The following is a 72,089-nucleotide window of genomic DNA, read 5'->3' on the forward strand; positions in this document are numbered from 1 at the left end:
TACCTAACCCTGACATCCCCACCCACAATCTCTCTTTCCCATCTTCAATTAACTCTTCAAGAACCACCGACCACCATTTCTGGACAACCACCACCGGAGCACACTTCTTGAAGTCAAAATTCGGCCACTTTTTATGTGGTTTGTTTGTAGCATCCCTTATTCACAGAACCATCAACCAGATTATCGAATATAGCAGTGTGTAATTTGTTGAGATAAAATATGAATTTTCCTTCTTTGTTTGTATTAGAAAAAAGGAAACTAGAAACAGATCATCAAAGATGACCATCATCTGCATGTCTCAAATGCCATACTTCCATCGCCACCTTCCCAATTCCACCCTTCTTCTTCAATCAAACTGTAACATCCTCAAAATCATGACAAAAAATTTTCATTTTAAATTTAATAATTATAAAACCATTTGTTTGAAAACAACCATAACATCAAATCATATCAAAACCAGAGTATCAGTAGTCAAAACATATCATGATAAAACAATGTCAGAGTACAAATCCCAAAAATCTCATATGCGAAAAATCGTGTGTGTGATGCGCTGTTACCGTGTCGGCTCCTTTCCTTTCGAAGAGGAGGTACCTGAAACCAAAACTGAAAACCGTAAGCCCAAAGCTTATTGAGTTCCCCCATCATGCCATATACCATATACATATAATGTCTATCCCTCGTTATCTTTCAACCGGTATCTGACTGGCATAACTGGAAGCTTGACTCCCCTTCGGTATCTTTCAACCGGTACCGGGAGCTGGCCTCCCCTTTGGTATCTTTCAACCAGTAATCAGAGACTATTTCACCCCTACCACTACCACATAACATACTAGCACACATATAGCATAACAGATAGTGGCATACCAGATAATTATTACAAAGACAATCATTTAACTAACAACTCCTACTAGTGGGTCGATATTGTGGCCTTAGACCCACTCTTACTAGAAGGTAACTCACTTCAATGCCGTGAAGTAGTTAAACTGTCCTCGGTGTTGGGATCAACTTTCCTCAAACTCCTACACATAACATCTGTTTTAATTACTCTTTCAAACTTATAACCCCTTTAAGGGTCAACACTGGTCAATGGCCAAGTCAAAGGTCAACACTTTGGTCAAAGTCAACCTTCTGGTCCAAGTCAACATTATGGTTGACTCAACTCGCCGAGTTGGTCTGTGAACTCGTTGAGTTACCCTCTAATTCGCCGAGTTTCTCCTTATGACAGAATCGATACTTTTCGTTTGAACTCTTCGAGTCCTTCCATGAACTTGTTGAGTTCCCCTTCATACAAGTCGGGGAATTTCACTCGCAAATCGCCGAGTTGATCCTTAAACTCGTCGAGTTCCTCTTCATAGATATTGAGACATTTGCCATCAACTCGCCAAGTTCATCCTTGGACTCGTCGGGTTCTTTGATATTCAAGTCCATAAACATGTCCAACTTGTTAAGTCATATTCTAGAGTCAACAAGTTTGCTCAGTAACAGAAAAGGTTGGAGAATCACGACCTAACTCATCGAGTCGTATGAGCGACTCGTCGAGTCCCCCATAGTCTAAATCTATACAGTCGATTTTAGTCGGGCTTAATGAATCCAAAACGTAGATCTGGCCTCTTAGAGTTGATATAACACGTAAAGTTACGAACTTCACGTTCATGCATGGGTTATCTAGCTTAAAAGGCCCTAAAATGAGGTTCACAAGTTGCATGGGACTCCCATGGCCATAAAGTTGACACCTTTATGCCATGAAGTTCCTTAAAGGTTCCAAATCTGAAGTCAATACCCCAAAACATGCTTTCATCTATGAATGGCTCCAAAATATGCTCCTAAAAGCCCTAAACTACTCCATGAAGAGATATAGCAATGAATAGTCAAGGTATAGACTTTATACCTCAAATGAACTGGAAATGGAGCACAAACTATGGGTCTACTTGTTTCCTCTTGAGCCCCCAAGCTTCCTCTTGCTTCTCAAGCTTCAAAATCACCAAGAACACACAACAATGGCTCAAGAATACTCACAATGGGTTAAGGTTTCGAGTTAGGGTTTTCTAGACTAAGGGAGGCGATGAGGGAGGCCAAAATGGAGTGTTAAGGTCTTTAAATAGGGTGTAAACCCTCAAAATTAGGGTTTCACTATGGCAGTCCTACTCGTCGAGTCGAGGCTCCTTGAATCGTCGAGTAGACTTCATGTCTTGCATCTAAAAATATTCCGTTCCTACTCGACGAGTTTGGGGCCTCCAACTCGTCGAGTCCCATTGCAAAAACGAATAATTATTTTTTTAAATACATACCAGGAACCAGACGTTACACAAACACCTCATTCCACCTTAAAACCCACCACTAGCTTCCTACCACCTCCTTTGTTGGGTTACACCACCATCATAACACCCTTGTCGCACATTTGTTTATCGTTGCAAACCGCAAACAACACCCACTTCAAACCTTACCTTCAAAACACTACAAGAAATTTAGGTGTTTACCAACACATGTTATGTGTGGCTAGAAGACGATTATGTGTTGGTAGTTGTCTTTAGCTACACATAAATTAAGTGTCACTATGTGTTGGCTCATGCCTATAGATATAAATCATTACCTACACATTTGTGATGTGTGAGCATAGAGCGAGTTATACCTACACATACATGTGTGGCTAAAACTAGTAACTATGTGTAAGTAGAACTACTAGAAATTGTTTAAGTTATCAATGATGTGGCTGATGACATGTCAAATTATGTGGCACGCCCATACAAATTGTTGGTGACACATGTCATTCGATATGTGTGGGTAATAATTGTTATATGTGTAGGTAAGGATAAGATATGCAATATATAAAACACAATAAATAAAATATAAAAGTTAACAACACATATTATTATTGCTTTTAATAAGAAGTTAACGGTAAAAAAAACTTCTTTTGGAATGGAAATACATTAATCCTTGTTACAAATATTACATCAACAAAAGTTATCTCTAAGATTTCATGAAATTGAAGACCGTGTACCTAACACAACCATTGTATCTAGATAAAATTTCCTACTTTTTTACTTTGTTGTGTGCAAATATTACTACACTTGACTTGAGCATCACCAACATTTAGACGAAATTGTTAACATTGAGGTGGTTGGTTAGAGCATTAGTCAACTTTAGTCACAAAGAAGAGAAGATGCATCAGATATGAGCGACTGTGGTGTACTCCTATATCAACAAGAGGACCAAAGACTTTAAGTAGTTTATCCATTTCAACGTGAAACTCTTTTCACACATGACCGATCTTATGATACCTGTCAATTGACTCTTCAAACATACAATCAACACTTGGTCACTAGCTTTCCTCTTCGTGGCCAGAACCATGGCATCTTCATTTCCCTATATCAATGATGACCAGTTTGTAAACCAAACGGACTATAAAATGAAAATAGTTGACATTATGTTGACATACCTGGTGGTTTGAAGAGAAGAATAACTAGAATGTTTGTAATAAACCGACTTTCTTAGATGAGGAGACAATGACACTTGTTCAGAAATGAAATATCCGAACTAGCACCTAACGACTTTTGCTACATTGAGATATACTAGCAAATAACATAAGCAAATTACATGGAAAACCATTACAATTATTAAAACTTATATACAAAGTGGTAAAAACAACCTTGCACATAGCCATTGACTTCTTCTTCAAAGCTATAAGCTTGTAAATTTGAAAGTTTATCCTGTCAATATGAAAGTAAACGGAAAAGAAAAGGAGAAATTCAATCTTACATAAACCAAAAAAGTAATAGTGTAACATAATAACATGAAATATTGCACCATTTGTGAGAACAAGCAGTAAAGAACATGATATTTCAATCAATTACAAATCAAGCAATTTGCATATTATCACCACGTTAACCTCCATTTCCACCTACAAACAACAATACATTTCAACCCAATTACAAATAAATACAACTTTTCAGTAATAATAAAAGCCTACGCAACTTTTCATACCAATATCAATACAAATCAAAGCATTTAAAAAATTCTAAACAAAAAGAAGATAAATTTAGGGCGGTCAATGACAAAAGAAAATAAAGTGCAGAAACAACAAAGCGAGGGTTCAAGAGTACCTTGACGGGATCAACAAGAAAGAGCCGTCACGAAAAAAGACGACGTTATTGGTCAAAAACAGTGTCAGCACTGACAGTCGGAAAAACGGCGGCAACAAGATAACGCGGGTTAATAACTTCAGTTGTTTCTGTAGGGAATTTAGTGTGGGGAAAAAAGGTAATTGCTAAAACGCAGATCGTGAAGCAGTAGAACGGTGAGTGATGAAAGGGTGTTACGAGATGAGCGGGAGTTAAGTTTTTTTTGGCCAATATATATTTGCCAGTAGCGGAAAACAGTTTAAATTATTTGGGGAGAATGGGCTTTTTCCACTTTGGGGGAGAATGGCCGGATAATTCGCTGATAATTCATTGCCAATTTCCTCCACGTCTTGATCGGTGATCCTATCTACACATATGTTATGGTTTTATATATGTGTAGGAAAATAACTTACCACGTAATTTTTTGATTAAAAGTTATGTAATACATTCAAATACACATTTATAGATTAATATTACGTGGTAAAACATAATATTTACTTACACATATGTTTGCTTTTAAATATGTGTAGGCATTTATCTACACATTACAAAAAAAATATATTATGTGTAGGTAATTTAACATACAAAAATATATTATGTGTAGGTAATTTAACATAATATTTACTTACACATATGTTTACTTTTAAATATGTGTAGGCATTTACCTACACATTACAAAAAAATATATTATGTGTAGGTAATTTAACATACAATCGACTATTAAACTTGGAGGCAAATTTCCTTCTAATTACATTGTGTTACTAAAAATTATTATCCACACATATAATATGTAGATGTTCTTGAAAAATATTATTGAGATTTACCCACACATATACAAATATATGTGTAGGTATTTACCTACATTTAATATGTGTAGGTAAATTATGTGTGGGTAAATACCCTAATTTCTTGTAGTGAAACCAGAAAACCCACCTTAGTCAGAACCACCTTCATACAACCTGAAACATTCAAATCTGTTCATTGCCTCCAAACAACAACTACTACTTTCCTTATACACCCTCGAAGCCAACCATCTCCATCTCCCAAGTTTCTGAACTTTACCATCACCAAAACCACCTAGAGCCACCACCAAATCAGCCCCTGAAAACCATCTAAAACTGTAACACCCGAAATCAAAAAGGTCAAGAAAGGAAAGGAAAAACCCTAAGTTAAAGAGGGTTGACTCGTCGAGTCCAGGGAGGAACTCGGCGAGTCGGAGCGGGATCCGGGTGTAAAGCAAGTGACCGACTCGGCGAGTCGGCAAGTGGACTCGGCGAGTCAGGTCTGGGTTGGGAAACCCTAATTTCGGTACTTGGTACCCTATTTAAGCATCTTAATCTCTTCCCTAGGGCTCATTTGCGGCCCTATAGTCCAGAACCAGAAACCCTAAGCCTCCATTGTTGCTCAATCAAGCTTTCTTGCCAATTTGGGTGATTTGAAGGAAGAAGGAGGAAGGCACACATTGGGGATTCAAGAATTGGCAGTAGATCCAGAGTTTGTGAGGTCTTCCAGAGCTTTTGAAGGTAATGAGTCGCTACCTTCCCTCTTTTGCATATAGATCAACCTTTATCATGGGATTTGGGGCTTTTAGGACAAGTTTATGAACCATTTCGAGTTAGAAGCCCAGATCTGAAGTTGCTACTTCAGATCTATGTGTATCTTGGCCTAGAGAATCATAAAGCATCAGTCTATGGGTTGATTGTTGAGCCTCTTTGTCTCAAACCCTAGTTTATAGTGATTTTGAGCCTAGATCTCGTTAGCTACACGTAAAGTTTGCCACTTTACGTAAGGAATAGGCTTTAGAAGAGTGGATCTACAGTTTGGAGTCCATGCATGACTCAAAAGTCCTCTGCATGTATGTAGATCTGTATGGACTCGGTGAGTCCTTCGAGTGGACTCGGCGAGTAGCATGAAGATGAGGAGGAACTCGACGAGTGGGATGAACAACTCGTCGAGTCGGATGAAGTTAAGCATGAACTCGGCGAGTTGGAAGAACAACTCGACGAGTTGGTTGAAGATTGCCTTGGACTCGGCGAGTCTATTAGTGGACTCGGCGAGTCAGGTCGTGAAACCCCAATCCCTTCGAGTTGAGATTCGAATCAGTGAGTCGGGTGGAGACTCAACGAGTTGGACAGGTCAGGACTCGGAAATAGTTGGACTCGGCGAGTCATGGACTGACTCGGCGAGTCGAGTCGCGAATAGAAAGACCCTGAGCATATGAACTCGACGAGTCATTAGGTGGACTCGGCGAGTAGGGTTGACCTGGAAGGTTGACTTTGACCAGGACTTTGACTTTGAACAGAGTTGACCTTGTTGACTTTTAGAGGACTGTCAGACTAAGTGTCATATTGATATTGGTAGCTCGGAGAGCTGGAGGAGCAGCGGCTCAGGGGATTGTCGATCAGCAGCCAGAGGATTATCGGCGGAGCTCAACAGTTCAGGTGAGTTTCCTTCCAGTAGGAACGGGTCTAAGGCCACAATGCCGGCCCATTTAGCTAGCAATAGTTTCTGGATTTTGATCTGATGCAGTAGTTAGTATGTTTGATGCCTTCGTGGCTCAGACAGAATTTATGTGTTATGTGTTCCGGGCTACGGCCCGATGCAGTATGCAGTGTATGTGTGTTCATGCTAGTTGATATGTTTATGTTATGTGATGTTCAGTTAGTTCCGGACTTCGGTCCGATGCAGGGGGCAAGGCCCCAGTTAGTCCGGACTTCGGTCCGATGCAGGGGACAAGGTCCCAATCAGTTTCCGAACTTCGGTCCGATGCAGGGGGCAAGGCCCCAGTTAGTCCGGACTTCGGTCCGATGCAGACTTTGGTCCGATACAGGGGGCAAGGCCCCAGTTAGTCCGGACCTCGGTCCGATGCAGTGGGCAAGGCCCAGTATGTGCTTCATATGTTATTGCATGGTATGTGGTAGATTGGGGGAGCCCACTAAGCTTCGTGCTTACGGTTTTCAGTTTTGGTTTCAGGTACTCATTTTTCAAAAGAGGAGCTCGGGAAGATTGCAGTGCACACACCATAGTCAGTTAGCCTGGGAATGTTTGACTCTGATAATGAGATTATGTTTTGAATTAATACTCTAAAAATTATATTATGACTTATGAGACAGTTTTGTAAATATGGTTTTAGTAATGTTTTAAAAGAAATTTTTAGTCGTGATTTTTGGGTCGTTACAAAAACACCACATGGAATGTGATCCCCTCTCCGTCTTTGTCATCGACGGAGAAGATTTGGGTTTGATCTGAAGGTTTCGGGTTCGTTTTTTGAGGTTTGAGTGATGACCATTGGTCGTTACAGGAGGTCTGTAATAGAGATGACCGAGTGAATTTAAAGGAGAAGATAATGGTGCCAGAGTGATGGTGATGGATATGTGGTTTCGCGATGTGGGTAATATGTGGAGAAGATGGTTGATATGGTTGAATCTTGTTGTAGGTTTGAAGCTTCAAGATGATAGTGAAAATGGGGGCGTCAGTGACGGGAGTGGGTGAGAAAGAGGGGATAAAGATAGGAGTTGGGGGGAAATGGATATATATATATATATATATATATATATATATATATATATATATATATATATATATATATATATATATATATATATAGATTAATAAGGACAAAACAATCATTTCATCTCAATAAGGATGAAACGTGCAAATTTAAAACAAATGAGAGACGATCTGAGTTAATTTTTGAAAATAAGGATTAAACAAATGTTTGGACATATGCATAAACAAATGTTTGGACATATGCACGAGAAATAATTGGTGTAATTTACCCTTCATTTGATAAATCTGTAAAACGTTGACTTGACAATCCACTAAAATGTATATATTAAGGAGATAGATATATATTGGTGGAACTATTATTTTTCTATTATGTAAAATTAATTGGCAAATATAAGCTTAAAAATCACAACATTGAATGTACTACATTTTAGGTCAACAAGGAAGACAAATCGAACATAGTTATTCTAGACGAATCATGGGCTAAGTAATATGCATCGAGTTAAAATAAATAAATTTATTGATTGCTAAAATATAGGAACAAAATAGGTTGAAACGTGATGCTACTCGGGATTTAAAGTTTATTTCAATTAAATTTTAAATGCAAATATATCATCTGAGTATTATAAAGGGTTATAAATGAGTCGTGTTACTTGTAAGTTATTGATATCAATTTCTTGAAAGCTCGACTCAAAATTGAGTTGAACGAGTACAAGCCAAACTCTTAGGGTCATTTATTAAACTAACTTGAGCTCAAGCTTTAGTCTAAAAGTTCGATTAGGCCCAAGGCTAAATGAACTTCTATATAAAATATTAACAAATAATTTGTCCATCCTACATCCAAGGAAAAAGTTATAAGGAAACTAGATATATGGTGAACATAAAGAAAAAAAAAGTACAACAATTAAAAGATGTAGATTCATTACATTGTTAGATATTTTTCCTTACTGAATTAAACCATATACTAGTAGTATAATTGTAAGTGTTCTAAAAAGCATGTAATGGTGATGTCAATACATGTCATGGCGGCATATTAAAAACCTTCGTGGTGATGTTGCTAGGTATTATATTAATATACACTTCAACAATATTCAATATTCTAATGCTTGATCATCTTTAATTTTCAATCTTCTTTATAAAATGTATTTACATAAAACAATAATCATTATTATTATACTGTGATTCATAAGCCTAAAATGACATTTCAAACTTTAAAAACCTAACCTTTTAGGGATTATAAAATCTAACAAACAAACAACCATACTAACGTATTTTTGTGTAATAATAAATAAAAAGCAACACAATTGACAATTTAATAGCGTCCGCTTCCAAATCCGAATAACAAATCCTGAATACGCCTTTTGAAGTCCGAATAAGTGTTGTTGTTGTTGTTGTTTTTTTTTTTTTTTTTTTTTCAATCTTAAATCCAACGAGAAAATAAAGATACTTATGGAAACTCAAGTAGATTTCGATAACTTAAATGCAATATACCCTATATACAACATGTACTTAATTAATTTCATAAATCAAATGAAGATATGGGACTGTGGGGATACATCGTTATTTTTCCAAATTTTACAATCTATTTTTATTTCAACTTTATGGAAATATCCAAAATTGGTCAAAATTTGGAACGGAATTTCTATGAAATAAATTAAAACAAATGCATTGATTTGGTAGAGATGTATTCAATTTTTTGGATTCCTTGCTTTTTTTTTCGTTGATCAATCCATTGATGAAACCGAAGTAATCTCTATATAAAGAATCGTTGAGTTTCATCACTAGCATGATCAAAACAAGTTTATTGGTGTTAATTCTCTAAGTAGCATCGAAATATCAACGACATAATTCATCATCATGAGTTCCACCGCTGTCATTTCTTATCCACCACCGATTGATGTTCCCCGGTCATCAGAATCGGTTGAGCACGAGAACAATAACATTCAAGAAGGTAAGGAAAACAATGTTGCAATAAAAACTCTTGTGACATCGGCGGAAATTGATCTCTTAGGGCTTGGAGACAATAAGGTGGTGAAAGGCGGTGCTACGGACATACCGGTGGGAGGAAAACCCAATGAGGCGGTGCATATTTCGACTAATCAGAGCGGAGTTCACGAGAATCCCAATGAAATAGTCTACAGTTTTCCTCCAAATTTATCAGTTTTAAACATAAACGGACGAATGAGATTTGAACTCGTGACAGTGAGAGAGAATGGACGGTTACAGATATTCATGGTACCATACCACTGTTCGCAGTTGGTAAGGAGTCATCTGAGAAACGGTCGAGTGACGATGTGGCTTCTGAAAGATGCACATATGGATTTGGTATGAGTTTCTAGGAAACCTTTTTAGGTTCTAAAGATCATAAAATAAAATCACTTTTTACCCAGCTAAGTTGCTTTTTTTCTAAAGCAGTCAAATACAAATAAATAAATCTTACTAGATGCTTGTTGGGATCTACCGAATGGATATTGAGAACTTTGAATCAAATATTATGATTCCCTTACTATATTTTAATACTTGTGTTTACTTGTTGTCATGCATCCAAGTTTTTCATTTGTAAAATTGTCTTTTTTTTTTCATAAAAGATTTAGAAAACCATATAAAAATGTTAGTATTCTTGCATTGTTTTTTTATCCACCTAGCGTTGGTAATCTATTGGATATGATTAATAATATGATTTTCAACTCGTAATCTTTATAAACTCATATTCATATTAATATATATTAATTATATCATATGGTTCATCTAACGGTCAGCAATTTATATAATATGTGATATTAGATAATAGATATAGACATGACAGTCTAAAAAAGAATTAAACATGTGTTTATAGATTATTATTTACTAGCAACAAACATTTATTGTATATATTATATAAGAAGATTTTTTTACATACGAAAAAATATATATTGACAGAAAAGTTGAAGGGTTTCTCCTAAAAGTTTATATATGTATATACATGTTATATTGTTGAAGATAGCTAAAGTATTCTTTTTTAATTTTTCAGTAACTAGTTGCGAGACCTTGTACTACACGAGTTAAAAAAAAAAGTTAAATATAGAGATCTAAATCTTAAACATTTAAGAGTTTGAATTTATAAAAAAAATGAGAAAAATATTAAATTATTGAAATTGAAATGTTCCTTTCTCTTTTAAATTTAAACATATAATCTAAATAAATAAACAAAGAAAATAATTGGGCATTTAATTTATGAAATTTGAAATTAAAAGGAAAATTACATTAATAAAACTGATACATTTATTATAATTATTACATTTAAATATTATAAAGTTTAATAAAATGAGAAGAATTCATAAAATAACAAATGCAAAAACGAAATGGCATTTATTTATTTATTAGGATACAGTGATATACTATACATTAAACAAACATTATTGGGTTATGGGTTCCTTCCCCGGGTGAAGTAGAGTTACCCATTTGGCATTTGGGCTTCAGGTAAAAGGAGAACATATTTTGATTTAACAGACCTATATCTTTTTTTTTGAATAAAAAACACTAATAATTTTATATCCATATTAACCTACGAAATCAGGGCTACAAATATGATAATTTGTAACCAACTTAAGTGTATCACATCGGGCTAGTTGGACTGTTTGGTGACATTTCGAAGTGGACATTAGGTTGTTGCCTCTTTTAGAGTGAATTGTTTTGGACTAGATTTTCATTTTAGTATGTAAATAATTACTTAAATGGAAAAAAAATCAAATAATTAGTGCTTCTTCTGGAAAAAAAAAATCGTATTGGCTATTATAGATAAAAGGAGGCTGATTTTAAAATTGTGACATCCATTAAGCAAAAGTAGATGTGTAAATGACTCCACCTAACTGACAATTACGGAAAATTATGTGTTGTTTATCTCCTTGCATCTTATTATTATGGCCTCGTTTGTTTTTTTTACAAAAATACTTTTTGAGCACTTTTCATTTCTGGCGGGTAGACGTTTCTCAAGTCCATGTCTTCTTCCGCACACATGGAAAAAGACAAAATACATTTAACCACTTCCAAAACAAACAACACCTACGTGTGTTGATTGAAACCCTAAGAAATGTTCAAGTTCCTATCAAGAGCTCAAATGGTCTTAAATATCTGCAAGAATTATATTGTTGGCGCATTAAGGCAAGGTCGAATAACTTGAAAATGAGCAAGCCCAAAAATATACACCAAAAAATGTCCAAACTCCAACCTTTAAGTACATACATGTTAACTCAGGTCTTGAACAGCTCGACGAGTCGAATTCTTATAAACTCGAACTTGACTTGTTTTGAGCTCATATTTCTACATACTGAAGCTCGAATTATCAAACAAAAGGCTTGACTTGTTTGCAGCCCTACTTGATTATGATACAACACCTGCATTTGATCATCAACATTCAACTTAGCCATTTTACAGGATTATAAAGTAAGTATTAAGTATTAGGAACCTGCACTCCAAGTCAGGTTTGGGGACTTTATATTTGTTCAAATGCAAGTCAACTTTATCCCTCCTCATGTCCATTCTTCAAGTTGCAAAACCCTAGCTTTAAGAAAGGATGAATAAGTCATTTCAAAATTCAAATATAGATGTAGATAGAAGGATGGATGGAAAATGAAGTGCATGCCTTTTTTGTGATTTCTTAAAAGGCTTCGGGGTTGGTGTACTCTAGCAGCATATGCGGTGACCTGTATATTTTTACCAATGTCCAGTACAAGACCTCTTCAACTACCAGTTCGCCCTCAGCTCTAGCAGCATATATATCCTCACAAATGGCAATCAATCTACACACACACACACACACACCAAAGTTACTTTAATCAAAAATGCCAAAATGATGGAAAATCATAATTTACTTTAAATCAGCTGATATTGGGCTATAACAAATTTAATGGCTTAGCTAAAAATAAAACGAGTTAAATAGTGAAAAAAGGTACCTGTCACAAGAAGGAAGGTTCTCGAATGGAATTCTCATTCTCAAGTCAGAGCACTGAAGCCTTATGAAGCGACCAACTGCTAATACAAAGGTAATGTAGAGACCCCATATACTCGATTTGCTCAACGTCTCACCAAGAAGACCCTCTTAATCAGATTCAACAAATAATTATCAATATGTATTTTTTTTTCTAAACTTTTTGATTATATATTTAAAGAAAGATGGACTTACGTGGCGTTTCCTCTGACACTACAATGGCCATGGGCCCCATCAAATCTCCACATGCACTTGAATTCAACCAATCAATATCGTAAAATGACCACCATTCTGAATTCCCACGATGTAGGAGAAGCTTCGCATCCACTCCACCTGCCTGTACATGTAATTTGTAAAATTAAAATTCCAGCATTAGGGTTAGGGATACGGATACAACCATACAGGATATATATATATATATATATATATATATATATATATATATATATATATATATATATATATATATATATATATATATATATATATATATATATATGTACCTTTTGGTCGAAGAGTCTGACATCCCCTGAACCAGTCAAGCGAAAATACCTTGGATAAGTGTTATTTATCCTAAAGCTATTGGTGGAACCATTAAGAACCTGCTCAAGTTCTGAAGGCGTGGGAAGATCTGAGCGTTGTATAGTTTGTTCGTATTTTACAACTTCTTTGTTCTTAGGCCTGTCTCGAGTCAGCACCCAAGAAAATTTCATATCCATGGCCATATCAAGAGACTGAATGAACTTTCTTTGAATGGCATCAGGGACAAGCCACAAACTAATGGCATCGGCTTGGCAACATATCATTTGGATATCATCCACATTATAAGAATCCAGGTAATTATTGGGATCAAGATTAGCTGAAGGTTTCAACACGTTCCATGGTGTGATTGCACATAGAGTTGTCTCGTATAACATCAATCGTCCACCGTTTGTCTTTATGTGAAACTGAACACTTACATCATTAATAGGGTTGGCTATGTTTGTCGGGTTACCACTACTATACATCTGCAATTTAAAAAATTTTGTTTAAGAAATATCAACAACCATGCAAAATCATGTATATATAAATAAAGAATAGAGAAATAACTTACAAGCATAGGAGCCCATATGACACAGATTAATATAAAGAATAAGCATAAGCCATTGCAAAATTTAGTAACTTTCTTCTGCCTCTCTCCTTGTCTACGACCGGCCATGTTCAGAACTGCATCAGATTTGACAAGGTACAAACTTGCATTTATGTCCTCCAACTATAACCGCAAAATTACATACATCAATCAGTTTATTTATATACATGCCAGATGCTGAAAATCATTCATGAAAATGAAAAGTCCTTTCAGATTTCTATGGATAGTTAACTTCCTCTTTATTTCTGAAAATAAAGCCAAAATTTGACTTGCTTTCTTGGTTCTTAACACATCTTGATAGATTAAAAAAAAAAAAAAATAGGAACTTACCTTGAGCCAGTCATACATGGTCAAAGATGTGGTGGTGCATGACCAATCAAGAACACATCTTAATTCATAGAGGAAGGGGAGTGCACGGTAGAGTCGGTAACCCAAATAATTAACTCTAGTAATACTGCTAGTCAAAAACTGCCTATATAAAGTACTCTTATGAGGAACCCCTGATCGTATTTGCATGGCTTGAAGGGCCAAAGAGATGGCTTTAGTAAGATATATTGCACGCAGTGCTAAACCTGCTGCATGGTGCTGTGAAGGTTCCATGCTCCAGGCATACTCAGTCACTGAGTATGTGAAAATTACAAGGTTACATATGTAAAATATCACTTTCCCTGTTGCAAATGAACACAGATATAGAACGCGATCAAGCACGATCAAGAAGAAGATAGCCTGCATATACATATATATATAAAATCTAATTAGCTTACACCCACCCCACCCTAAATAAGGTATTCATTCAAGTGATAAAAAAAAAAAAAAAAAAAGTAAATAAATAAAAAAAAAAAAAAAAAAAAAAAAAAAAAAAAAAAACTTGCCATCAAGATGAACACAAACTCCTTTGGAAACTGATCTTCCAGCTGATAAACATCTAGAAATTCGTTTTTATTCTTTATAACAGACTGGTAGAAAATGGCTACCAAAAAGAAAACAGCCAAATCCGCACCGAATATGTAGGCATATAGATCGATCTCTCTTTTGCCTCCCCCTATTACGGATACAATAGAATAAGGAAATCCAAAATGTTTAGAAAGACCAGCATCTTCTGCTTCTATTATCTCCTTAGCCACATCAGCTGCAGGAGTTAGAGACTTGTAGTTTTCAGCCATAAGACATTCCTCCCTTGGTGATGCATACGTGACTTCAAAAACCGCCAATGCCACATTTGGGCTGTCTTTACTCTTTTCAATGCTACGTACCTGGACAGTACTCGCATAAGAGCAAGTGTCAGGGTCTGATATCTTGCATTTTGAATTATGTACAAATCTAAGCATTTGGTTGACTCCCGATTCTACCCTTGCTGGTTGAATCCCGTATTCCGGCCATGAATGAACATCTAATGATAACTGGATAAAATACGGGGGAGATTCTGCTTCCTGTGTCAGTGATTTCCAGTAATTAACACAGTTCCCGATGATCAGTTTAGCAATATTTTTTACAATCTGAAGAACCTTTTGTGTGTTCTCTCTCCAACTTGAACTAAAAAGAACCTCCTTAGGGTTGACGATTCTCCCCGTGAAATTGCTGAACTCGGTTGCGAAAATCCATTCGCTGTCTTTGGCAGTTATAGAGCTCTGAATGAGGGTAAATAGGTAAACTAGAAATAGTGGCAACAAACTGACAACGAATGAAGAGGTTATTCTGTTTGTAGGAAACCCCCATTCCGGAAGAGAGACGGAATTGATAGTGATCCCACAATGTTGGATGATGATTTGATACACATACTGAATCAAAATATAGAACTCAGTGTAGATCAGCATTACAACCCAGAAGATGTAACTAGGTCCGGTGTTCACACAAAGAGCATACAAGAAGAGAGCTGCAAGATACACCATGGAAAGCAGGCTAAAGTTCCAAAGAAAGACAAGAAGGAAGCAACAATAGCAGACAATGTCATTATTCGATTGCATCTGTCCCCATATATGTTGAAAGATTATCCCACAACTAGCTGATTCAGAACCAGTTCTACTTCTTTCAGATTGCAAAGAAGATGAACGATTCGAAGCTATGTGACTCTCGTTTTGGCTTTCTGTCTCACTATTTTTACCAGTGGGTGATAACGAAGTCGGGTCATCCGAATCTAAATCTTCTTGAGGGATATTTAAGTAATTTGCTAAGTTGGAAACCGCCCGATTTCCGATCGACTGTACTTGAGAAACACCATCACCTATCAACTGTACAGCAGATATCAATGTGCTTTCTTTCATAGGCCCTTTACCTTTCTTCTCCATCTCTGCGATGTCCTCATCAAACTCAGCAACTTCAATAAGATGCGAGTTTTCTGGCGACTCGAATGCAGGTAAACTTTCGGTTCCATGGAATTCAAATGGTAATGGCATCTCCATATTAATATCCGACGCGTGTTTCTTGAGATTATCTTCTTCTTTATTAACAACACACTGAGTGGTATAATCGGTATTTAAAGAGACAGCTCTCCTTCTTCGTAGCCCTTCGTTACGAGGTGAATCATCATGAGTATGTTCATGAGCAGGACACGTAGTGTGAAGCTGGATCTGTAAGTTTAGCATTTCGGATTTCATCTTCTCCACTTGCATATTCCTCTGGCGTTTCTTCTCTTTGTCTTCACGAATATGCTGCAACTGCTCAGTTTTCCATGCAGCCTTCTTCTCTTGTTCGCGTACAATCGCACCGATTTGCTCAGCTTCGAGATATTGGAATACGTAATTTAGCTCTGGAGAGGAAAACATGTATGACTGCAATGACACCAGAATGAAGATGATAATCTCAACCAAGGCAGACCTTGAGGTAATCCGGAATCCATAATCATACTTATAAAATCCAATAACTTCATAAACATAGTCTATGGTTTCACATTTCCCTTCGTTAAAAACACCAACGAATGGTGATTGATAGGCAAGAGAGAGAACAATGACAGCAAAGTTGTATATCCGCAACCACTTAAAGATCTTGTTCTTTTTCTTTAGTATTGTAAGTCTGAGTCGGAAAAGACTTAGAGCAAAAGCGAGATATCCAAGGTGTAATATATCGTATTCGAGAGTTCCAGTGATTAAAATTAAGGCAAGCACAAGATCCAACAGATGGCAGTAGCAGTATAGTCTTAAGTAGTCAAGAAGAGTCCAGATGGTTTTGGTTTCAAGAGAAAGGTCTTTCCAAACAAACGCATTCTTGCGTTGAGAAATCATTTGGCGATATGTATATGATCCTGAGAAACTACAGAATCGATCGGCTCGCAGCTTGAAACATGAAAACTTGAAGACTATGAAGTAACTGATCAGCACTCTTGGGTCATCAACAGTAAGTCCTACACACAGTTATAACAAAAATTAAGAATGCAAATGTTGGTGATTTCATGATCCAATTTGATACTCAAGTTACACCATGTTAATTTCTAGATGAATTCATCAAAAGGATGAAGAGGAGAGAACAGTACCTAGCCAGCAGCGACGACAATAGCTGAAATGAAATTCCGAAGTCCTCCAGCAGTCATGGCAGTGTAAGGTGTTGTCACTTTCACCAAATTCACTTAAAGGCCTTTCAGTCTTCCAAATGGCAAAATATTCGAGTAAAAGAACACTAGCAAAAAGGACAACAAATAATGACCATGATCTTTGTACTAGTTGTCGGCCAAGCACAACACAAGCAGCAAGTGATGCGATATACAGCAGAGAAATGGCATTAAGAAGAGCAAAACTCGCAAGAAGCAATGCGATCATGTTAATCTCAAGGCCAAAGAGGATGAACATGTTCTCCATCCAAAACTTTAGGTATATCTTTAAGGAAGTCTTCTGCATTTCAAATCTCTCTTTTCGTAAGAAAAGAACCTGTTTCTTTTTCCATTTATGGTTCTCATTAACCTGTCCCCAAAAATACCCAAGCATGTATCTTCTGTTATTACTCTTGGTACCTGAATCACCAGATGATTCTTGGCTGTTTGCTGGCCAAGAGTTGATGCTTCTCAACCCCATCTTTTTAATAGATGAAAAAACATTATCCTCATCTGGAATCGAGGCAACTGGTAACACATCTTCTTGAGAGAAAAACAATGGGCAAGGCTCTTCCCATTGACCTACACCCGAAAGCCAACTGGGAAGCACCTCTAACCAATGGAAGACATTATACTGAAGGGTACATGCAGCAATGACCAGTACCTTAGCCCTCAACCCTGCTTCTAAACCTCTAGCTCCAGGCTGATACACCTTTAACCCTAGAAAGTTGGAAAAAGCAGAGTGTTTTTGCCCAGGAAACATTGAAGCTTGTTCCCCACACAACTGGAATAAATACTCTGATGTCACGAGAAATCCCGTGTAAACCAAAAATGATTTTGATGGGATCCGGGAAGCTTTTGGTAAAATTGAGCAGAAGACAGTGCCAAGAAGATAGAGAAAACCGAATGCACTTATTGGAGATATTGCTGCGTAGAACATAGCAGCAAACAAGATTTTTTGACTGTGCCATATTAGAAGCCTTCTAATAAACCCAATCACCCCAAACTGGAGCCGATTTGTGTCCTCTAAGTTAGGATACCTGTTTTGTCTCCTCTCGTAGCTATAAAGTTGCATTGCGATTGTTATTGCTAATGCTTCCGAAACGTTTTCAAATACTGCTGCTTCTGAATTGTAGCCAAGGTATTTATAAAGATCAACTTTTGTGGATATCCATCCCTCAAAACTTGGGAAGATGCTCAAAATATAGATGAGAATAAACATCACGATTGAATATGCTTTCAATGGGAACCATAGACGCTTTCTTGTCTTCTCAACAAGTTGTCTGCCAGTAATCCAGAAAAGGAGAAGAAAAAGGTACCCAAATGACACGTAATTAGGTGGAGTCATGTAGACTGTGATAAGTATAGTTACAAACGCGATGTAAGTGCCAAATGAACGATATAGCGATAGAAACCTCTGCCCTATTGCACTGAGATATGATGCCACTTTTCTCTCTGAAACAAAAAAACACAAAGTTATTAGAAAAGTTGATAATATAAAAATTAGAAGAAATGGTGGTGAATGTGAATGTACCTTGGGAGGGGTTATCATCGATGTGTGTAGAGTTTGCAACAGCATAAACAGATAACAAAACTGATTTATTCAAACCAGCTTTTAAAATACTAAATCCAATGGGAGGGCGAGGTGTGTGCTGCACAATTGCTGAGAAAGAAAACAGAACTTTGTGACCATGCTTCTGAATGGCACAGAAACCTGCAAGCAAAGCTATTTCCACAAAATCCCAGGTGCTATCACATTCAAGGAGACCTGCATCAATTTGGTTACAATTCTTATTATTTAACAGAATAAATAGAAAAGCAGGAAACCATGTGTAATAACTAATCCCACATTGGTTACAGATTCAAGTTTATTTGAGTTTATGTGTAGGATTGGTGAACCAATTAGAAATAGACAATACCTAACTGAGATAAAATTGCCCAACTTATAGTGTCACTTTTCCTCAAGGCCCCAGAGACAAGATTTATCTGAAGAGTGTACAAGATTGCGAAATGAATCTCACACAGAAGAAGTAAGGCGCCTTGCACTCTTGGGCTGATGCGGTGGCTCAATAAATACAGAAAAAAGAATATCACTGAAGCACAGATAAAATAGTAGCACTTATAAGGGCTTGTTCCATGATCAGATCAGATAGTACTAGTAGTAAAATTATATTAATTAGAGAGTAAACGTACTATATACAGCATGGATGAAACCAGGCTTCATTGCAATGAGAAATATTTGCACTAGCATGATTGCCCGGTTACATTTGCGAAGCACCCAAGCGATTGTGGCTACAATCAGCACTTTTGTTTCTTCTTTAACTGCATTTACAATTGCTTTTAGTAAAAGAATAACAAATTAATCAGTAAGAATTGAGAAATTAAATTTGAAAATAAAAAAAAAGACCTTCAGGGGTAGAGTCTCCATCAGACGTACTGGGGACCTCATCAGAGAGGTAGAGGAAAACAGAGTTGTTGACAAGGTTAACAAGGGCAACTAAAAATCCAAGACAAAACTGAGCAAGGATAAAGAAACCAGGAAATGGATAATGCCACAACCCCACCATTTCCCAAACCTGTGTGTCCTGTATATGAAATTTAAGGAAAGAAACATACAAGATTATTTCTCATGAAAGGGAAATAGAATGAAAAAAAGATAATTACCTTTCCAAGCTTCCCATTCTGGTTTGAGAAAACTATATTGAAAATATATGTACTGACAGCCCAAAACAGAATGAAGACAAGGAGCAGCCCGTTTAGTCTGTGCAAACGGAACAAGGATGGGAACACAAATATAATGTAGCCGACATATCCAAGCAATCCAAATGCACACACACTTGCATAATAGAAGCTCCATAAGGAAAGAGCAAACAAGGACACCTGTCAATTTCATCACTGAAAATTTAACAAAAATAAGCCGAAAGATAATTGACATGCTCGACTTAACCTGAAACCAAAATACATTGACTAGGTCAAGGAAGCAACAAGCATGTGAAAAAAAAATGTTGCACTTATAAACTATAGAGATTCATATAAGATTTTAGACAGAACAAATCCAAAGACAGTCCACACTACATTTATTAAAAAAAAAAAGAGCCTAAATAACATCACTACTACAAGAGTGCTTATCGATATTTAGATTCAATCAGATCATGTCCTTGACCTCCAAACATACTATTTAGATTTCAATGGTAACTCATGTATTAATGAGGTAGTATATTCATGAAAAATATCCAATAAAACTTATATCATAACAGATTTTGTGGATTGATGCATAATAATAAAAAGGACCATGACAGTATAAAACTTATGAGGGCCTTTCATGTGTTACAGGATCTTTGGGTAGTACCAGATTAACTACAATTTTAGATTCTTGTTTTGCAAGTATAGCCTAGTCATGATTGTACAGTTGAACTTCTGTCAGACCTTCTGTTTATGAAATTTTTACAACAGTTACATCATAGTACTTAAAAGCATGTGATACTTTCCAGAAACAGAATTTGATTATGTTTTATGCATGCAAGAAACTAGGTAGCGAGATTTACTAGAATTCCAATTTGATGTAAACATATTTGATCAGTTGTTTGTTATACATCTAGAGATTATAAGTATGTCCAGTTAAGGGTACGTACTGGGGCACCATAGGTAAAGAAATTGATGCTGAATGTCCGAAAAACTGCACCTCTTAGTAAAACATTGGTGTCTCGTTCACCAGATCTACAGATGATATTGCCTTAAATTAGATCATACGATAACTTTGATACATATAAATCAATTTTGCATTATATTTTAACTCGGTTACCTTGATTCACGGATGAAAAAAGAATTTGTAGATGGGAGAAGATGTTCGGCCAAGTTGCCTTCTCTCATGGACATGATCAAATTCATTTCCTCCAAGTCAAGTTTGACAAAAGATAACTGCATAAATGCTGCAAAATTATCAACTGTACCAAAGTTTGATACAATAAGCAGCAAAATTTGCAGTTATGTACATGGGTAACTAAGTAGAAATACACCAAACACTGAAAGATTTATGTACTGATTTTGTATGACTTCACCATGGAAGCAATAAAACTATTAAAAAAGTTCCATTTTAACCACTCCACTATAAAACACGAAATGAAAATGACGAAAATATCCTTAATTTTGACCCATTTTGTGTAAATGAACCAGACTGCATAGCTGGTCTTTGATATATATATTTTTTTTTATAGTTGAGCTGCCTAAATGAGACTTCTCTAATAGTTTGTTGGACTCCATAGGCATTTTCTTTATAAGTAGCTTTTTAAAGGGGGGGAGGAAAGTATAATGTTGATAGAAATCTAAAGAAAATGTTGGCAAGTTCCTGGAAAAAGGTGTACCCCGAAGAAATATATGATCAGCGAAAGACCAGAACAAATTTCTGTCCAATCAGATTCCGAAGAAATTCTGTATAGGCCGATGAAATCACCTATCATATTCGGTGATCTTGTGGGGAGCTGATACATATACAGAAAGATAATATTGAATCCCGCATATAGCCAAAGAGCTCTCCACCACCTTCATAACAATTTAAACAAATGCAAGCAAAATTCATTATATATTACTTTGTATAACAAGTTTAAATATTATGATAGAAATCTTCACTTTGTATAACAAGAATCAACATTTTTTATTGTACTAGGATAATCAACAAGTACTATAAAGTCACCTGAAGACACCATGAAAGTTGCTCGATAATGACCAATCCACAAGACCCACACAGCTAGAAACGAAAAATGGTAAAGAAACCCAAGAAGTGTTGCTGATACCCACAACCAACTGAACAGCAGGCAACAGCAAGAAGAAAGCAACCTTCACATGTGAACCTTCCATACCACCAAATGGGGACAGAAAGATTCCAGTCAATTTATGACAATAATTTCTAAGAGCTCAAGTTATGTCAAACATTCGACTTGTATCAATTTTGTTTAAATAAATCCCAGTCAAAAGCCAAGGGGGTCAAGTTTCATAAGGAAATGTGAAGTTGAGGATCAGTATGTTGGGAAAAAAAAAAAAATCATCAAGCAAAGCTTTAAATTTATTAACTTGTACTAACCTATTCGTTCTATGGCTTCTGCAAGATCCCCCAAAAATGAAGATGACCATGTAAACAAGCCTAATCTGATTTCATGGAGTTCAGTCGTAGCAGTGAATGCTGCTAATAGTTGCAAGGTCAAATAATAAATTATTTTTGGTGATCTTGGTCTCTTGATTCTGCAAAAACATACTTCATTAGTATGCATGACAGATTAATTACACAGCAAGAGCCAAGAGCAGCTGATGCTGATGAGATTGAAAATTTAAAATCTCACATCATGAATCCTATAAACTTTGCCCACACAGGTTCTTCTGCACTGCATCTTCCACACCAAATGGCCCATGCTAAAAGAAAAGTCAATTGTGAAAGGATAACAACAAGTGAGTAAACAACAATACCCCATAGTACAATTCTCCCCTTTGAGTGAAATCCTACAAAAGAAAAATACATCAAGTAAGCTTGATATGATATCAATTGCTTAACAGATACACTATAAGGAAGTGTTATGTCAGATGCATTTACAGTGCATGAATAATGCAGATAGAAACTGGAGCTCGTCTTCAAAGAGTTTAAAGATGTTTAAGCAGTCCTACTGTATCTGATGAACGAATATAGAGTAATACCTCTTTCCAGATGAACGAATAGAATAAGTAGAGAACCTAGCAAGTTCCCAAGAGAGATCAAACTCCAATTCAGTAAAGCAGCTGCAGATACAGAAACAATTAGCATATGTGTAGAAAGGTAATAGAGCGATCAGATAAAATTGTCCAAGATTTAACGGTCTACAATAACAAATTCTTTCAACGTTTACCCCTGAGCTAACTCATTTATTTGTACGGAAAAGTTGTCCAATAATCTCAATTGACAGGACTCAGTGAAAAACGTCATATGAATTGACAATAACTTGACATAATCACGAACAATGTCGCAAGTACAAAGATCACAGTGCATTGTTTGTCACTTCAATTTTGAAGTCCACGCTAATCTAAGCTTTATGTAGAGAAAACAAATACTATAATCTGTGTTTTAACGACAAACATGAGGTACCTACATGAATCCACAGTAATAAAATCAAACGACATGCATGCACAACACACATCGTTTTGCCCCTAATTCACACTCGATTGTTCTGTGAATAACTATCAGGTGATCTTCATATAAAACTTGCCCAATTAAATAACGAAGAAATAAAATTTTACCTGTAAATAGTAGCAATGACAACAGATATCCTCCGACTAATACCCCCATTCTTGGCTCGTAAGGTCGAAGCCAGATCGTTCATATCATCAGTTGATTATTTAATCAGATTTTCAGTGGAAATTCTCTTTTCGAGCAAAAAATTCGAAAATTTTGAATCCAGAAGAAGCTATTTTTCCCAGTATTGGTTCGATTTCTGTAAACTAACAGCAAAAATCAGAAAAGGCGAGTGGATCTTGATGGAAGATTTACGTAAAATTGCGAGCTCCATGTACATCTACGATTAGTGTGATCACGGAAGGTGATTACGTAATTTTGATTTGAAAAGACTTGTCCAAGACCACGTGGCTGAAAAAGGACAGCAAGCAAACAAAAAAAATGCGTTTGCCGGGAGTCGAACCCGGGTCTATTGCTTGGAAGGCAATTATCCTAACCGTTGGACTACAAACGCAATTTATGTAACAATTTTACCCGTTGTCTAGTCATCTAAATATTCATGTTTCTTGTATTGCTTTACTTCCCATTTACGTTGTTACATATTTGTATAGTTTACGTTATGTTACTAGACATTTTTATTGTGTTGCTCTGTATCCTAATTTTTATACGTATCTAGTTTCTGGGTTTATATTTTTTATGGACCAAACGTTTGATATTTTTTTCAATGCATTTTGTATCGGTTGAAATTTTTTGGATAACCTAGGATTGTCGATTGGATCCACCTAGGAATTCCCAACAAAGTCAACATTGTAGTGTCCATATTTATATGTTGCAAACTTGGGAGGAGTCACATTTTAATTAATTATATTTGTTTTCTGAAAGCATGAACTATAAATTCTAAAGTATAGATCATAAATTAAAAACTGCTTCTATACACTTTTCCATGCAATTTGTTTTATTTTGAGGTTTATGAGTTGTGTTTTATCACCATCAATGTGACTTGCAGTGATCACTTGAAAATTAAGCACTTTTAAATGGAATTGCATTCACGTTCAAATCTCATATGCTTTTAAATTGAGTGGCACGTCGCAAAAAAAAAAATGATTTTTTAAAATTGTTAAAAAGTTGAGCCGCCTTCTACCTTTATTTCATTCTCAAATTACATTTTTGATTCCTGAATCTTCCAAGTTAACATTTTATTTGTTTATGTTTTTCTAAATTAACCGTTTTGCAGTATAGGGGCTTTGTTGCAAAGATAAATGTTTCCCGACTATGGACCTCTTGATTTAAAAGTAGTTTACTCGAGATTTAAAGTAAAAAACTATAGGGGCTTTGTTGTAAAGATAAATGTTTCCCGACTATGGACCTCTTGCGGCGTCGTTTCGTCGATATAGCGTTCGAATTATAGACATCCTCCTCCTCCCCTTCCTTATCCCTCCTTTCGCTTCTCCAGCGAAGAGCATGAACTCTTTACTGCCAACGTCCGTCTACAAAGCGCCATTGTCGAATTTCTTCTGCATCAATCCTTCAGCTCTTAGATTAACTCCTCGATTTCGTGGCAAAAGCTTCAACGTTCATGCATCTTCAAATGAATTAGATACGAAAACGGTGGATGAGGGCAAAGAAGAGTATCAGGAATCGATTGGAGTTACGAATGCTGAAACAAAGAAAATTTCAGTTGGAGCAACATCGAGCACTCCAACGATCGAGAAAGACCTAAAAAAGGTAATACAAAAGCCTAATCTACAATCTGTTCCAAATTGTATACGAACGGTTGTGAATTCATAATGAAAAAAAAAAAAAAAAAAAGCGGTTAACAAATTTAAGATAACATTTCTGTGGTAATCACTCGAAATATGAGTAATATGATTAATCCATTCACCTTGAAAGCTGAAACAATCTCATTCCAAGTTCCAAAATTCTATGATTAATTGATGAATTACATTTGATTCTACTCATCTTTGGTTGAAGTGGTTGAAAGTTGTGATGATGATGAGTTGATCCTTGTATTTGGTTAAACATGGCAAACTATTGTATTTGGTTTGAACAGGTTGTCCAGAAAACTGCTGCTACATTTGCACCCAGGGCGTCCACAGCTTCAAAGAATCCAGCAGTACCTGGAACAACACTATACACTGTATTCGAGGTTCAAGCGTATGCATCAATGCTGGTGGGTGGAGCTCTCTCTTTTAACCTCATATTCCCCTCAAATGAACCTGATATCTGGAGATTAATGGGAATGTGGTCAATCTGGATGTTCAGTAAGTACCACGACCGCTCTTCACTCTTTCATAGCGCTTTAATTGAGTAAATTGTCTTTGAATCTTATCATATGACCTGTTACACAGCTATTCCTTCCCTTCGTGCAAGAGACTGCTCAAAGAATGAGAAGGAAGCTCTGAATTATCTGTTTCTCCTTGTCCCATTGCTGAATGTTACAATCCCCTTCTTCTTGAAATCTTTTGCACTCGTTTGGTCTGCAGATACTGTAGCTTTTTTTGCTATGTATGCATGGAAGGTACCATAATTACTTTATCTGCACCTCTTTCACACCACTACTTGTAATCTCTCTCTCTCTCTCTGTTTGTTTATTAACTTGTTGTATATTGATTTAATGTTTTGTGCAGCTTGGGTGGTTACAGAAAACTGATTAGCTAGCTAGGTCTTGCTATGAAGATCTTTATTCAAAAAAACAAGTGGATTTGGGGTTTTGGAAGTTGATAGCTTGTTCAAGCCAAGGGCACAGGGTCCGTTTACAATAGGGTAGGGAAATGGTGTATATGTGATATGATGATATTCATGTCCCTATGTGATGTATGGATGTGGTTGCATAGGTGTTGTATGTATGTTTACAATGTGTCTTAAGACAGGGGGATGAAATGAAATGTATATGGTGAGAAGGTGGGTTCAGTAACAGGTAATTATACGGTTGGGCCAAGTCGGTTGACCTACAAACACTTTTTATTAACTTCAAAAATAATTTAATGAATTAAATATGATTTCAAAAATGATTTAATGAATTAAATAATTTAATAATCCACTTTCTTTTAATAGAGCGATTTGGAGTTCTCATGCAGTTTGAATTCAAATAGGATCGTTTTCCATCTTCGAGTCATTTGCCATTCACCAATTGACATATATCAGTTTAATTTTTAGGCTAGCTTAATTACTTGATAGGCTGAAATTGTCACCTCAACTTTTGTGATTCATAGTGTAAATGAATTACCCAAATATAAAACATGATACTAATACAGTATCTTTAGCCTTTAGGAATACAAACAGTTGGTTTTAGGCATTTTCTTTTTCTCCGGTCTATAATCTATATATCAAATATATCAAGTAGTTGGGGCCAAAATAGTTAAGTTGCTTTTATGGATTACAGTGAGCGAGGTTGGATCGACCCAAAAACACCTTTTGTCCAATTTTCAATATGACAAATATATTAAATATTACATAGTTTTTAAAATACTAATGTAATTATTTTTACGAATAATTAGTAGTTTTTAAGCATTTGAACATAGATGAGACGACTTTTACTTATTTGACATGTTTTCTTTTTTTGCGCTGTAAAAACAAAAGAATCTTACGCAACTCATTTATGGGTTAACGACCAAAACTGTGATATCTAATTCTAGTCATCATAGGGAGTGAAGGATAAGTATAGTAACAAATTTCTCGGACATCTTTGGTTTTACTCTCATGAGTCATGCTCTTTTTAAAATTTAATTTCGTCAAAATGGTGTTATTTGGACCCCAAGTGTTAGGATAGGACACCTAATAGAATGTCAACTTAGAAGTCAGGTCAAGGAAAATAGGTTGAAAATCACAAGCCAACATATTCCAACTTCCAAGTTCACCAAGAGAAGTTTAAACCTGAAGCCCAACATTTGCGATTTACCCACCCAAAGGCCTATCACATGAGGGTAAATCGCAAGGTACCATCAGTAGTTTTTTGGGTGTGCCGGGTTTTAAACCCTTGACCTTCCTTTAAGGATTTCACCCTTCATCTACTTAGCTCCCATTACAGGGGCAAAAATGATAATTTTGAGCCCCTATAAGCCTTAAATTGTGGGCTACCACCAATCCACCATGTTTTTAAGTTGGTCAAGAAGTTATTGGGCTATTCTGTGACTTTGGGCTTTGGGCCTGGGGTGTTACACGTAACACGTAAGTAGAAGTATATAACCAGTATATTGTTCTCATCCTTTGATTGTCTAAAAGGGTGTCCTTATAATGATCTATAAAGATTCAAGTCTTTTAGGCAACAAAAATCATACTAATATGTATTCATAAAACTGGAGTGCAAGAAAATACATTAAGAAAAACCAATACAATTTTAACTTCTAAAACCTGATTTAGACATTGATTTGCATAACGGTTCACTAATTTGTAAGTACTATTTTTCTGTCATTGATTATGAAAACTAATACATGGGGAGAGACAAAAATAAAGTGATATAATGTAAGATATCTTACATACCTCATAATATTTTGAGCATGTAGGCTCCACTAAATTCGTTCTTGTGCTAGCATAATCAAGATGCTACAAGTACTCTTCATCACTGTCCTCGTCAAAATCAGAATCCGATCCATCATTTCTGGGTTCCATTAAAGTATTCATATCAAATGACGAATCATCTTCCATCTCCTCCATATCAATCGTGTCGTAATTCATCCGTTCCTCAAACTTGGCATCAGAACAGTTAAGAAGCCAAGCAAGAGAACATTTAAGTCCCTTTTTAGCAACCATCCGATGCCTTGGTCTTATAGTCGACTCCAAACCATAAGTAAAAAAAGCCGGAAAATCAACCAACTCATCCAACTCCCGTCCCATCTTGCTTTCAAAATAATCAAAATTTAATTTCATTATATCCATATTCAAAGCAAGCAGTTGTGGACACCCAACAACCATCTTTTTCACTTGATCTAATGAGAACCCACAATTTTTCAAAAAATCCACATGCTTGATAACCGGTGTGTTACTCAAGCTCACAATCTGTGGCATTTTCTCAATAATTTTCCCAAAATCTTCATGACTGAAATCGATTATGGAATTGAGGAAGCTTTGTTGTTTTAGTAACCTTGACCCAAGGTCCAAACCTATGATTTCAGGATACTGTGCAATGACAGAGGAAATAGACGCCTCCCTGACACCAAATTGTTTTAGAGAGTTGACATTTGGTTTGACTTTTTGTTCAAGTCCGAACCCGAGTATGTGGGGCCGTGTTTCGATTAGCCTGGCGACAGCTAATGTTGGTATCCCTAAACTTTCAAGATAATCAACAAAGGGTTTAATCACTCTTCCAACTCTCATTCCAAGAATCTCTGGATATCGAGTCAAAACCCCACCAATTTCTCTTCTTGCAACTCCAATTCCCACCAAATAAGCTACAGATGTGCTCATTGTCCCTTCAAGTTTATACCCCAAAACTTCCGGATACTTTTCAAGAACTCTAGGAATGTCATTTGGTTTGATGTCCATGCCTTCTAGATATTTAACAACAGGTGCAAGATCTACCACAACACTGGCATGAAGAACTTGAGGGTATCTTCTCAAGAAATCTGTCAAAGTAGATCGCCTAACACCCAACTTACCTAAAAAATCAAGGACTGGGATCATGTTTTTCTTGACACTACAACCGAGGACAAGAGGGTAATTGTTAATGTCTTCGATTGTTAACCCTAATGTGTGAAGAAAATCAACACGTTCTTTCATGACATCAACTGTTACAGGAAGCTCCAACCCATCAAGCTCATCTGGTTCTATACCGATACTTTTTAAGAAATCATAAACACGGGCTCGATTTGCAATCCTTTCGTTCTTCATTTCTAGTAAGCTAGCACGGCTGTATATTGATGAGGATCCTCCTTGTTTTCGGTTCATACGAACAGAGTCTGATTTGGAGTCTACTGAGTTTGATGCATATGGTCTACTGGAAACAGAACATTGTAATTTTGTGATGAAATTGATTCTCTTCTGGTATTGATTTGAAATCAGTATAGTTGGTGTTAGAGGCTTGCAAAACGTAAGGGTAGATATCTCATGCTGCACGATTAAAATACTTGATTTTGGAATATGATTATAGCTTATCATCTTCATGCTCACTGCACATCCAAAGGAATCTGCACCACAAAAATAGCAAATTAGGAATCTAGGGCATCAAAAGGAGTACATGAGGAACCATCAGGCTTACTCAAAAGAACAGATGAGCTTCAGGTTCATTGTTTACAAGAAAAACTTTAGTTTAACAATTATGATGATAGTTATGGACTTACGTTAATACTCGGTGATATTAGATATAAATGCAATATAAACAGAAAACTAAGAAGCTTAAGAATAAACACTACAAAAAAGATGAGAAATTTGAACTGTGCATTGAACATACATAAACTAGGTTTGTTCACAAAAACGTAGAACAAAACTACAGATGAATTCGAGGTCCTTTGTGTTGTACAAGAAACATGGAAATGTAACTTCTAAAAGAAAGATTATGATAATACATGAAATTATGCTATAGGCATAGCATACATGCCTTCTATTATTTTCTATTCTCTTCCAAACTGTAAATTTTAAGCATAAATTCAACACAAACAGAAAAATAAAACCCTAAGGATAATCAGTGACAAGAAGATTTAAAAGTTGAACAACAATCAAACATACAGAAATGTACAATTGTTTACAGCACATTGAACGAAACTGCAAACACGAAACAGATGATTCAAGGATAACTGTTTAAAAGAAACATAGAAGTGTAACGGTTACAACAATAGCGATTATGATAGAGCTTGTAATTGCGTTATCAGTTTATCCCTTCTAATCTTCTTTTCTATTTCTGTGCCAAATTGCTGATAAACAGTGATATTAATTATTAAGAGGGTGTTTGGCTAAGCTTATTTAAAATGATAAGCAGTTTTTAACTTATAGCTTATTAGTTTCTAGCGGTGTCAAAATGGACTTTTTAAAAAAGTGTTTGGATTAGCTTATCCGGTGTCAAAACGCTATCTGCTGATAAGCACTTTTTGTGTTTAACAAAAATAAAAACTGCTTATATGTGTAAAATGACCAAAAAGGGTTTCCTTTTTACATATAAGCATCTTAAGAACATCATTCAAAAACACTAGGAGGAAAGCAGTAGCATCTATTGTTCATTCCCAAGTTACCACCATAAAAATTCAAGAGTTAACATTAAAACATGTGTATTAGAAATGATAAGTGAAAACATGCATAAGAAAGTACTATCCCTCTCAGGCATTTCATCAAACAGCTTGCCTGCAAACACATTCCAATTTTTTACAGAACACTAGACACATCAGTTTCACACATTTGAACATTAAACACAATTAGCAAATCAGTAGCAGCAAAATAGTAGTAGCAAATCAATTATCAATGAAAGTAAGAAATCATTCCAGGGAAGAACTTGAATTGACGATTGATATTAAAAAAAAATACTACAGAAAATTCGTATGTGAAAAAAAAAAAAAAAAAAAAAAACTTTTGGATAAAAAGAAATCGACCAACAAGGCGATTTCAAAGAAAGCAGAAAAAAGAAGAAAGAAGTGCGAAAAATGGAACCTGGGGTTGGGAGCGACGGACTTGTGGCTATCGAAGGTCTCCGGCCGGTGGCTTCACAGGGGAGGCGACGGCGAGCAGGGGGAGTCGACGTGAAGAGCAGACAGCGAGAGGCTTCATTATTTGATTATATCTGTGGATATAGTCCCTCTTCTATGACTCAACTGTGAATTACTGAATTTGGCCCCTCGTTAATGACTTATATTTTATTAAGTCCGTCTTCTATGGCTGTATACTATTTCGACACCCACATAAATATAGTAATGAGAAAACATAAAATATAAGCAAAATAATCGATTGGCAAGGTCTTAACTCTTTAACATATTAAAATTCATGACCCAATTCAAAGGAACAAACCCTGAATAAAGCTACTGAAATGAAAAACAGACATAAAAAGTAGTTTCTAAAACCTAAAACAAAATATAAGACTAACCATATAAAGCTCATGGAATGAAAAACAAACATAAAAAGTTGTTTCTAAAACCTAAAACAAAATATAAAACTAACCATATAAAACATTTTGTAGTTTACCGAGTTACCCTTCAAGTTTTTTATATGTCCCAAAGATAAACACCTAAATAATTGTTGGAAGACAACATTAGATTCGTCTTATATAAGTTTTTTTTTTTTTTCATTTTACGTTGCATTAAAAAAGGACCTACAACTCTAAAAGACCATTCTTCCTCTTAACTGAATGATTACCCTGTCCGCTTATTGAGTTAAGTGAGTATTTAACATGTTTTCATTACAACCGCACACCTATCATGTATCATAAATTCATAATGGCTACAAGAAAATCAAGCATTTGACCCCTTTCTAACAAGTAGAAGATATAAATTGTGTTATAATTTTCATGAAATGCAAATGCTAGAAGAAACAAAATTGTGACAGCTGAGAAAGAAAAGGGTAAAAATTCAAGTTGATACACAATCCACAACCCAACAAATCCTTCAACGGTAATGATACAGATTACTTTCTATTAAGGAGTAAGGAGTAGAAACTACTTAATGGCCATACATATATATGATATATGATATGAATCTATCGTTTTCTTCGAGTTGAGGTTGAGGAGCTTCTTCGCTCAGCTTCTCTTTCAGCAACCAAAACAGAAAACTCAGCAGCGAGCATCTCGTGTATATTCAGACCCTTGGAGCTGCTCATATCAACAACCTCCTGAATCACATCAAGTGTAATGCTAAAACCCAATGTAGACAACACCCTGATAGCATTTGCAATCCTACATATGTTTTGCCTGGTTTCTAACGGAGTGTATGCTTGTTCTTGTTCTTCAAGGGTTGTTTGGGATTTGTTTGGGGGTTTAATCAGTTCGTCTTCCACCATGTTATCTTTAGTTTCAACATGTTCACCAACCCAGATGAAGCCATTACAACCAAGTATGAGGTCGATTCCATACTGTTGTAGATGATGGAAATGCTGTTTGCGCCTCTTTACTAGATATGGAGACACTGTCAGCATCTGACCCCTTTCTAGCTGCACGTGCAAATTACCATCATCATAAATCCTTAAGCTATAAAAGAAATACATCTTCCATTAACATACACCAACAAGCTCACAAAATGACAATGTCTTGGAAGGAATTAGAATCTTTCCATACTTCTGGACATAAAAAAGGAAACATAAACACAACATGTCCACATATGTTTAGTAAAGCAAGCCAAACCTTTCCATATTTCTGGCTCCTTGCTTGCAGTTGTAGACTACCATCACGCATGAAATCACGGACTTCAGCCTACAACAAACAACATACTGATTAATGTGGGCATTCATCGAGTATAAATAACACAGTGAATACTAAGGTGTTGTTTCTTTTTTACAAAATGGACTTAACTAAGTGAGTTGCATATGAGTTTTCTTTTTTACTTAATACAGGAAGGAGAAGTTAACAGAGAAATTCAGGAAAAGAAGTCTTTCCCTATCCCTATTAAATCTAACTTTTTTATATAAACTTGCATTTATCCAAGTGTATCGTCTTTTTCTCAGATATGTTATAAACATCATTTATCTGGACAACACTTCATTTTGGACAAGTAAAACACATGAAGGAGGTAAAAAAAAGGCCTTTCTTGTTTCAATAAAGGCACGAGATTTATGGGCTTACACAAATGACATCATTCTCTTCAAAAATGCTACGCATGTTGAGCTCATCAACTGCAGTCCGTCGCCTCTGCCAATTTAAGGATGGTCATGAGAAAGAGAAAAACACAACAATCCAAACAAGTTTGGAAATAACAAAGAAACAAAGTTGATACTTGATAGGTACACTAATCTACAGATCATACATCTTTCTCGCATTATATAACAAAAAAAACTAAGCCAGAAAGCATACATAGAGCAGTATTGACAAGTCATACACGTTAACATTTACCATATGACATATACCTGGATTCCATCAGGCAAATTCATTGAAGAAAGCATCAATACCGCATCTTGGCTAAAATTAATCTCCAATCTCCACCGCTTTGGAGCAACCTTCATATATATCATGAAAAACAAAACTCTGTTAACCAAAACATTTTAACGCAGCTGCTACAAATTTTATCTTCTCACTTGAGAAGAATTGCATATATGCGGATTAAGCTATTGGTATAAAACTAAAGTGAACAGAAGTAGTAGATCCAGTTAGGACTTGCCTCAAGAACACGGCCTACTATGATATCACCAACCTCAGGCTTATACCTACACCAATTTCAGATTCAGCATTAAGCATTTAGCTTCAACTCTTATGAAACATAAAAAATCAGGTAAATAGATTGCTGATGACCTGGCTCTCAAAGTGCGAACATAGACCAATTTATTTACACGTTCAATTACTCCACACACGGTTGCCACGACCTCACCCTCAAGCTCTGTCGTCCCATGACCCCTAAAATATTACAATATGGAACAAAAAAGGAAAAAATCATTTCAAAAGTTAAGCTTAATGATCCTATAAACCATGAATTCCATGATTCCTAAGACTATATTAGAATAAATGAGGTTTGTAACGACAAATTTGGTACTTGTTCATACTTTTCGGCATTGTTACATGAAGTACATAAATAAAAATCAAAATACACATAAAACACACAATATAATATGCATATGGAAAGCAAACATTAGTTAGGGTTTATATTTACTTGAGAACACCATCTTCTTGGTTAACAGGGATAGAATCGGCGACAGTGACTGAAGCATCAGAATTGGTTCCCGAAGACAGAGATTCCAACAGTTCCAGTGCTCTTTGCAGCCTTAGTTTCTGTGTTTGATTCAATGATAGCTCAATGCCTCTCATCTCTTCAATTGTGTTTGAATCTGTTGTAAGGAAAACAGACGCATAAACTAGGGGTGAGCATCAGGTGGTTTAGGCTGTTTTCGGGTTAGTCGGTTTGGTGTTCATCACAAAACCAGCCGTGTAATAAATTGGTTTAAACGGTTTAGTGGTAAGTCGGGTTCCGTACAAAAGCATTCATCATTATACTAACAAAAAGACCAATGTGGTTTGGAAATTTACTTAGATTTTGTTCACCAGTGGATATCATTATTAAGAACACGAATGCTCGATCTTGGTAATGTATTTTTTAGTCAGAAATCATTCATCGTTATACTAACGAATCGCTGAAATCATGTTTCTATTTCTTGCATATAACTCCAAGTCAAAATACCAAAAAGACTCTAAAATGTAAACTCTTCCAGACTCTTGTTACTCGATTAGCAAAGGGAACAACAACAACTTTGCAGCAAAATCAGAAATACAGATAAACAACTAGGAATATACTCATAACAAGGAAAATCAAAGCTAGGATTTCAGATTTTGTACCGAAGCAGGAAGAGAAAGTCGTAGGCTGAAGCAGGAGGTCGCGGCCGGTCGCTGTGTCTTCGTCGTCTGCAGTTGAGAACGCGAACGAGAGTTGTGCGAGAGGAGTATGAGTATCTGTGAGAGAACGAGAGTAAGGCCTCAGGTCGTCGTCTTGCTCTTTTTCTTATTTGACGCATGTATTGAATTTTAGTCCATAAACCTCTTAAACCCTTGTTTTCAATTACAAAAAACCCTACATTGTGTGAAATTTAGGCCCAAATTTTAAAAAGCTATATGGTTCAATCCGAACCTGGTTTTGGATGAAATACTTGACCCTGAATTATCATAGCAAAATACATTATTAAGAAATAAATAAATAAATAAAAACATATTTTGGGTTATTTATTGAGAAAATTAAGTAGATGAAATTCTTTTTGCCTAAAAATCATCACTTTTTTCTTTGACTCTCTAAAAAAAAGTTGTTTTTATGTATTATCGATATTAGTTAACGACATGGCATTTAGTGCCGAATCACTTGATGTGATTTGTCCAAATTTAGTACTGAACCCTTTTATTTCAATATGAAAACCAAACTAAATTCCAAATATAAAATTTAAATATTCACTTATATTTCTTTCTATTTTTTCTATGTATCCTCTTATCCATCTTAAATGGTAATATATGTTATACAAATATATTAAATTATTATTATTTTAATTAAATATAACACATGTCATCATTTAATATTGATAGGAAGAAAATATATGAGTATATTTAATTTCTCTTCTGGATAATTCATACCAAACCAGAAACTGAATCCCAATTTGGCTAAAATGATATAAAAGCCCTTAACTTTTCACATAAATGTTGGTTTACCATTGGACGTGTTTTAGGTTTAGTAAAGCTGGATGTTTTGTTTAGTTTGTTCATTTATACCTTTTTAACCGGTTTCCATGTAATCTATCAGTTACCTAATGTCAGTAAAACCTTTAAGTTTTTCAAAAATATTCGGATTTACTCTTAAGTTATCAAAAATATTCGGATTTACCCTTACTTTGATTGTTATATTTATTATTTTGATTATTAGTATTATCGTTGTTATTATTATTATTATTATTATTATTATTATTATTATTATTATTATTATTATTATTATTATTATTTTAAATGTATAAAAAATATTTTTATTAATTCAAATATATTTTTAAATATATATATATATATATATATATATATATATATATATATATATATATATAATTGTACTTAGTATTTATATACATTTGAAAGTCTATGTATTCCTTTAAAAATGTATTTATATATTAAAAATGTTTTTATTTGTATTTAGTAGGTATAAAAATATATTTATTTCATATAAAAATATATTGTAAACATATATATATATATATATATATATATATATATATATATATATAAGGTTTATATTGTATAAAAGATATAATTATAGATAAGTTTTTAAATATATAAATATATATTTATAAAGTTTATATTGTACATATAACTAAATATAAATATGTATTTATTTCATATTTATATGTATACGATAGTTTCTATATAAAATAAATACATATTTATATCTATTAAATAAATAAAAAAATATTTTTAAATGTATAGATAAGTTTTTAAATGTATAAATATGTTTTCGTTTGTATTTAATAGATATATTTATTTGTATCACATTGTATTTAATAGATATAAATATTTATTTATTGTGTATAAAAACTATCGTATACATATAAATATAAAATATATTTCTACTTAGCAAACAAACACCAAAAACTTTTTTTTTTGTTTTGGTTGATGAATCACTCAAATAATTAAAAAAATATTTTGTTTATATGAATTTTACCATATATATATATATATATATATATATATATATATATATATATATATATATATATATATATATATAAAGAGAGAGAGAGAGAGAGAGCTAGATTCAAATATTCCAACTAATTGTTGTGCGAATATCGTATGCTATGAGAATGATAAAGAAAATATGTTGTTTGAATATGTTCATTCTTACATAACTATTGTCATTAACACACATTCTCACTAATTAAATTGTCTATAAGGTTATTATACACTTATTATTATTATTATTATTATTATTATTATTATTATTATTATTATTATTGTTATTATTATTATTATTATTATTATTATTATTATTATTTCTGTCAGAATATTGTCATAATGTTTTATTGGATCGTATTATGTCAGAATGAAAATAAGTGAAAAACGATGTGTGAGAACAAAATAAATAATAATTAACGATAATGCATGAAAATGATGATATTTTTGTAAGGTTGAACGTATTCGCATTACTAAACAACTTATTCTCTTAGTAATTCTCATAGCATACGATATTTGTACAATAATTAGTTAGAATAGAATAATCTACGCCTATATATATATATATATATATATATATATATATATATATATATATATATATATATATATACACACATACACACACGTAGTAATATAAATACTTATTTATATAAAATAAATACATATTTCTACTTAGTAAACAAACACCAAAAACTTTTTTTTTGTTTTTGTTGATGAATCACTAAAATAATTAAAAAAAAATGTTTTGTTTATATGTATTTTACCCCATATATATATATATATATATATATATATATATATATATATATATATATATATATATATATATATACATGAAACTATAATATGTCCCTCGCTACGCGGGGGTTACGCCAATTGTTGTGTGTTTACTGCCGAAGTTATTTATGTTTTGTCTAAAACTAATAAAATTATTTTTGGAGCATAAAGAGAACAGTGAAAGGTTTGATTTTTTTTGGGTTTATGATATTCTTTGCTTTGTGATCCTCTTTACACTGGACATATGGACTGTCTCACAGAATTTGGATCAAAAGATATTTGTTCATTAGAAAGTGATTACATCATTTTAGATTACAGAAGTAGATGCAAAACATTTGTTCATTACAACGTCATTACATGATTTTAGATCAGAGAAGTTGATGCAAAAAAGGTTGATGCTGCAAAAGAGGCTGATGCTGCTTTCTCATGGTGTTTGATGGTCTTGCACGATTTTGTTGCACACTTCGATTGCTTCCGACATGTTTTCCTGCATCATCTCAAACATATCGAGCATCAACACCGTGATTTTGTCAAGGTCGGCGATGACGTGGGTGGTTACTGTAAGCTCCTTGTATGGTAGTTCTTCTGGGGCGTCATGTTATAGTGATTGCATCTGTGTGTTGATTGTTGTGTATGTTTGTTAGAGATTGGCTAAGGAGGTTTCATCGTCTGGAGGTGCCTGATAAGCTTCTGCATGGTGGTTTCCATGGTATGTGTATGGTGTTTGTTGGTAGGGTCGTTGATTTGGGGTTGTGATTTTATAGGGTGTAAATGTGGTGGTTGAGTTGCAATAACTATGGGGTATTCAATTTTCACCTGGGAACTAATGCAAATAGGCTGGTTGCGGCTGTGGTAATGGCGGTTCAGTTGTTATTTGCTTTTTTTGGCAGCTATAACCTTTGGGTTAGATATTGCATTTAGTTTTAGACGTAAATGTTTCTTTGAGTGTGCAATGTAAATAATTGCTTTTGTACTTTTTATATAAATGAAGTATTGACTTTTCTAACTTTGGACATGTTTTTCGTATATGTTTATTAAATATGTTGTAGATGGGGATTGTTTGGATATTATCGGTTTTTAGGTTAATGGGTGTAAATGAAATACGACATATATATTAATAAAGTGGTTATTTAGATTGGTTTGAATGACATTCCTTTTATATGTTTGTTATTATATAAAGTAGGTGTAGTTATTTTTATGGTTTTTTTATAAAAGAAGTAATGACTTTTCTAACTTTGGACATATTTTCCGTATCTGTTTATTAAATATGTTGTAGATGAGAATTGTTTGGATAAAGTGGTTATTTAGATTGTTTTATTTTTATGGTTTTTACGTATGTGTGTTGAGAAGGGTACCATGTATTTTAGGGGACATGGATGGTTGGTTTTTTTAGTGAAGTGATGTGTGAAATTTAGAGGAATAGCACGCATGCAACAGAAAGTAAATTAGAACAACATCATTCATGCAGAAGGAAATTAGTAGTCTTAGTTTTCAGAAGCTAGGGGTGATGATGTTATTCCTGTAGTACAAAAGATAGGCATATTAGTCGAGCCGAAAGACGGTTTTTACGTTGATTATGCATCATAGCTGTTATTTGTTGATCTGCTTTGCAATATTTTTTGGTGTAGGACCTGCGGCGCGTTGAGTGAAAGTCAGTAGGCTGTTTTAACATAATTTGGTTAAGATTTTTTTTTGTATGTGAATGTGTATATACCTATAGGGTAGTAGGATAGAGAACGTGTAACGTTTTGAGTAGTTGCAGATAACTCTGGTGATGTGTCATTTTGTCGCTTTCTTGTCATTCGGGTTGGGGCCGGTGTTGTCGGGATCGACGTGTCGGTCATGGTTGTTAACGCTTCGTGATATATTATTATAAAACGTATGTTATCTGGAGTTGATGCCCTAAGCATTTGGATGGACATTATTTTTGTTTCTTCTTTGTGATTGGTGATGGCCGGAGGTAGGGTGTTTCCGTTTGTGAGTGGGTTGTCGGATATAAATTTGTCAAGGGTTGACCTTAGAAGTTTCCGACATGATGTTTCTGACATGGTTGCTGAGATGGTGTCAGTAGCATCGATAATGATAACTGAGAATTTGTATCTATGAAGATGACATATTTATTAGTATTGCATGTGCAGAGTGATTAAGTATATTAGATTCATTGAAAGATGATTACGTGTAATTTGGTTTGTCGATTAGCCCATGGGCACTATAGAACCACTTTTCGCCTCTTCTAAAGATGGGATCCTTGCAAGTTGGGCATGTCGTTTGGTACCAGTTGTTTTGAAAGACAAAGTCTTTGATGGAGGCGCGCACAAGGAATGTTTTATCCTGTAGGTATAAAGTCATTTGATGTCAAAGAGTAAGATGATTGGTATTTGTGAATAGAGTAGTAGTCATTTCATATTACCTGGAGATCTGATTTGCTTTTTGTCCTCATTTCGTATAGGGTAGAGGGTGTCCCCGCTAGTGGTGGCAACGGTCTTGAGGGTCCTATAAACCTGATAGCATGGCGTTATTAGTATAGAGTGTCTACTTTGCTGGATATATTGTGTGCTCGTAATTTATATGGCTTACAGGTTTAGAAGAGATGTTGTTTTTGGTATATCGGGGTTGACATAGATATGTGTAGCATGTGATGAGCCGTGACACAGTGCTCCTAGAAATAAATTATTTGGATATTAGATATATCACCAGGGAAAATGTGACAGTTATTGATGGTATGTGTGTAATGATGTGTACGATATAATACCGTTAGAGATGGACGGTTTTAAGTTGGTCACTGCAACAACTGTTGTTGCGGGTGGTGGATGTAAGGACTCACGGTTGAACTTTTGTGGATTTCCTATGCATTCTTTCCATAGATTGATTGCGATTTCGCTGCCACTGATGGTATTGAAATTGTGTTTGGTATTAGATCTGTATAAGAGAACTGATTGTTATATTTTGTTGCGTGCGATGTATACCTTTCATCGGTTAATATGAGTAGGACGTATGATTCCCAACCTACTTTGGTGCAGTCTCTGATTTTCGATAGGACGTCGATGTAGTCTGAACAAAAGTAAATATAACTGTGTAAGGGGCAGGTATTGTATAAGGTGGGAAATTGTGATTAGTACCTGGGTAATAAGGCGGCATTTCTCTGAGTTCTATCAGATTTGACTTGGTGACGAAACGAAACCAAGTCTTGGGTATGGTCAGTGTGTCTGGAATGTGTTCAATTTCAGACATGAGGCCGACGTCAATGTAGAAGTCATTTTCGAGGAATTTGTATACTTGTCTAGCTTGGGGCAACTGTTATCTGATATGGTGTAACATTCAAAAACATTGAGAACAGATTCAATATAACTATGGTTGGTTCGTTGGCCAAGAATTTGTATGGCATCCCCCTATTAAAAGAAAAGATCACTGTAACATCAAATTTGTTTTGGTGGCGAAAAAATGTAACAAACTTATTTTAGATCAAGAAAAATGAAAAGTAAGTTGTATTTTCTGGAAATTAAAAAGTGCTCTTTTATTATTTAAATGTAGAATCCTCAATGTGTACAAATTCGTTGACAATTTTGTTATATTTTTTTGGAAACAACTTACAAATTTGTCAACAGCCAGGTACCAAGTTTCATAGCGTCGGACGTCGTGCTTCCACTTGCATAGTATTCTAACCTGTAAGGGACCTCCGATCCCATCTGTCTTCAGAGCTGGGATGTTGGTCATCGGTTGGTTGTGCTCTCTACTTGGAACAAATATATGGGAATGAGTGCTATATTCAGATGTGAGTATGGTGTATTATGTAAACAGATTGTAGAAATGTGTAATGTTAGACAGAGAGACAAAAAAAATAAATAAATAAATGATTTTTCAGATAATGGTTGATCAAGGGTATGACAATATGGGAAAGACGGTTGGTAGTGATACGATAGACCTCGGTTGAAGTAAATTTCTACAATAGATCCTTAAAACGACGTTTTTTGTTTCATTGTCTCGCGTCGGGTCAGTAGTTTTTATCAATATTTTTTATGGAATCCGGTGATGTTGCTCGGGATAGGGCAACGTAAAGTTGACCGTGTGAAAAATCGGGTTGTGCTAAATAGACGCCAATTCTACGTAGTGATTGTCCTTGGCTCTTATTGATGGTCATCGCATAATAGACCTTCAATGGGAATTGTTTTTGTGAGAAAGTGAACGACATGTCTGACGACTTATGTATGAACTTTATGCGTGGTATGTATACACGTTTTCCGATGCAAGTATCGGTCATGATGGTTGCTTCAATCACGTTTGGTAGCAACTGGGAGACTATCATACGTGTACCGTTACATAAGCCTTCTCTTTGGTTGATGTTTCGTAGCAACATTATGGGACAATGTATTTTAAGTGTAAGCTCGTGTGCGGGTATTCCTGGAAAGTTTAGATGGTTTAGGTATTCAATCGGATACAGGCCTTCAAAATCCGATGTATATTTCCCATTTCGTTGGATCATGTCCGAACTCTTATAGGTTCTACTGTCCGATGTAACCATCCTTAAGATCTATGCATTTATGTCATCGGCTATATCATTGGTAGGTGAAACAATTGTTCTTACAAAAAGGTCAACAGTGGTTGGATTGGTAAGTGCACCATCTCCATAAACAAAATCTATTAAGGTTTTTAAAGACTCGGAGCCAGGTGTTATTAGGAGAGAATTTGGGATTTGGATCAAACTTGAGTCTTGTGGGTCATCTTTGTCGGGTATGCCGATGAGTCCATCTCCAATACGTAGCAACCATGTTGCAAAAGATGATGCAAACATCAAACCATTGGTGGTTATTTCGGACGAATGTACCCTCATGTTCCTATATAAGATGCGAATGTTGAAGAATGGCCATAGGTACAAACTTGGTAGACTTAAGCGAATGATTTATGAACGTGTACATTTTGGTAGGACGGGAAGTGTTTGTCGGAAGTCACCACCAAGAAGAACGTATATGCCCCCAAACAGCTGTTCATCACAATCCAATACATCTCTAAGCGAACGGTCCAAAAATTCAAAGCATCTTCTGTCACTCATAGCCGCTTCGTCCCAAACTATGAGCAACGTACGTTGTAATAGATCACTTAGAAATGTTTGTTTTTTTATGTCACACGATTTTTTGTCTGTCAGGTCAATAGGTATTTTGAACCTTGAATGTGCTGTTGTTCCAGAAGGAAGCAAAAGTGATGCGATCCCGGAAGCAGCCACTGCCAATACTATTTTTCCTATAGACCTGAGATAGGAGATAATCGTTGTCCATAGGAACGTCTTTCCGGTACCTCCATGTCCATAAACAAACATTAGTATTTGTTTTCTATTTTCAATCGAGTCAACAACTGTCTTATAGACTGACAGTTGATCACTATTTAGCTTTAGCAGGAGGTTGTCATGTTGTCTTTTTAGGGCGTCTCTGTCATAGCGCATTTCTTCAAGAAGAAGATGATTCTCTAAAACACTGTGCATTCGATCCGAAGGAACCGGAAGACCAAAAACCGCCATTGATTTAAATGGGACGAAAGAACGGAGGGTGTGATCCAGATCGCTGAGTAGTTGTTGCTAGATCAAGTCTGCAAAGGAGGCGACATCCTTATCTGGCATTTCTCTTTTCATGGTGTATAAGTAGTCGTCTTTCATTTTATCACATGAACATTCCCATAGTAGGTGTGGGTTGCTAACTTCACAGAAAAACAATAGCTGGCAGAAAAGTGAGCGAAGTTGTGGCGAAGTTGCCCAGATAGATGCCTCTGTGAATGCAGTGAGCAATTCGGTATCGTCGCCAATTAGTTTTAGTGCGTTGCAAGCGGCCCTGAAGGTCGGGTAAATGGTACCGGAGACGGTACGTAAGTCTTCAAAGGATGTGCAACCCTTTTGGTGACAGAGTAGCATTCGCAGATAAAATAATTCGCCGGAGGTAGGATGAACAAAGACAAGCCGTCCTATCTTTTTTGATGACTCATCAACCCGAGGGCTCGACGACTTAGATGATTTCTCCCATTTGTAAGACTTTAGGTATTCTAGGTATGTAAGGTGACGGCCTGTTGGGTCTCTTGTGTTTCTGCGAAACCACCCTAGAAGAGTTGTGATGGTGCTCTATGGATTTGACAGAACTTCAGGTATTGTCGAGTCTTCCTTAAAAATTAGATGTTGCATATTTTCCTCATGCACAGATAGAACCTGAACAGGTGGATGTCGATTGTGTATGTGAAAGTTTAAGATGCATCACGCTGCCTCGTGTGGACATATGTATCGAACGTCTAGAAAATTCTTCACCTCATCTATAGGACGAACATCCGTAGTTTGTGGCGCGTCACGAGCACCAGATGTTGTCGCAGAAGTAGATTCATCGGCTGATTCGGCCTTTTGGGTTGCGTATCTTACACGGTCGGCTCCTTTCGAGATATATTTGAATAGGTATTTAATCATCATATTCCATCCACAGTACTCAACATTGATGTGTGCGCGGAAGCGTGAGGAAAGTCTTCTATTGTAAGGCACAACATATCCGTTGTGTATAACCTGTCCATACTGGGTTGTATGGTGTGCAGATGTGTTACGTTTGTAACGAACATATCTTTCCGTGTCGAACAATGTAGCATCAAGAAAGGGTTTAGGGAAATGCTTGCTGCATTTACCATCTTTCATACATGGAGCTTTTGGGTTTCGTGGTCCACATGGGCCGTATATCATACAGGTTGTTATTGTCTCATACAGGTCTGAATCTGTGATCGGATCTGGCAGCTCGGCTGTGATATATGTATCAACGTCGGTTGCGGTTCTTATTCGGTCGGCGCCCTTTACCCAAAGTAGAGTATGACAATGAGGAAGACCTCTCTTCTGGAACTCAATGGTGTACAAATCTGCAATGATGAACAATTTTCCAGATATCAGTCTTTACAATTTATACTTGTTGTAAGTGTGTCAAAACTTATGAGCAGAAGTTTGTATTTTATGGAACCAAGTGACAGGGGTAAATTAGTGAATTTTTAAAAAAATGACCCTAATTATTAAATCATAGATATCCTATATAGCATGTGGGATGATATTTAGTAATCCTGTTATTTAGAAGAAACGTAAATTTTGTAAAAAAAAAAATAATAATTTGTCACATACTCAATGAAATGGAAGAAGTAACATACTAAAGTCACCGGTAAATTATAAAACAAAAAAAAAATTAACATATTAAACAGATGTTATATTTCCAGTAATGGAATTCGTATGGTAGGAAAAGCAGGGGTAAATTAGGAAAGGAAGAAAATTTAGATCTACTGGCCTGGTATCTATAGCAGATAGTGAAGCCAATTGAAATAATGGGACATAATACACAGGGGTAAATCAAGGAAGCATCCAAAATTAGACGGAAAATATGATTAATTAATTATTACATGTTGAACCTAAACAAAACTGTATGTCACAAATGAGAGGGGTAAAGACATAAATAAAAAAAATATCACATATATGTAATGACATCGCAGGGGTTTAAATACTTTTTTGAGGCATATCCAAAAAAGTAGTAGAATAGAAAGGACAATGTAAAGAAAAAACATAAAATATTATAACTTGCAGTCAATTTTTTTCTCAGATGGGCATATATGGAAAAGTGTGTTAAAATGGGGATAAACTCCGAAAGAATTAAAAAATGATGAAGTAATCATCACAGATTGAACCTAAAGTAAACAGTAGGACATAAAAGGCAGGGGTAAATTGGAAAAAAATCAATACATTCATGTAATCATATGTCAGAAGTTTAAATATTTTTTTTGGTGTACGGATTCACAGATTATATTGAAGTAAAGGGTATATTGTGAAATGAACAGTTTGATACTAATACAAAAGTAAACTATGAAATGTTGAAGGGCAATGTGTAAGGGGTATAAGTGTCTTTAGCTACAAATTAAACAGTAATCTAAACATAAGCATTATCATTAATCTTAATTTGTATAAATATATAGCTTAAAACGTTAACATAATGTGCAAAATTTATGTGTATACTAAGCGATATGAAGATGTGCATATTTTATTTATGTATTTACTATGCATGGACTTAAATGGTTGAAAATTCCATAAGTTTATTAAAATTATTTTGATAAAGCTGTAAAATTCGTCCCTGTCGTTTGCAAAAAGTTGTGGATTACATCAAAAAACTTTTCAACTTATATGGAGGGTCCAAAACAGTATTCAGAGGACATAGTGAAGCCAATTGAAAAAATGCGACATAAAACACATGGGTAAATCAGGAAATTAACCAAAATTGTACGGAAGAAATGATATAACACAGGGGGAAATCAGGGAATCAACCAAAATTGTACGTAAGAAATGATTAATTATTTAGTTCTCAGAGGGGCATGTATGGAAAGGTGTGTTATAACAGGGATAAACTTCAAAATAATCTAAAAACGATGAAATAGGAATCACAGATTTAATCATAACAAAATAACAAGATATAAAAGGCAACATTAAATTGATAAAATGATAGTATCCAACAGCTATTTTATGCGAGGGATAATTTGGGAAAGTTTTAAAATCTCAATTAAGCATAGTTTTAGATATGAATTGACGGCCATATTAAAAAACACATATAAGTTTGTGGACCATAAATTGATAAAATGATAGTATCCAACAGCTTATTTTATGAGAGGGGTAATTCAGGGAAGTTTTAAAATGTCATTTAGAAAACAATAAGGTAATCATCACAGATTGAACCTAAAGAAAACATTAGTATATAAAAGACAGGGGTAAATTGGAAAAAAAATAAGTACATTCATGTAATCATATTTCAGAAGTTTAAATAAATTTTTTTGGCATACGGATTTGCAGATTGTACTGAAATAAAAGTATAAGTGTCTTTAGCTACAAAACAGTATTCTAAACATAAGCATTATCATTAATCTTAATTTGTATCACTATATAACCTGAAACATTAACATAGTGTGTAAAATTTATGTATATACTAAGCGATATCAAGATATGCATATTTTATTTATGTATTTACTATGCATGGACTTAAATGGTTGAAAAGTCCATCACTTTATTAAAATTATTTTGACAAAGCTATAAAATTGGTTCCTGTGGTTGACAAAAAGTTGTGGATTAGATCCAAAAATTTGCAAAGTTGTGGATTAGATCCAAAAAGTTTACAACTTATATGGAAGGTCCAAAACTGTATTGAGAGGACATATTGAATCCAATTGAAAAAATGGGACACAAAACACAGGGGCAAATAAGGGAATTAACCAAAATTGTACGGAAGAAATTATAAAACACATGGACAAATCAGGGAATCAACCAAAATTGTACGGAAGAAATGATTAGTCATTTAGTTCACAGAGGGGTATGTATGGAAATATGTGTTATAACAGGGATACACTTGGAAAGAATCTAAAAACGATGAAATAGGAATCACAGATTTAATCTTACGAAAACTACAACATATAAAAGACAACCATAAATTGATAAAATGATAAGATGTACATATTTTATTTATGTATTTACAATGCATGGGCTTAAATGGCTGAAAAGTCCATAACTTTATTAAAATTATTTTGACAAAGCTATAAAATTGATTCTTGTGGTTTGCAAAAGGTCCAAAACTATATTGAGGGGACATATTGAAGCCAATTGAAAAAATGGGACACAAAACACAAAGGCAAATCAGGGAATTAACCAAAATTGTACAAAAGAAATTATAAAACACAGGGGCAAATCAGGGAATCAACCATATTTGTACGGAAGAAATGATTAGTTATTTAGTTCTCAGAGGGGCATGCTTGGAAAGAATCTAAAAACGATGAAATAGGAATCACAGATCTAATCACAAGAAAACAACAACATATAAAAGACAACCATAAATTGATAAAATGATAGTATTCAACAACTTATTTTATGAGAGGGGTAATTTAGGAAAGTTTTAAAATGTCAATTATGGACAGTTTTAAATATGAATAGAAGGGCATATTAAAAAACACATATAAGTTTTGTGGAGCATAAATTGATAAAATGATAGTATCCAGCGGCTTATTTTATGAGAGGGGTAATTTAGGAAAGTTTTCAAATGTCAATCAAGCACAGTTTTAGATATGAGTAGAAGGGCATAGTAAAAAAGACATATAAGTTTTGTGAAATGAATGTAAAATGCCATATATAAGAACTTTAGCTATCTGCAAATGGGAAAGGAAGTATAGACATACATGCATCGACACTGCCAAACGGTTTGTCCGCTTTAAGAAAGTCAATAAATTCATGGACTTTGATGTGGAAGATTCTAGCATTGATATCCGCCCGATTGTGGACATCTCTTTGGCCATGTGTTTCCATATAGCGGGTAATCTCGGGCCATTTGACATTACACATAAATGTGATGAAGTACTGTGGATTGCCATAGACCCTGCAAATTGAAAGTGCGTCTTGGTAATGACTATACATAAAGCGAGGTCCGCCAGTAAACGACGCAGGTAAGAATACACGCTTGCCAATGACACATGTCTCCCTGTCTCCTTTTGATAGGGCGTCATAGAGGCCACTTGTTGGATAAGGTGTCTAAGTCCATAACTTATTTGGTATATACTTGACCCGACCCGGCATGGTCCATTTGGGTTGCGTTTCATCCGAACTATTTATGGATAATTTTATGAGAGTTATACACATATGTTTATTAATATATTATAAGTTATAATATATTAATATGAAGTCATGTTATTTAATTAGTCTTACTCTTAAATTAATTATGAATTAATTTAGAGATTAAAAGGAAGACTAATTAAATTGTGGGCTATTGTTTTATATAGTGTGGACTAACACTCATTTGTTAATGGGCTAGGCTTGTATGGAAGTCCATGGATGATCCATGGAGCTTTTAACCCATGGATCCTTGGAAAAGGAAAGGTCATGGGTTATTAGGGTTTCACCCTAATCATGTACACTATATAAGCATGCTTATGTTGCATGAAATAGCCACTAGTGTGGTTTTGTGTGTGTGGCCGATTTTTATGTGTGTATACACCCTCTCAAAGTTTTCCAAGAGTTTGTGGTGATTTGTGATTCCATTTGAGGCATTCACACTATTGATGCTTGGCCCTCAAACTCCTTAGGAATCAAACCCATCATCAAAAGGTATGTAATCTTATCTAATTCTTTTATGTTTAAAAGTACCCCATGCCATGTTAGATAGGTTATGAACCTTGGAAAATTATTATTTTGCATGTATTTAGACAAACATAGATCCAAGGTTTATTAGGGTTTCATGCACACTTAGGAAGTGTTAGATTGCTCAAAACCCAACAGTGGTATCAGAGCCTAGGCTTGCTTGTTTGATACTTGATGCAAAATAATAAAAAAAAAACAGAATTTTGACTTTTGCTGCTGGAAATGGACTAGAAATATTATCCTAAACTGTTTTGGTGTTTTAAAACTTGTTTTAGTTGGTGTAATGGTTATTCTAATCCATTTACAATAGCATATATCAAAATTCCATGATTTTATGTGTTCATATAATTCTTGAAATTTTGATGATGTTCATGTTCTTATGAATTTAGAAGATGATAGGAATTATTGGCTGAATTGTTTAGAATTAATTCTTGGTCATTTATGTGTTTTAATGGAGTCCATAATTTGTCCTCAAGTTATGGATATCCAAAGGTCACTTTTCTTTAACACACATTAAACACATAAGTTACATAAAATGAAGAGTCTTCATTTTTATGAACCTTTAATTCATAAGTTATGAAATGAAAAGTTTTGGATAGTGGATGTTCATGTTCATATGAGTTTTGTTAGATCATAGGAATTATTTGCAAATTGTTTGTTAGTTAATTCTTGATCTTAATGTGTTTTAATGGAATTCTTAATTTGTCCTCAAGTTATGGAATTCCAAGAGTTTTTCTTTTAAATGTTTTTAAGAAGTTGTAGGTTACATTTTCTTGAAGAGTTTTTCCCATAAATGCTTTTATGGACTTCATAACTTGTCCTCAAGTTATGGATTTCCAAGAGACTCTTCATTAAAAGCTTTAAAACACTTAATTAAAACTCATAAGTTATGAATATCCAAAAGTTTATGAATTGTTCAAAACTTGCCCTCAAGTTTTGGAATTTGTAAAGTCTCACACAAACTTTAATTCCATACCCTAGAAGTTTTAAAAGTTAAAATTCTACCCTTATACTATTTATAAGATTAATGGTTAATTATTATATATATGTATAAGAACAAGTCGTTTTACCGTTAGTAGGTCTCATTCACGAAGCCGGTCTATAAGGTGGGTATAAGGTTGTTGCCTATAAAATGGCGACTTAATGGGTGTCCACTCTCACCCACCGCTTGCTTGATCGGTGGAGGGTCGTTAGCCGAACGGGTAGGACAATGACTTTAAATTCTCATTAAAAGTATAATGATTATTATAAAGTAACTAAATATTTTTTATTTAATTCCCAATCTTAGTTACTTTAGGAAAAATGTGAATTTGGTGCTAGCCCATGGAATTCACACTTTGTACCTTACCAAGTCGTTGGTGGAGCGTGTGTGGTTAACCGACACACTAACTTGGACTAGTAAGGATCACGAAGGGTGACTTAATGTTTGTCATAGATCAATGGAGCGTGTGTGGTTAACCGGCACATTGATTGGGTGATAATATTAAGGGTACCAAGTGAACTAGTATGGTTATTCACACCTTGTTTTGTGATCCTCGGCATCCCAGTCACAAAAGTTGAGAGGGCACACTCAAGATTGAAACATGCCATTGAAAAGTTCAATGAATCTCAAAAGATCTAGGAATTTCAAATCCAATTAAAACCTAATAAATTATTTCGTTTTTGATGGTGGAAATTGGTGAATCGTCATTCGCCTACCTTCAAATATTTTATAGCTTGGATTACGGCATCCCTCTTCCAAATTATAAAATATTGTGTTGGGTCCTAGCCTTAATATTTCATATTGGGTGTTATATTAAGGACTTTGAATCAACTAACTTGATTTTCTCCCATTATAGATGTCTGGTTCAGACAACTATGATCTTCCCAAATCTCTTGAAGATGGTGTCCCTCAACATCATGCTTCACTTCCTCCACCTCCTCCAATTATTCTCCCTCGCCCACAAGTTCTTGAAAAGTTTAAACTCACTCAATCCCTATTGGCAAACAAAGTCTATGTGTGCTCACATCTTGGAGATAAAGTCACATATTGACAAGCCGGGAGAGTTGGGTGTCAAAGTCTCGTGAAAGTTGGATGTTCAATCACTTTCTTAGTAACATAATGAGCCTCTTTGGGACTACTATGAGGCAGACTATGACATGACCCTTAATAATGTTATCTATTTGCTTGGTGTTGTGGAATCAGCAATGATTTGGAACACCAGTAAAGCAGATTTGATTAAAAGAACAACTTCCCAAGTCTTAAATGGACATTGACAATGGTAGCATTGGATATCTAGAAAAAAGATTTCTCTTCCCAATGGAAAGGGATCGGCCATAGTCAACTCGGTTGACCAAATGGTAAAGAGAAAGGCTAAGTCTGAGATAGTCTCATGTGCCATTACCAAAGGGTCCATGTGTTTTGTTGCCAAAGGAAGGGGCATTGGTTGCGAAGCTGCCCTGTTCGCCTGAAAGGTCATAAGGTTGATCAAGTCAAGAGGTTTGACTCTACTTCGGGTAAAGTTCACTGTCTAACTCTATTAAGTTCCTATTTGGAGATTCTTATTACATAATGTGAATGGGTCACATGCTGATGTTTTAAGAATCAAATAGGAAGCTTAAAGTGAGTATATGTTGATTCTGATTGCGAAGGTGGGTTTCGATCGCATGGTTCGGTAATCAGAATTTTGAGCTGTTGCTTAAGAGTTATAATATATTGCTTATGAATAGATAACAACAAGGTTTTCATGTGGATTGTAAGGATAAGTTTTTCCGCAAAGTTTTAAAATAAAAGAAAAAAAAGGCTTTTAATTTTATTTATTTTAAAAATATCTTTACAATGGCATCTGTGGAAAATTGTTGCTTATATGTTTCCAGTAATAGCAATATTGGAAAGTGGATTTGATTTTTTCATTTGTGGTAGTGTCTGAATTTACCAAATGAAGAAAGTTTTTCATCACCTAAGTTTCAATTGGACGGAAACTTGGAATCATACAAGTTGTATTGTATGATGAATGAGAATTTTCATCTTTGAAAATTAAGACTAATTCTTTGATCACATGTATATGTGAGTCAATTGAAGGACTAAGGAATTAGGTACACTGGGTGTGCGCTGGTCAAGGTCCACCACAAAGATTGATTTGTCATGATTTACTAAAGATTAGTAAATATGATTATACTTATAAGGTTAAGTATAATTCTGTAACATTGGAAAGGTTACAATGTATGACAAAACAAATGAGAAGAATCAAATTAGGCAGAAAGATAAAAGTTTCTCAAATCTGAAAGGATGGGAGAGACTTTAGTATCATGTTTCATGATCATCTTAATGATTATGAAACCATATCACAAATTCATACTCTAAGGACGTCTTAGTGCATTGTTATGGCTAAGAAGAGAGGTCATGAATTGTTGGATTGGTTAAAATCAAGAAGATGAGTCATACTTCGTTCCAAAACAATTCTTAGAGTCATTCTCCAAGATTGTAACTTTGAGTGACATAAAGGAAGATTTAAAACACTTATCAAATGTAAGAGTAAAATGTTTTCTACTCTTGTACATTTGAGATTGGTAAGTTGTGATGTCTTGGATGAGACAAAGACCAACTAAGACCAGTTGTGTGAAGTGTTAGTCTTGATAAGAATCCGCACTATCCCTTGAATATTTGTTTTGTCAAGGAATGGTTCTTGACTGGGGAAAATTATATGTCAAGGGGACAGTGGGAGCCTTAAAGATCCTGAAAAAGTTTCAAGATTTAATCAGAGTAAAACCTGTAATTTATCACTAGCACACGACTTAAGGTTTGCAACCTATCGTGTTGACATAATTCTTATTTCTGTACCTACTTCAAATAAGTTGGATTTGCATGTGAGTTATCAGAGTTCAACTTGGAAGCATTGGTGGGCCTTGTGCTACCAAGGTGACAAGAAACTAAGACTAAACAAGTTTAATCCATGTAAGGCTGAATTTGTCACTAACCTTATCTTGTGATTATGGTTTTGACAAATTCACATGGATAGGAACTCATACACTATAAAATCTAAGTGTCATAAGGTTTCTCTCCGATTCATGAAAATGATGGTGAGGAAACGCTTTCACTAAGTAGATTTTAAGTAGATAGCAATTGTGATATTTGCATTTTCAAAAGTCGTTAGTGTAGCGTGTGTGGTTAACCGGCACACTAACATGGACTTGTGAGAAATGGCAAATGTCTAAGCAATTGAGACTATGATTACGGTATCCCTTTTCATAGTTCTGAAAATTGTTTGGACACACATGTGAGCTATCTAAGAAAGGGTGTATGAATCTAAATTTCAGAAGTCCAGCAGATTTCTGGAAATATGTTAGAGCTAGTGGGAGCATAAGTGTTATGCTAATAATCATCATGTTAGTGGGAGCATGATAATTGTGATTACTATTATTGCAAACTAGCAATGTTAATTATAGAAAAACAAAAGTTTCAATTCGTGAAGTTGCAGGGGTTGAAAAGTTGTTTTGCTATAATTAAGGGAGAGGAAATTATACTTCATTTCAATTCTAAAGCTTAGATTGAGATTTTAGTCATGTTTAGTCAAGAATATATATATATATATATATATATATATATATATATATATATATATATATATATATATATATATGAATTTTATGTTGGAATGGTTCAACTTGAAGCAATTCTATATATATTGCGTTTTCAAGATTCGATTATGATTACGGCATCCCTCTTCATAGTTAAATTTTGAAAACATGGCAAATAAAAAATATTGTAGCAAAAGACTGGTCTAGTATCATGTCTTTATGTCAAACATCATGAATCCTGTCCCATATGCTTCGGATATAGGATCGATTGCATGTGCTATAATATTCATCCTTTCTAAATTTTCCAAATGCTTAAGGCATTGAGAAGGGAAAAGTCTAGAACTGGATATGACTAAAGTGATTAAGCAATTGTCGAGGACAATCTGAGGTTCGCCAAAGATTGGTTGCTCAGGGAAAGTTGGAAGTATGATGTAAATTGTCGGAAAGGACCATATTGACATATTCTGAAAAGAAGTAAATCTTGTTCGGAAGTGATAGTCAAAATGGGACTATGGAAATGTCTCCATAGGTGGAAGTTATTCAATCTATGTAAGATTAGAAAACCTTAATGCAAGAAGGATGTTCAAAGCAATGTACTTTGAATATGAGACTTCCGTTCCATAGAAGTTGACCTTCTTTGGAATACTCTGTAATGACTGGTGACAAGGTTTTGGTGACTTTGTGCATAATCATTACAGGAGGAACATTGCATAAAAGTTTAAAATCTAACAGTTTTTTTGGTAAATGATAGGAATCGGGGATTCTCACATTTACAATAAGGATTTGGGATTGTGAAATGAGTATCAATGGAATCATGTTCAATTGATCTACATCACAATGTAAGGATCATAGACAAACATAGTGTGCATACTTGGAGTATGGCATAACTATTGTTTAGAAAAACAAAGTGTACATGCTAGGAGCATGGGACGACTGTTGTTTTTATTCAAGTCTTAAGTTGATTGTTTGAAACATTATACAATGAATAATGTGTAATCAATATGGTGATAAATAAAAGGTGGTTCTATTTATATTCAAAAGGGTTCTGAGACCATATTGGATTCGATTATTATTGTGTTTCACTTTGCATGTTTTGACTTCCTAAATAGCTAGGTTATTCTTTCCGAATGACTAAGTTATTTAAACACTCCACAGTCGTTCATATGTTGGAAGTAGGTATGAATCAAGACTGTCATGAATCGAGTTTGTAGATGGCTAAATGGGTTTAGTCATAGCAATGGTTGCTACAACATTCATGAGTGCTCATAAGTTATGAAGTATTGGATTAAACCCACGCTCACTTGTATCACTTCATGGAATTTATCTCGAGTGATCGTGAGACGGTAATATCATATAAATCTTCAAACCTAGAGATATGAGTTGTTACCTATGAGTTGGTTGTGCATTGATTGCACGTAAACGCATTAGTAACTTGATGTTATAAAACGTGCCTTTGTGTACAATTCAACAAGTAGTAGAACAAGCATATGAGTCGAAGTTTATCTGTTCCTTCTAGAAATAGAAGCGATATCTGGGCCCCTCGATGATTTTGTTGTGACCTATGTACCGGCCGGTCAGAACTAAATTGATGTGTTCGATTAAGTTCTTTGTCAAACAAATCGGAAATCGGGAAAAAAAAACTACTGGACAATAAGTACGACGTTGTTCCATGTATTTGTCCGGCTGATATCATGAGAACAGAGGATTAAATGATCACTTATCTAAAATGGCGCTTCATAGTTCAACAGAGTTTTCGAGAGCTACGATTGCTGGTTGGTTCCTGAAGTAACATACACAAATATAGTTATTAGACTTATCCAAGTGGGAGTCTGTTGGATAAGGTGTCTAAGTCCATAACTTATTTGGTATATACTTGACCCGACCCGGCATGGTCCATTTGGGTTGCATTTCATCCGAACTATTTATGGATAATTTTATGAGAGTTATACACATATGTTTATTAATATATTATAAGTTATAATATATTAATATGAAGTCATGTTATTTAATTAGTCTTAGTCTTAAATTAATTATGAATTAATTTAGAGATTAAAAGGAAGACTAATTAAATTGTGGGCTATTGTTTTATATAGTGTGGGCTAACACTCATTTGTTAATGGGCTAGGCTTGTATGGAAGTCCATGGATGATCCATGGAGCTTTTAACCCATGGATCCTTAGAAAAGGAAAGGTCATGGGTTATTAGGGTTTCACCCTAATCATGTACACTATATAAGTATGCTTATGTTGCATGAAATAGCCACTAGTGTGGTTTTGTGTGTGTGGCCGATTTTTATGTGTGTATACACTCTCTCAAAGTTTTCCAAGAGTTTGTGGTGATTTGTGATTCCATTTGAGGCATTCACACTATTGGTGCTTGGCCCTCAAACTCCTTAGGAATCAAACTCATCATCAAAAGGTATGTAATCTTATCTAATTCTTTTATGTTTAAAAGTACCCCATGCCATGTTAGATAGGTTATGAACCTTGGAAATTTTTTATTTTGCATGTATTTAGAGAAACATAGATCCAAGGTTTATTAGGGTTGCATGCACACTTAGGAAGTGTTAGATTGCTCAAAACCCAACACCACTAACATAATCGCACCGAAGGTTAGACTGATGTTTGGTTATGTAGTCTAGCCGGCTCTCTTCTATACACGTGTATGCATCGACCAAATACTGTTGGAACAGCCGAGAGGAATTAAGGATGGGAGACCAGATATGCTGTCGAGCATGGATATAGTACGCATAATACATATTAACAGTCACTCCTCTCCGATTACCCATCTTCAAACGGGGAGACCAACCTTCCTCGCCATATGGAAACAACAGTGGGTATTGTAAAGGCATGTAGCTCGGATGCAGTTTACTAATCCGTTGAGGTCGACCCGAATGGGAAAACACAACAATGTCATATGTGGTGCAGGTTGTGTCATCACCGCTTACTATACAACCTAAAGATCCAGGCGAGGGCAATCCGTATCTACGATCAGCCACATTGTTAAATAGCCGGACTGCATAGAAGTCTAAATTAGATTCATCAGCCATAAGTTTAGCGGTTTTAAACGTCCGAACGTATTCGTTATTAGCCCCTAAAATGGTTACCAGAAACTGAACAATATCACTATCTAAATCTCTCTTCCTCGGACCATCAATTGCCCTCAATCTATTCTGAACTTCGTGTTCTATATCAAATAGATAGAGCTGAAGAAACCTCGGACCCTTTATAGGATCCGGAGATAGCGATCCTATCCTATGGGAAATCTGCCCCGATATCTTAAAAACATAAGGACCGCGATCATGATTAACAACCTCATCTACATTGGCCCCAAAAGAAGACATGGAAAACATGCTATTATATGCCATAATGTCCTTCATAAAATGTAAATTTTGATAGAGGGCAACGAATTGAAGGGAAAACGCAGAAGGATAAGGAAGAACTACACCCCCATCCTGACAACAATGACTATACCTCGGATGAGCAGGTGTTGAAAACTTAAGCACCCTTTCAACATACCAGAAATATGCACCACAGAACTCACAAACCCAAGTACAGTCACCAGAATCGACATAATGAGGAAGACCGGAAAAGAAGGCCAGATGTCGAGACCTGCGAGACCGAGGAGCATAGGAGGAAGTAGCAGCTGGAGATGCCCGCTTCGCCTGAACGGCCATGAGAAAATAGGTGGATAAAAAAGTAGCGAGAATGTAAAAAAAACACAGTACCAGAAGGAAAAATAGAAGCATAATGGAGAGAAGTTACCTGGGCAGAAAAAGAAGGAAGAACGAAAAGGAAAAGCGGTGGAGTTTCAACGAAGAAGAAAGGGGAAGAAAGAAGAGAGTAACACGTGGAGAGTAAAGGCCAGGGAAAAATACACATATAAAATACAAAGATGTGTCAGCAATGAGCAGATGAAGAAATACATAAAAAAAATAATTAAATATAGAAGGGGAACAGTCGACATGTGAGAACGAAGGAAACAAAGACAACATCAACATAATACAAGGGGAAAATGTGACAAAAAGCAGGCTATTATATTGTAGCTAACAATAGAGAATTTTAATATATATATATATATATATATATATATATATATATATATATATAAATTTATACTTAGTAATTGTTGGATTAGTGTCTAAGTCCATAACTATTTTGGTATGTACTTGACCCGATTATGAGCATGGTCCTTTTGGGTTGCCTTCACCATAGCAATATGTAGGATGAATTAAGGAGAGAAAGGTTTAAATATGATTTATTAATATGTTATGAGAATAATATATTAAAGGAGAAATCATATTGTTTAATTAATATTAGTCAAAGAATTAATTGATAATCAATTTTGTGGCTAAAAGAGATTAATTAAACTTAGGGGACTGAAGTTGTAATTATAAGATTATTATAATTAGGATATGGATCACCTAATAATATATAGGTTGGACGAATTCTATGGAAAGCCCATTAGAAATCGTCCAAGGGAAACGTTAAAGGAGTCCATGGGCTGCTTAGGGCTTAAGCAGTCAGATTAGGGTTTCCTAGTTGAAAACCTTAATAGCCTACATGTATATAAAGGGCCCCTATGCCCCAAAAACGTGGATAACTGATTCTCTAGGGTTTCTAGTCGTTTTGGGCAGCCTCCTTTCTTCTCCTCTTCATCCAAGTTGCATATGGTGTTTGTGACTCCATTAGAGGTGCAGCACTTGAGGCACTAAGCTTTCTAAAGCCAATCAAAGCAAGGAATTGATTGTTATTGCAATATAACAATCAAAGGTAATTCTCTAAACCCTAATTCAGTTTATCAAAGGTCAGATCTAGGGTTTATAGCTTTGGATTCAAATCATGTACAATAGAGAAACCTAGATCCAAGCATTAGGGTTTGTATGAGCACATAGGATTGTTTCGTATGCATAAAAATCATCAGTGGTATCAGAACCTTGATTGGTTTCAGTTGTATGTGATGCTTAACTATTTTGTTTGCTAAAAATCGAGTTTTTGGCCTCTGCCCGACTCAACTCGGCGAGTCAGTATCTGGACTCGGCGAGTTGGCCCCTACTCGGCGAGTTCGAGCGTCAGACAGAGGGTATTTCGGGATTTAACTGTTGTTTTGACTTGGATTTAATGCCTAATTCGTTTTTTTAAGTTAAAATCCGATTTTTATCTTAAATTAATGATTATCCTTGCCAAAACAATAGATAATTTCAAATCTTTTGAATATTGGTTGTTTATATGATAAATATGAATTATTTTAAATTATTTGGTAATTATCTAGTGACTAAAATAAGATTAGGTCAAATATAGATAATGACTAAATTAATTGTTTAACTTATATTATTTGTTATTTGATCCTCTGTGATGTGAAAAAGTTTCAATTGCACCCTTTAGGTTTTATAGTTTAAATTTGAACTTAAAAGTTTTGTTTATGAAATTTAAATAAGTTAAACCCTAATGTTTTTGAAAAGTTTCAAATCTTGCCCTCAAGTTTTGGAATTTTAATTTTTGATTAAAAGTTTAATTTTGAAATATTTAAATTCTAAGCCCTAATGTTTTGAAATGTTTCAAAACTTGCCCTCAAGTTTTGGAATTTAAAAGTTGATTAAAAGTTTAATTTTGAAATGTTAAATTCTAAAACCCTAATAATTTGAAAAGTTCAAATCACCCCTTATGGTTTTATTAATTAATTAAATTGTATAATTAAAAGTGATTTAATAAATCCATAAAGTTTTGGTTTACATTTAATTAAATTAAAAGTATAATTTACTAAGCTAAACCACATGATATTTTAAAAGTGTAAAATATACCCTATACTATATATAACATTAAAAGTCTAATATTATATATATGTATGAGTAAACAGTCAGTCTTACCGTTAGTAGGCCTCATTCACGAAGCTGGTCTATAAGGGGTGTTTAAGGAAATTGCCTATAAAATGGCGATTGAATGGGTATCCACTCTTACCCACCGCACTCTTGATTAGTGGAGGGTCGTTAGCCGAATGGGTAGGATAGGACAGAAACCTTCCATTATAAGTATAATGAAGTACAAAGTAACTAAATGCTTATACAAATTCCCAAATCATAGTTACTTTAGGCAAAATGTGAAATTGTATGCTAACCCATGGAATTACACTTCGTACCCTTGTCAAACGTTAGTGGAGCGTGTGTGGTTAACCGGCACACTAATTTGGGGATGACATTGGTGGCGAAGGGTGACTCGATGCTTATCATAAATCAATGGAGCGTGCGTGGCTAACCGGCACATTGGTTAGGTGATAGTAGCATTGAGTGCACCAAGTGATTCGTATGGTTATTCACACCTTGTTTGTGATCCTCGGCATCCCAGTCATAAATAGTAAGGCATAATCGAGATTAAACATGCCATTGAAAAGTTCAATGAATCTCAAAAGATCTAGGAGTTTCAATTCATTTGAAACTTAAACTTTCTTTTCGTTTTTCATGGTGGAAATTGGTAAATCGTCATTTACCTACCTTCAAATATTCTGCAACTAGATTACGACATCCCTCTTCTAGGTTGTAGAGTATTGTGTTGGATCCTAGCTTGATGTTTCATTTGGGTGTTGCATCAAAAATTCTAATCAACTTAACTTGAATTTTCTCCCGTTTTTTAGATGTCTAGTTCTGACAATAATGGTCTTCCAAAATCCCATGGAACAAGTTTTCCAAATGAAGATGACGTTCCGAGATACGATCAAGGAAATGAGAGTCATGCCTCACTTCCTCCACCTCCTCCAATTGTTCTCCCTAACCCACAAGTTCTAAGGCTTGAAAAGTTCAAGCTCACTCAAGCCCTTTTGGCAAGTAAACAAGAAGATGGGAAACCTGTGTGTGCACACGTCTTAGAGATGAAGTCACACATTGATAGGTTAAACATGTTGGGTGTCGAGATTTCAAGTGATTTGGCTGTTGACTGGGTTCTTCAGTCACTTCCTGAATCATATAGTGAGTTCGTTAGAGAATACTATATGATGGACCACGACGTGACCCTTATTGATCTTACCTATTTGCTTATAGCTGCTAAATCAACAATGATTTGGCGTGCTGGTCAAGCAAATTTGTCTGGTGAATCAAACTCCCAAACTTCAGTGGTCACTGGCAACATTGGAAGTCCAGAAAGAACTAAGTCTGTAATTGTCCGATGTGCTGTGCCAAAGGAGTCCATTTGCTTTTATTGCTAAGAGAAGGGGCATTGGAGACGACGCTGCCCTATTTACCTGAGAGATCTAAGAGACGGGAGAGTCAAGACGTTTGGCTCTGCTTCAGGTAAAATCCATTAACTAACTCTTTTAAGTTCCTATTCTAGATTCTTAATACATGATGTGATAAAATTACATTTTGATGTTTTGTAGGATCGAAGAAAAGAGAGGAAGCTTAAGGGAAGAAGTGAGATGAATCTAATCGTGAAGAAATGGATTTCGATCGCATCACTTGAAGATTTGATTCTTGAGCTACTACTTGGAGTTAGAATAGATTGTTAAGAAATATGTAATAACATAGTTTTTCAATTGAATTGCAAGGACAAATTTTTTCCGCAATAAAATGAATTTTGATTTTATCTTATTTATTTATCCTTGCAATGGCATGTATGAAAAATTGATGTTTGAATGTTTCTATTATTTGCAATAATGGATTTGATTCTTAATTATGTTATTTGTGGAAATGTCAAAAGTTTACCAAATAGGGAGAGTTTCTCATCGCCTAAGTTTCAATTGGACAGAAAGTTGGAATCATGCACTGTGTATTGTATGATGAATGAAAAACTTTCACATTTGGGAAACTTAGACTAATTCTTTGACAAAGTGTCAATTGAAGGACTAGGATATCGAGTACACTAGGTCGTACGTTGATCAAGTCTACCACAAGAGTGACAAAGATATTCGTCATGATTTACTAAAGTTTAGTAAATATGGTTATATTTATAAGATTGAGTATAATTTTGAGTTAACTGAAAGAGTTTCAATCAACAGCAGAACGAATAAGAAGAATCAAGAATGCAGAAAGATAAAAGTTTCTCTATTCCAAGAAGAAGGGAGAGTACCTTTTATTATGTTTTATGATAAGTCTTAATGATTAAGAACCATATCTCAATTGATCCTCTAAGTGAGTCTTAGTACAATTGTATGTCTAAGAAGAGAAATCGAGAATTGTAGAAATGGTTAAATCAAAGAGTCAATCATACTTCGTTCCAATATTAAGTCTTAGAGTCATACTCCAAGATTGTGACATTGAGTGAAAAGTCTTAAGTAGGTTTATAACATTCATCAAATGTGGAATTTGGAAAAGGTTTCTCATTCTTGCACATTTGAAATTGGTAAGCTGTGCTGTCTTGGATAAGACAAAGACCAACTAGGACCAATTATGTGAAATGTTTTGTCTTGATAAAAACTACACTAACTCTTGAATATTCGCTCTGTCAAGAAATGTTTCTTGACAAGAGAATCTTATATGTCAAGAAGTCAGTGGGAGTCTTAATGGTATTGAAAGGTTTCAAGAACAAATCAAGAATAAACCTTATCGATCATCACTAGCACACGACTTGAGGTTTACAACCTATCGTGTTGACATTATTTTGTTTCTGTGCCATTCCAATTGAGTTAATTGTGTATGTGAGTTCTATGAGTTCTCATTTGAATGCATACTAGTGCCTTAGTTGATGGAAAGTACATTGATATGTAAGGACAAGTTACTACACTACTTGGAAGACATGGTGGGCACTCGTGTTACCATAAGGCAAGAAATCAAGATTAAGAAAGTTCAGTCCATATGAGTTTGGATTTGTCGCAAACCTTGGTTTTGGCAAATTCACATGGATAGGAACTCATACACCATAAAATCTAAGTGTCATAAGATTCCCTCCTTCATAAAATGACTGTGAGGAAATGCTTTCACTAAGAAAGATTTTAAGAAGATAGCAATTGTAAAAAATTTGTATTCTCAAATTTGATTATGGTTATGACATCCTTTTCCATAGTTCGAATTGTGAGATTTGGCAATTGGTTTGAACATTTGGAACTTAGTAACATAAGTTCTAAATTGTTTAAACACGTATATGAGCTATCTAAGGCAAAGGTGTATAAGTTTAAGAAGCTTAGATAAAGGCTTATCGAAGCATCTGGTATTAGAAATATGAATTTCAGAAATTCAATAGGCATTGTTTTCTGGAAATTCAACAATTTTCTGAATACATGTCAAAGCTACTGGGAGCATAAGTGTTATGATAATAATCATCATGATAGTAGGAGCATAAGTGTTATGCTTGTATGATTATTATGGCGAGTATTGTAAGTTAGCAATATTAATTATAGAAAAACAAAGATTCAATTTGCAAAGTTGCATGGGTTGAAAAGTTGTTTTGCTATAATTAAGGGAGAGAATATTATACTTCGTTTCAAAATCTAAAGCTTAGATTGAGAAATTTTAATATATTTAGTCAAAGGATACATAGTGTGTTCTCAAATTTCGATTATGATTATGGCATCCCTCTTCATAATCCGAATTGTGAGAATGTGACACATAAAATATTATGGTAGAAGATTGATAAAGTATCATATCTTTATGTAAGACATTATGCATCGTGTCCCATACGCTTCGGGTATAGGATCGATTGCAAATGCTATAATATTTGACCATTCAAAAAATTTTCAAATGTCTAGCGCATTAAGAGGGAAAAAGGATTAGAATTAGTTTTGACTAAAATAATTAAACAACTATCAAAGGACGATCCAAAGTTCGTTGAGGATTGGTCGCTTGTGAGTAGTTGGAAGTATGGTATTGGATGGACCATATTGACATTATTATGAATAGATAAGATTCTATTAAGAATGAGTTGTCATATGGCAAATATGGAAATGTTTCCATATTGGGAGTTGGGTGTTGAGAGTCTATGTCTAGATTAGAAACTTTTATGCAAGAAGGATGTTCAAAGGAATGTACTTTGAATGTGAGACTTCGCGTCTATGGAATTGTCTTGTAACAATTTCTGATAGAGTACTTTGTAATTTCATTGGCCAAGTCTTGGTGACTTTTGTGCTATGACATTACGAAAGGGTCATTGCATAAAATGTTAGAATCTAACATATTCTATTAATGGCAAGAATGTTGTGTTCTTACACTAACAATAAGGATTGGAAATTGTGAAATGAGCATCGTTGGAAAAGTTTTTCAATTTCACAAAGTAAGGACCATAGGAAACAAAGTGTGCATGCTTGGAGCATGCGACAATTGTTGTTGTAATTCAAGTAATGAGTTGATTATCCGAAACATTAAATGATAAATAATGAGTAATCAATATGGTGGATAAATAGAAGTGTTTTATTTACTCTCACAAGTTTGGGGCCATATAGGATTAAGTATTATTGTTATGTTTCAATTTGCATGTTTTGACTTCCAGAATAACTAGGTTATTCAAACATCCACGGTCGTTCATACGTTGGAAGTAAGTATGAAGGAAGACTGTCATGAAGAGTCTGTAGATTGTCTGAAAGGTTTAGACATAGCACAAGTTTGCTGCAGAGTTCATGAGTGCTTTGATAAGATTAGAGTATTGGATTAAACCCACGCTCACTTTGATCACTTCATTGTTTTGTCACGAGTGATTAGTGAGATGATAATATTGTATATTCTTGAAACCGAGACGTGTGAGTTGTTAGTTGTTGGTCGGTTGCACATTGATGATAAGTAAACGCACCAGTAACTTGGTGTTATAAAACTTATTATTGTGTGTGATTCGATCAGTGAATGCAAACAAGCATATGAGTCGAAGTTTATCCATTCCTTTTACCCAAAGTGGGATAAAAGCGATATATGTGGGTCTCTCGATGATTTAGTGATGACACCTAAGCGCTTGGCCAATCCGGGACTAAGTTGATGTGTTCAATTGTAGTCTGTTGTCAGTCGTCATGAATCGGAAGTCGGGAAACAGTATAGAGAGAATGATTGAAATTCATGTCTTATGTCTATACGATATCTTTACAATGGAGGAATATGATCCCTTATCTAAAGGACACGCTATCTGATAAGATCAGAGTTGACAGCGGCTTTTGAAAGCTACGATTGCTGATTAGGTTCTGAAGTCATACGGAAAATAGTTATTAGACTTATCCAAGTGGGAGACTGTTGGATTAGTGTTTAAGTCCATAACTATTTTGGTATGTACTTGACCCGATTATGAGCATGGTCCTTTTGGGTTGCCTTCATCATAGCAATATGTAGGATGAATTAAGGAGAGAAAGGTTTAAATATGATTTATTAATATGTTATGAGAATAATATATTAAAGGATAAATCATATTGTTTAATTAATATTAGTCAAAGAATTAATTGATAATTAATTTTGTGGCTAAAAGAGATTAATTAAACTTAGGGGACTGAAGTTGTAATTATAAGATTATTATAATTAGGCTATGGATCACCTAATAATATATAGGTTGGACGAATTCTATGGAAAGCCCATTAGAAATCGTCCAAGGGAAACGTTAAAGGAGTCCATGGGCTGCTTAGGGCTTAAGCAGTCAGATTAGGGTTTCCTAGTTGAAAACCTTAATAGCCTACATGTATATAAAGGGCCCCTATGCCCCAAAAACGTGGATAACTGATTCTCTAGGGTTTCTAGTCGTTTTGGGCAGCCTCCTTTCTTCTCCTCTTCATCCAAGTTGCATATGGTGTTTGTGACTCCATTAGAGGTGCAACACTTGAAGCACTAAGCTTTCTAAAGCTAATCAAAGCAAGGAATTGATTGTTATTGCAATATAACAATCAGAGGTAATTCTCTAAACCCTAATTCAGTTTATCAAAGGTTAGATCTAGGGTTTATAACTTTGGATTCAAAGCATGTACAATAGAGTAACCTAGATCCAAGCATTAGGGTTTGTATAAGCACATAAGATTGTTTCTTATGCATAAAACCCATCAATAATATGTACAAATACATATAATTATATCTTTTATTCAATATATGTAACATCCCGAAAATCATAGGGTAAAAATTTCAATTTTAGTATATATTCAAATATTCATTTATCATTATTCAAAAATTTAAAGGTATTCCAGAGTAAAACAATCATTACGAATTGTGGTAAAACACGGGCGTATGCGCAGCGATCAAGTCGGATCCTTCCCTTTCGAACCGAAAGTACCTGAAATCATAAACCATAAACTGTAAGCACAAAGCTTAGTGAGTTCCCCAAAATAACAAATACCATAGATATCATATAACGGGCACCGCCTAGATGAGATACGGGCCCCGCCCACACTTGCATATGGGCCCTGTCCAGTGAGATATGGGCCCCACCCACACTCGAATAACGGGCCCCACCCACACACGAATAATAATAAGATACGAACCCCACCCACACTCGAATAACGATCCCCGCCCAATAAACATACATATACAAGCACATACAAGTATCACACGGACAACAAGTATAATAACATAACCAAACGAGGGTCGGCCTTAGTGACTTAGACCCACTAAACCCAGTGAGGAAAATCACCTTGACAACTGAAACCACGAATAATCTATTAGATTTTGATCATTCTAACACTCCTAAGTGTACATGCAACCCTAAATACATTGGATCTATGTTTTCTCTATTATACATGCAAATATGAACTTTCCAAGGTATTCATCCTAACTAGCATAATAACATTGATTCATATGAATATCTTAAGTTAGAATTACATACCTCTTTGATGTAGAATGTCTTCATGAAGCTTGAGTGCCTAGTGCCCCAAGTGTGACACCTCAAATGGTTCACACAACACCAAATACACTTGGAATAACTTGATAGAATATACACACTTCATGAAAATCGGCTAGCCCTTTCTCTCACACATAGTCTAGTGCTGATTTTGTCAACAATAAGATGCTTATATAGTTAGTGACAATTAGGGTAAACCCTAATTGTCATGGCTTTCCATTTCCTTGGATCCATGGGTTCAAATATACCACGGAGCATCCATGGAGCATCTTATGGGTTTTAGCCCAACTTGACAATCCATGGAGTCTTAGCCCATTATACAAGTATGGATGATTTACACAATCAACCTATACATTTAATTAGTCTTCTTTTGATCACTTAATTAATTCTAGATTAAATCTTGATCAATACTAGTTAAATAATCTTATTAATTTATTAGAACTTATAATATATTTATCAACCTTAAGTGTTATTTCTCTCATTATAGTCTATCCAAATGCATGATGCCATGCAACCCAAATGGACCATGCCAAGTCGGGTCACGTACATACCGATTATAGTTATGGACTTAGACACTAATCCAACAGTCTCCCACTTGGATAAGTCTAAAACTATTATTGCAAGTATGACTTCAAGAACCGACTGAAAATCATAGCTCTCAAAATCTTCTGTCGAACTCTGACCTTGCCGATGATCTCTGACCTTTGTCAATGACTTGTCCATTAGATAAGGGATCATATATTCCTCCATTCTAGATATCATATGGAATGGGACATGGATTATAATCATTCTCTCTGTCCATTTGTTGTTTCCCGATTTCCGATTTATGACGACTGACTAATTGAACAAATCAAATCAGTCCAGGCCCGGCCGAACACTTACATTTGTCATCACCAAATCATCGAGGGGCCCACAGATATCGCTTTTATCCCGAAGGTAAAAGGAATGGATAAACTTCGAATCATATGGCTTGTTCTACTACTTGTTGAATCATACACAAAGGTAAGTTTTATAACATCGAGTTACCAATGCGTTTTCGTGCAATCAATGTATAACCAACTCATAGTAACAAATCATATCTCTAGGTTTGAAGAATATAAGATATCATCGTCTCATGATCACTCGTGATAAAATCCATGAAGTGATTCAAATGAGTGTGGGTTGAATCCAATACTCAGAACTTATGAGCACTCATGAATGTTGTAGCACCTCTTGGCTATGTCCCATAACTTGGACATCTCCAAACCCAATTCATGACAGTCTTGCCTTAATACCTACTTCCAACGTATTATCAATTGTGGATGGTTTGAATAACTTAATCATTCAGGAAGAACGACCTAGTTATTCTGGAAGTCAAAACATGCAAAATGAAACACAAGAATAATTAAATCCAATATGGTCTTAGAACTTATGAATATAAATAAAAACACCTTTTATTTATCACGATATGATTACACATTATTCATTGCATACTGTTTCAGCTATCAACTTTATACTTGAATTAAAAACAATAGTTGTCCCATGCTCCAAGCATGTACACTATGTTTTTTTTAAATACTAGTCATGCCATACACCAAGTATGCAAACTAAGTTTTTCTATGATCTTTACTTTGTAAAAGAGATCGATTGAACATAATTCCAATGATTCTCATTTCACACTCCCAATTCCTTACTGCAAATGGAAGAATTCCAAATTCATGCCATTTACTGAAATCTGTTAGATTCTAAACTTATATGCATCGATCCTCTTGTAATGATTATGCACAAAGTCACAAAGAATTGACAACAAACATTACAGAGCATTCCAAAGGAGATCAACTCCTTGGAAACATCCTTCTTGCATTAAGTTTCCTAATCTTACACAGATTTATTGAACAACTTCCACCTATGGGATCATTTCCATATTCCCCTTTTGACTATCACTTCTGAACAAGAGTTACCTCTTTTCAAAATATGTCAATATTGTCCTTACTCTATACTTCCAATTGTCCATGAGTAACCATTCTTTGGTAAACCTCAATTTGTGCTCGGCAATTGCTTAATCATTTTAGTCATATCCAGTTCTAATCCCTTTTCCCCTCTTGCTGCCCTAAGCATTAGGAAAATTTAGAATGGATAAATATTATAGCACATGCAATCGATCCTATATCTGAAGCATATGAGACATGATTCATGCTATAAAAAAATTTTATTTGCCATGTTCTCATAATTCGAACTATGAAGAGGTATGCCGTAATCATAATCGAAATTTTGAGAACGCAACATATATAAAATTTCCTTATGTTGAACCATTCCAACATAACATTCATATATATATCCTTGACTAAAGTTGATTAAAATCTCAATCTAAGCTTGTAGAATCAGAATGAAGTATAAAATCCTATCCCTTAATTATAGCAAAACAACTTTTCAAAGCAAATTGAAACTTTTGTTTTCTATAATTAACATTGCTTACTTGCAACACTTAACATACTAATCATGCTCCCACTAGCAGAATGATTATTTTCTTACTAGCACAACACTTATGCTCCCACTAGCTTTGACATGTAACTAGAAATCAGCTAAACTTCTAGAAAACAATACTTTATTGACTTTCTTACCAAAGTTCAGATTTCTAATGCTAGATTGCTTTGATAAAAATTTATCAATATCATAAACCTTATCTTAGATAGCTCACAGGTGTGTCTAAACAATTTTAAGAACTATGAAAAGGGATGCCGTAATCATAGTCTCGATTGTTTAGACATTTGCCACTTCTCACAAGTCCATGTTAGTGTGTCGGTTAACCACACACACTCCACCAACGACTTTGAGAATGCGAATATCACAATTGCTATCTACTTAAAAATCTACTTAGTGAAAGTGTTTCCTCATCATCATTTTCATGAATCGGAGAGAAACCTTATGACACTTAGATTTAATGGTGTATGTGTTCTTATCCATGTGAATTGTCAAAACCATAGTCACAAGACAAGGATAATGACAAATCCAAACTCATATGGATTGAACTCAATCTTAATTTCTTGCCATCTGGCAGCTCAAAGGTCTGCCATTGCTTCCAAGTTGTTGTGCAACCAATTGAGAACTCTAAGAACTCATATGCAAGAGATATAAGACTCTCTTGTCAAATATCCAAGAGATAGTGCAGATTCTTTATCAAGACTAACACTTCACACAATTGGCCTAAGTTGATCTATGTTTTATCCAAAACATCACAACTTACCAATTTCAAACGTACAAGAGTAGAACACATTTTACTCTTACATTTGACTAGTGTTATAAACCTACTTTAAGATATGTCACTCAAGTTACAATCTTGGAGTATGACTCTAAGAATTGTTTTGGAATGAAATATGACTCATCTTTTTGATCTAACAATTTCAACAATTCATGACTCCTCTTCTTAGCCATAAGAATGCACTAAGATGTCCTTAGAAGACCAATAGTGATATGGTTTCTTAATCATCAAGATGATCAAAAAACATGATACTAAAGTACTCTCCCATCTTTTCAGATTTGAGAAACTTTTATCTTTCCGCCTAATTTGACTCTTCTTATTCGTTCTGCCTTACATTGAAACTTTTCTAATGTTTCAGAATTATACTTAAACTTGTAAGTATAACCATATTTACTGAACTTAAGTAAATCATGACAAATAGTCTTCTTGGTCTTTTGCGATGGACTTCACCAGTGCACAAGAATGTGTACTCGATCCCTTAGTCCTTTCCTTATTCACATAAGGAATTAGTCTTAATTTTCCAAGCTGAAAGTTCTCATTCATCATACTATACAACTTGCATGATTCCAAGTTTCGGTCCAATTGAAACTTGGGTAATGAGAAACTTTCCTTATTTGGTAATTTTGACACTACCACAAATGAAAGAATCAAATTCACTTTCCAATATTGCTATCAGTGGAATCTTATAAGCAACAATTTTCCACAAACGTCATTGTAAGAATACTTTAAAATAAATAAAATCAATTTTTTTCCTTTTATTTTAACTTTTTTTTTGGAAAAACTATCCTTACAGTGCAAAAGCACATGAAAAACTTTGTCGTTATCTATTCCTAAGCAATATATCATAGCTCCTAAGCAACAGCTCAAAATTCTGATCACAGAACCATGCGATCGAGATCCATCTTCGCGATCAAAATCAGCATATACCCTTTAAGTTTCTTCACTTTTCTTTGATTCTTAAAACATCAACATGTGACCCAGTCACATCATGTAACAAGAATCTCAGAATAGAAACTTAACAGAGTTAGATAGTGGACTTTACCTGAAGTAGAGTCAATCTTCTTGACTTGATCAACCTTATGATCTTTCAGGTAAATAGGCTGCTTCGCAATCAATGCCCCTTCCTTTGGGAAAAGAAACATCGGGACTCTTTGGGAATGACACATAGGACTATCGCAGACTTAGCCTTTCTCTTTACCATTTGGTCAACCTAGTTGACTATGGTCAATCCCTTTCCTTGGGAAGAGAAGGCTTTTCTAGATATCCAATGTTACCATTGTCAATGTCCATTGTAGTTTGGGAAGTTGATCTACTAATCAAATTTGCTCTCCTAGTGCTCCAAATTATTGCTGATTCAGCAACACCAAGCAAATAGATAAGATCATTAAGGGTCATGTCATAGTCTGTTTCACAGTAGTCCCAAAGGAATTCCCTATGTGACTTAGAAAGTGATTGAAGCACCAACTTTCTCAAGAGTTTGACACCTAACTCTCCCAACTTGTCAATATGTGACTTCATCTCCAAGATGTGATCACACATAGACCTTGCTTGCCAATAGGGCTTGAGTGACCTTGAACTTGTGGGTTAGGGAGAATAATTGGAGGAGGTGGAGGATGTGAAGTTCCAAGAGATTTGGGAAGATCATAGATGTCTGAACTAGACATCTTTTGGGAGATATTCAAGATAGTTGATTAAAAGTCCTTAATATAACACTCAATATGAAATATTAAGGCTAGGACCCAACACGATACTTTTATAACTTGGAAGAGGGATGCTGTAATCCAAGCTATAAAATATTTGAAGGTAGGTGAATGACGATTCACCAATTTCCACCAAGATAAACGAAATGTATAATTAGGTTTTAATTGGTTTTGAAACTCCTAGATTCTTTTGAGATTCATTGAACTTTTCAATGGCATAGTAGTCCATGGTAGTCCATGATTGTCAATGTCCATGGTAGTTTGGGAAGTTGATCTACTAATCAAATTTGCTCTCCCAATGCTCCAAATTATTGTTGATTCAGTAGCACCAAGCAAATAGATAAGATCATTAAGGGTCATGTCATAGTCTGTTTCATAGTAGTCCCAAAGGAATTCACTATGTGACTTAGAAAGTGATTAAAGCACCAACTTTCTCAAGAGTTTGACACCTAAGTCTCCCGACTTGTCAATATGTGACCTCATCTCCAAGATTCAATCACACATAGACCTTGCTTGCCAATAGGGCTTGAGTGACCTTGAACTTGTGGGTTAGGGAGAATAATTGGAGGAGGTGGAGGATGTGAAGTTCCAAGAGATTTGGGAAGATCATAAATATCTGAAGTAGACATCTTTTGGGAGATATTCAAGATAGTTGATTAAAAGTCCTTAATATAACACTCAATATGAAATATTAAGGCTAGGACCCAACACGATACTTTTATAACTTGGAAGAGGGATGTCGTAATCCAAGCTATAAAATATTTGAAGGTAGGTGAATGACGATTCACCAATTTCCACCAAGATAAACGAAATGTATAATTAGGTTTTAATTGGTTTTGAAACTCCTAGATTCTTTTGAGATTCATTGAACTTTTCAATGGAATGTTTCAATCTCGAGTGTGCCCTTCGGGTTTTGTGACTGGGATGCCGAGGATCACAAAACAAGATGTGAAGTAACCATGAAAATTACTTGGTACCCTTAATATTTACCCTTCAATCGATGTGCTGGTTAACCACACGCGCTCCACCGATACTATGATAAACATTAAGTTACCCTTTGCCTACCTTGTTAAATCCAGGTTAGTGTGCCGGTTAACCACACACGCTCCACTAACGACCTAAGCAAAGTGCAAAGTGTAATTTCATGGGTTAACACCAAATTCACATTTTCCTAAGTAACTAAGATTAGGAATTTATAAGAGTTTAGTTACTTAGTATTTATCATTAATACTTTTAATGAAGGGGGAATTATAGTCCTTGTCCTACCTGTTCGGCT

The 72,089-nt window shown here is 35.0% G+C and overlaps 6 protein-coding genes and 1 non-coding gene across 9 annotated transcripts; 1 reads left to right on the forward strand and 6 right to left on the reverse strand.

Annotated features, from left to right (window-relative positions):
* Nucleotides 1–11,703: 11,703 nt before the first annotated feature.
* LOC145072139 (piezo-type mechanosensitive ion channel homolog) lies at nt 11,704–23,779 on the reverse strand. 2 transcript variants are annotated; one of them, XM_079018524.1, is made up of 24 exons: nt 23,499–23,779; nt 22,923–23,003; nt 22,574–22,730; nt 22,318–22,475; nt 21,931–22,087; nt 21,602–21,779; nt 21,043–21,158; nt 20,873–20,957; nt 19,905–20,120; nt 19,648–19,825; nt 19,434–19,562; nt 19,160–19,333; nt 18,775–19,008; nt 17,187–18,695; nt 14,593–17,057; nt 14,051–14,446; nt 13,685–13,843; nt 13,095–13,598; nt 12,787–12,928; nt 12,557–12,701; nt 12,247–12,403; nt 12,070–12,161; nt 11,833–11,998; nt 11,704–11,735 (listed from the first exon to the last, which is right to left on the reverse strand). In XM_079018524.1, exons 1-21 carry the CDS (start codon nt 23,545–23,547, stop codon nt 12,262–12,264), a joined length of 7,374 nt encoding a protein of 2,457 aa, XP_078874650.1. In that variant the 5' UTR covers nt 23,548–23,779; the 3' UTR covers nt 11,704–11,735; nt 11,833–11,998; nt 12,070–12,161; nt 12,247–12,261. The 2 variants fall into 2 exon arrangements, with proteins under 2 accessions (XP_078874650.1, XP_078874649.1); XM_079018523.1 differs by having other exon boundaries at nt 11,704–11,998.
* A 96-nt stretch (nt 23,780–23,875) lies between these two features.
* Nucleotides 23,876–23,947, reverse strand: TRNAG-UCC (transfer RNA glycine (anticodon UCC)). The gene has a single exon. It is a non-coding gene; the product is annotated as a tRNA-Gly (tRNA).
* An 818-nt stretch (nt 23,948–24,765) lies between these two features.
* Nucleotides 24,766–26,347, forward strand: RPH1 (resistance to phytophthora 1). The gene is made up of 4 exons (XM_079020890.1): nt 24,766–25,158; nt 25,484–25,694; nt 25,782–25,951; nt 26,061–26,347. The coding sequence occupies exons 1-4, from the start codon at nt 24,781–24,783 to the stop codon at nt 26,085–26,087; spliced, it is 786 nt and encodes a 261-aa protein (XP_078877016.1). The 5' UTR covers nt 24,766–24,780; the 3' UTR covers nt 26,088–26,347.
* Nucleotides 26,348–27,688: 1,341 nt separating this feature from the next.
* Nucleotides 27,689–31,160, reverse strand: LOC145072710 (transcription termination factor MTERF4, chloroplastic-like). The gene is made up of 2 exons (XM_079019175.1): nt 31,006–31,160; nt 27,689–29,555 (listed from the first exon to the last, which is right to left on the reverse strand). Exon 2 carries the CDS (start codon nt 29,530–29,532, stop codon nt 27,976–27,978), a length of 1,557 nt encoding a protein of 518 aa, XP_078875301.1. The 5' UTR covers nt 29,533–29,555; nt 31,006–31,160; the 3' UTR covers nt 27,689–27,975.
* A 671-nt stretch (nt 31,161–31,831) lies between these two features.
* Nucleotides 31,832–35,010, reverse strand: LOC145074900 (exosome complex component RRP4 homolog). 2 transcript variants are annotated; one of them, XM_079021230.1, is made up of 8 exons: nt 34,820–34,951; nt 34,140–34,314; nt 33,785–33,886; nt 33,654–33,699; nt 33,403–33,492; nt 33,122–33,187; nt 32,684–32,752; nt 31,832–32,493 (listed from the first exon to the last, which is right to left on the reverse strand). In XM_079021230.1, the coding sequence occupies exons 2-8, from the start codon at nt 34,292–34,294 to the stop codon at nt 32,044–32,046; spliced, it is 978 nt and encodes a 325-aa protein (XP_078877356.1). In that variant the 5' UTR covers nt 34,295–34,314; nt 34,820–34,951; the 3' UTR covers nt 31,832–32,043. The 2 variants fall into 2 exon arrangements, with proteins under 2 accessions (XP_078877356.1, XP_078877355.1); XM_079021229.1 differs by lacking the exon at nt 34,140–34,314 and having other exon boundaries at nt 34,820–35,010.
* Nucleotides 35,011–42,353: 7,343 nt separating this feature from the next.
* LOC145075304 (uncharacterized) lies at nt 42,354–42,965 on the reverse strand. Its single transcript, XM_079021595.1, has one exon. It carries the CDS (start codon nt 42,963–42,965, stop codon nt 42,354–42,356), a length of 612 nt encoding a protein of 203 aa, XP_078877721.1.
* Nucleotides 42,966–43,685: 720 nt separating this feature from the next.
* Nucleotides 43,686–56,838, reverse strand: LOC145075305 (uncharacterized). Its single transcript, XM_079021596.1, has 2 exons — nt 55,971–56,838; nt 43,686–44,323 (listed from the first exon to the last, which is right to left on the reverse strand). Exons 1-2 carry the CDS (start codon nt 56,836–56,838, stop codon nt 43,686–43,688), a joined length of 1,506 nt encoding a protein of 501 aa, XP_078877722.1.
* Between the last annotated feature and the right edge of the window lie 15,251 nt (nt 56,839–72,089).

Source organism: Lactuca serriola, chromosome 9, assembly GCF_051521515.1.
Source record: "Lactuca serriola cultivar US96UC23 chromosome 9, Lser_US96UC23_V15, whole genome shotgun sequence".
Classification (NCBI taxonomy): domain Eukaryota; kingdom Viridiplantae; phylum Streptophyta; class Magnoliopsida; order Asterales; family Asteraceae; genus Lactuca; species Lactuca serriola.

What these genes read in the sequence shown, in the direction of transcription:
- LOC145072139 (XM_079018524.1), bottom strand. Translation starts at nt 23,547, where the DNA reads ATGGGGGTATTAGTCGGAGGATATCTGTTGTCATTGCTACTATTTACA. An exon ending in TCATATGGGCTCCTATGCTT is followed by an intron (nt 13,599 to 13,684) that starts GTAAGTTATTTC and finishes TTTAAATTGCAG; the next exon opens with ATGTATAGTAGTGGTAACCC. An exon ending in AACCTTCCTTCTTGTGACAG is followed by an intron (nt 12,404 to 12,556) that starts GTACCTTTTTTC and finishes GTGTGTGTGTAG; the next exon opens with ATTGATTGCCATTTGTGAGG.
- LOC145075304 (XM_079021595.1), bottom strand. Translation starts at nt 42,965, where the DNA reads ATGGCGGTTTTTGGTCTTCCGGTTCCTTCGGATCGAATGCACAGTGTT.
- LOC145072710 (XM_079019175.1), bottom strand. Translation starts at nt 29,532, where the DNA reads ATGAAGATGATAAGCTATAATCATATTCCAAAATCAAGTATTTTAATC.
- LOC145075305 (XM_079021596.1), bottom strand. Translation starts at nt 56,838, where the DNA reads ATGGCCGTTCAGGCGAAGCGGGCATCTCCAGCTGCTACTTCCTCCTAT. An exon ending in GTTTCCATATGGCGAGGAAG is followed by an intron (nt 44,324 to 55,970) that starts GTTGGTCTCCCC and finishes TCATCATTGCAG; the next exon opens with ATTTGTACACCATTGAGTTC.
- LOC145074900 (XM_079021229.1), bottom strand. Translation starts at nt 34,995, where the DNA reads ATGCGTCAAATAAGAAAAAGAGCAAGACGACGACCTGAGGCCTTACTC. An exon ending in AAGAGAATGATGTCATTTGT is followed by an intron (nt 32,753 to 33,121) that starts GTAAGCCCATAA and finishes TGTTTGTTGTAG; the next exon opens with GCTGAAGTCCGTGATTTCAT. An exon ending in GGAGCCAGAAATATGGAAAG is followed by an intron (nt 32,494 to 32,683) that starts GTTTGGCTTGCT and finishes TTGCACGTGCAG; the next exon opens with CTAGAAAGGGGTCAGATGCT.
- RPH1 (XM_079020890.1), top strand. Translation starts at nt 24,781, where the DNA reads ATGTTTCCCGACTATGGACCTCTTGCGGCGTCGTTTCGTCGATATAGC. An exon ending in TCGAGAAAGACCTAAAAAAG is followed by an intron (nt 25,159 to 25,483) that starts GTAATACAAAAG and finishes TGGTTTGAACAG; the next exon opens with GTTGTCCAGAAAACTGCTGC. An exon ending in GTGGTCAATCTGGATGTTCA is followed by an intron (nt 25,695 to 25,781) that starts GTAAGTACCACG and finishes CCTGTTACACAG; the next exon opens with CTATTCCTTCCCTTCGTGCA.